The 72,089-nt window shown below is 45.1% G+C and overlaps 1 protein-coding gene across 3 annotated transcripts; it reads left to right on the top strand.

Annotated features, from left to right (window-relative positions):
• Positions 1-25,477: 25,477 nt before the first annotated feature.
• LOC125508483 (protein transport protein Sec24-like CEF) lies at positions 25,478-53,876 on the top strand. 3 transcript variants are annotated; one of them, XM_048673211.1, is made up of 24 exons: positions 25,479-26,387; positions 27,537-27,752; positions 27,868-27,942; positions 28,023-28,121; positions 29,455-29,566; positions 29,867-29,994; positions 30,727-30,846; positions 43,608-43,688; positions 44,307-44,384; positions 44,511-44,603; positions 44,827-44,881; positions 45,645-45,721; positions 45,838-45,909; positions 46,005-46,088; positions 46,642-46,761; positions 46,851-46,919; positions 49,264-49,341; positions 52,168-52,306; positions 52,448-52,612; positions 52,716-52,861; positions 52,946-53,125; positions 53,244-53,332; positions 53,414-53,445; positions 53,521-53,876. In XM_048673211.1, the coding sequence occupies exons 1-24, from the start codon at positions 25,593-25,595 to the stop codon at positions 53,625-53,627; spliced, it is 3,210 nt and encodes a 1,069-aa protein (XP_048529168.1). In that variant the 5' UTR covers positions 25,479-25,592; the 3' UTR covers positions 53,628-53,876. The 3 variants fall into 3 exon arrangements, with proteins under 3 accessions (XP_048529167.1, XP_048529168.1, XP_048529166.1); XM_048673210.1 differs by having other exon boundaries at positions 25,478-26,387; positions 46,005-46,111; positions 46,704-46,761; positions 53,414-53,876; XM_048673209.1 differs by having other exon boundaries at positions 53,414-53,876.
• Positions 53,877-72,089: the final 18,213 nt, after the last annotated feature.

Genomic DNA, 72,089 nt, shown 5'->3' with positions numbered 1-72,089 from the left:
GCTTGGCGAATCTGGTCTTCCAAGGTAGGAGAGACTTGAAGGTTGGCGAGGAAACCTTGAGGAACAACTTGCAGATTAAGTTTGCGGAAAGCTTCACAAAGCTCGGGTTGATAAGGCTTAAGAATCAGACTGTTGCAATAAGCCTTTCTACTCAATGCGTCAGCAATCACATTGGCCTTGCCTGGAGTATACTCGATACTCGGATTATACTCTTGAATCATTTTGACCCATCGAGTCTGCCTGAGGTTGAGATTAGGCTGAGTGAAGATGTACTTGAGACTCTTGTGATCAGTGAAAATGTCGACCTTTCTTCCCAATAAGAGATGTCTCCAAGTCAAAAGAGCATGCACAACTGCCGCCAACTCGAGATCATGAGTGGGGTAGTTCTTCTCATTGGGCTTTAACCGGCGAGATGTATAAGCAACAACTTTCTTCTCTTGCATCAATACTGCGCCAAGACCTTGGAGAGAGGCATCACAAAAGACCTCGTACGGCTTGGATTCATCAGGCGGAGTTAGAACTGGAGCAGTGATCAATTTCTCTTTCAAAGTGTTGAAAGCAATGTCACACTTCGGAGACCAAACGTACTTGACGTGCTTCTGGAGAAGATTAGAGAGAGGCTTCGCGATCTTAGAAAAGTTTTCAACGAATCTTCGATAGTAGCTTGCGAGACCGAGGAAGCTACGGAGTTGCTTCACATTCTGAGGAGGTTCCCAATTCACAATTGCAGACACCTTCTCAGGATTCACGGCAATGCCCTTGGCAGAGATGATATGACCAAGATAAAGAACCTCATCGAGCCAAAATTCACACTTGGAGAACTTGGCGTAGAACTGATGTTCCCTCAGCTTATCGAGTACCAAACACAAGTGCTTGGCATGATCTTCCTTGTTCTTCGAGAAAACCAGAATGTCGTTGAGATAGACCAAAACGAAGTCATTGGTGTAGGCGTTGAAGATGAAGTTCATCATGCGAGAGAATGTCGGAGGAGCGTTGACGAGACCAAAAGACATGACAGTGTATTCATATGAACCATAGCTTGTCCTGAAAGCCGTCTTGGGAATATCTTGCTCACGGATTCGAATCTGATGATAACCCATACGGAGATCAAGCTTGGAGAATACTTGGGCACCTTTGAGTTGTTCAAACAGCTCGTTGATGTTGGGAAGTGGGTATTTGTTCTTGATGGTCTTCTTGTTCAATGGGCGGTAATCGACACAAAATCGGTCCGTTCCATCCTTCTTCTTCACAAAAAGAACACCACAACCCCACAGAGAAGAACTAGGCCGGATGAGACCCATTTTCTCTTGAATATCGAGTTGCTTCTTCAGCTCCTTCAACTCTTCAGGTCCGAGCTTGTAAGGACGCTTGCACACAGGTTCCGTGTCGGGCTCAAGATCAATAACGAATTCAACTGGCCGGTGCGGAGGCATTCCTGGAAGCTCTTCTGGAAAGACGTCTTGATATTCGCAAACGACTGGAATTTGCGAGATAGCATCCAGTTCACCCTTCTCATTGAGAGAAAACAGACGGATAGTATTATCCCGAGCAGCAAAAACAATTACATCCTCAGACGAATGAGTCAATTGAATCTGCCTGGCTGCACAATCGAGCTGAGCCTTGTGCTTAGAAAGCCAATCCATCCCGAGAATAAGATCAATATCCGAGTTACTAAGGATCATTGGAGAAGCCAGAAACTTGTAGTCGCCCAAGGTGATAGTAACATCTGGCACCTCCAGACTTGCACTCAAACGTTTGCCAGGAGAAACGATATCCATTTGTTTACCCAAATGAGACGAAACGAACTCATGCTTGGTAAAAAATGGCTTTGACATGAAACAATGCGATGCACCAGTGTCAAAAAGAACTTTTGCGGGAATATCATTAATAGGGAGGTTACCCATGATGACATCTGATGAATCCTCTGCCTGAGCTGCATTCACCATATTGACCATGGCGTACTTGGGGTTATGCTTGACCACAGATGTACTTGCCGATCTGATAGGAGGAGGAGGAGGAAGACACCTCTGGTTGAAACACTTGTTGGCATAGTGACCCTTCTGTTGGCACTTGTTGCACGTGACCTCTGAAAGCGGACGGTGATACGGAGCACTCGATCTTGGAGGTTGAGACGAAGTCTTGTTCTGAAAGCCAGGGTTGGGTGGGTGGGAAGGTCCACTGCCACCTTTGCTCTTCTGCTGATACGGCTGACGGAACGGAGGAGGAGGAAGCCATTACTTCTGCTGCTTGGCCACTTGAGTAGAGGAAGAAGGAGTAACATCTCTGACTCGCTTCTTGGAAGCATCACACCTCAGTTGAGTGGCCTCTTGCTTCAATGCCATGTTGTAGAACTCATTGTATCTCAAGGGCTCAAAGAGAACAAGAGCTAGCTGAATTTCTTCTCTGAGGCCACCCCTGAACTGGTATATCATGCTCTTCTCATCAGGTACGTCCTGCTTGGCAAAGCGGGCGAGCTTCTGAAACAACTTGTTGTAGTCATAGACAGACAAAGAGCCTTGCTTCAGGTTGCGGAATTCCTCACGCTTGCTTTCAACCACACTCTAAGGAATATGATGAGCTCTGAAATCTTGACGGAAATCATCCCAAGTGATAACACGTCCACCTCTGGAGTCCTTGTACTGCTGGAACCACTCTGCGGCTTGGTCTTTGAGTTGGAAAGAAGCGAACTTAACAAAGTCCTCAGGCCTGACGTTACTGCACTCGAAATGCTTGCACAGATCCACAAGCCAATCGTCAGCATCGGTTGCCTCAACACAATTGCTGAAAGTCTTTGGCCCATTAGCAAGGAACTGGTTGAGTGTAGCAAAGTGATTCTAATTGTTGCCTTGGTTCCCTTGGTTGCCTTGATTGCGCTCTTGAAGAATTTGCATGATCAACTGTGTGTTTGCATTGGTTGCGGCCATCACAGCTTGCCATGCCTCCGGAGGAGGTGGAGGTGGTGGCGGATTAGGATTTGGAGTCGTGCGCGTTGGAGGAGACATCCTGAAGAGGTTGGCATCCATTAGCACATTGATAGATAAATATTGAAGCTGAATCCAATGGAATGAAAATTGCAACATATAGTCTTCACATCCGAACAAAATGAATGAATGCATTCCTCTTGAAATGGTCACATATCCATAAATTGAGAAGCCACGTAGAATTAAGGTAGAGAAATAAATCAACAAGGTACGGATCAAGAACGTATAATCGGTAAGAAATCCCAATCTCAAACCAACTATCCGTGGAAGAAGAACTAGAGCTACTAGAATTCCCACCTATGAAACTCCCGAACCTTTCCGGTTATGCAATCAGGTGTTGGGGATACAGGGGAAGCATAATATCTCACCCAAAACTAACAAAACCTACATCCAGCTGTATCCATCCTTCAACACATAACCGAGAAAAACTTCGGAAACCATCTACCTCAACCTTCGAAAAGCATCCGTTATACAAGTTATGGCGATACTCCCGAACTCCCGCCCCAGTACTGGGTGGCGTCGAGGTTATCTCACCAACGAACTGCATAAAAGAGATTTTCGATGTCGGCGTACTAAACTCAGGTATTCCAGAACTGCAACGATAAAATTATGACGACAACACCTCAGAGCTCAACTCCCTGGGACACTTCCACAAAACCCCTGACAGGAGGCACCAAGACAATATTCTCATCATAAAACCATCAGAACGATTCCAAGATACCCGCGTGATCCTAAAAAAAATTTAGTGAATTTTGAGAAGAGAAGAGTCAAAACTCTACGTCAGGATGCCTTACCAGAGCGATGAGGAGACTGGGAAGTAAAAAGAATTCCTAAACTCTCTGACATATATAATTCCTAAATGACTCAAAACATTTTTCTAGACACAACTCGGCCGCTAAAAACGATCAAGCAATGGGGCTCCTAAGGTCGGGGAAGGCTCTGATTACCAACTTGTAACACCCTCGATGCGACTGTAGCTCCCACTTGTCAAGGCACGACTTAGAGACATAATCGCATTGAAGGCATCTGTCGCAAGTTAGGCAATCTTCACAGCATCCCATGTAATATAAAATAATAAAGGGGAGATAACATAGTTGGCTTACACTCGCCACGTCAATCAAGTACATACATAACAGTACATCATCCAAGCACTCATGGCCCGACTATGGCGCCAAAATAAAAGATAACCCAACATGCGACACGGTCCCGATCACCCCCAACTGGGCACCACTACTGATCATCAGGAAAGGAAACATAGTAACGTTGAGAGTCCTCGTCGAACTCCCACTTGAGCTCGAGCGCGTCTCCTGGAGCGGAATCATCAGGCCCTGCATCTGGTGTAATAGTAATCTGTGAGCCACAGGGACTCAGCAATCTCGCACCCTCGTGATCAAGACTATTTAAGCTTATAGGTAAGGCAAGGTAAATATGTGGAGCTGCAGCAAGCGACTAGCAAATATGGTGACTATCATGTTCGCAAAAGAGAGCGAGAAGAGGAGGCAAAGCGCGAGCGAGAAACTAGAGAGCAACCTGCGCAAACATTACTCCAACACCGTGTCCACTTCCCGGACTCCGCCGAGAAGAGGCCATCACGGCAACACACTCAGTTGATTCATATTAAATAAATTAAGGTTCAAGTTATCTACAACCGGACATTAACAAATTCCCATCTGCCCATAACCGCGGGCACGGCTTTCGAAAGTTCAAATCCCTGCAGGGAAGTCCCAACTTAGCCCATGACAAGCTCTCACGGTCAACGAAGGAATAGACCTCCTCCCAAGACGTTCCGATCAGACTCGGTATCTCGGTTCTTCAAGACACTTCGACAGGTTAAAACAAGACCAGCAACACCGCCCGAATGTGCCGACAAATCCCGATAGGAGCTGCACATATCTCGTTCTCAGGGCACACTCAGATAGGTCAAGCTACGAGTAAAACCAACCCTCGAGTTTCCCTGAGGTGGCCCCGCAGGCTGCCTGGTACGGACCAACACTAAGAGGAGCACTGGCCCGGGGGGGTTTAAAATAAGATGACCCTCGGGCTCCAGAAACCCAAGGGGAAAAGAGGCTAGGTGGCAAATGGTAAAACCAAGGTTGGGCATTACTGAAAAAGCTTTAATCAAGGCGAACTATCAAGGGGTTCCCATTATAACCCAACCGCGTAAGGAACGCAAAATCCGGGAACATAACACCGATATGACGGAAACTAGGGCGGCAAGAGTGGAACAAAACACTAGGCGAGAGGCCAAGCCTTCCACCCTTTACCAAGTATATAGATGCATTAATATAACATGGCAAAATAATGATATCCCAACAAGTAAATAAATGTTCCAATAAGGAACGGTCTCCAATCTTCTCCTGCAACTAGCAACGCTATAAGAGGGGCTGAGCAAAGCGGTAACATAGCCAATCAACGGTTTGCTAGGACAAGGTGGGTTAGAGGTTTGACATGGCAATTTGGGAGGCTTGAAAGCAAGTGGTAGGCATCGTAGCATTGGCATAGCAAAAGAGCGAGCAATCTAGCATAGCAAAGATAGTAGTGATTTCGAGGGTATGATCATCTTGCCTGCACAGTTGTCAGAGTTGACTGGATCCTCGAAAGCAAACTCAACGGGCTCCTCGTTAGCGAACTCATCTCCCGGCTCTACCCAAACAAGACAAACAAGCAACAAGGACACAATCAACCACGTGCAAGGATCAAACAATATGATGCAAGGATGGTATGCTATGCGGGATGCGATGCGGGATGCATATGCAAGATCTGACAAAGGATGCATGACCCTGGCCTCAACTTGGGAATCCAAGTGTGCCACTGGAAAGATGAGATGAAATCGCTTGAAAACGATATAAAGAACGCCGGAATCGGAGTTGCGGTTTGGAAATGGCAAGCAATTCAAATATGACACCGGTCTGTGATTTACAGCAAGTAGCCATCTAAATGCAAAGAGATGAACAAGTTACAACACCCAAACATGACAACAAAAAACATGGCAGGGATGCATTCATGATTCTTAACAAAAGTCTAGCACTGAGCTACAGCCAATTCATCCATTAACAGGTTCAAACAAGCATGGCAAAAATGCATATGGCAAACAGATTTCAGACTTAGTGAAATCAACACTTGTCTGGAATTTCAGATCAGGTAGCACTCTTCGGAGCAACAAAACTACATGCTACAGGACCTGAACATGGAAAAGTAAAGCATGGCATGGAGCTACTCAAAGAGCTTAACAAAAGTCCCTTAGTGACCTTGAGCCAAAAGGGATCAGAAAATACAATTGCAAGCATGTGAACATGGCAAAAACATAATCAGATCACAGACTTAGTGAAAACTGGAGCATGCTGAAACGGATATCAAGTAGGCATGCTTACGAGCTCGATGCACTCACTACGAAGCAAGTCATGACAATCTAATCATACACCCATCAAGAATACACAAAATGCAAGCTAGACATGGCAAGAACAATAGCATAGCATGCACGGATCAACTACAACATCATCGGCAAAATCGCTAACAAGAAGACAATCTGCCCAGATTCACGAAGTAGCAAAAGTAGAGCTTGATTGACTCAAGCTAGGGTGCTCCACAAATGCAAACAAGGACATGGATGGATAGAGCACTACAAGATTAACAAAACATCCTTACTGATCATCCTTAAAAGAGGCACGGATCTCTAGGAAACAACATGAACATATGGCCATATGAGATAAACAGATCAAGGACTTAGTGGAAATGCTAAGTCCCTGAAATCAGAATTACCAAGTGCCTCTCTTGGCAAGCTTGTGCTAGTCACCACACACATCACAAAAATACATGGGTTGCACCTCTGGAAAGATGACAAAACCCTTAACAAAACATATGTAGAACTCATGGGCATATCATGCACACAATAATCATGGCAAAAATGACAAATAGCTAAATGGAGCAGCAGATCTGACAATTATCTCAAGTAGCACTCTTCTAACAGCATTTCGGGCATCAAGATGAACTCAAATGAAGAAGATGCAATGGAATGAAATGATGTACTCTCTGAGATGAACATTTTGATATGCTATATGCCAAAAACGGAGCTACGGATGCGGAGATACGACATGATGAACAGGAGCATATGGATCTGGGATTTTTGGGACTTAGAAGAAAAAAACACCTCCCAGATCTAGGGTTCGCACATGCCCCGAGGTTCGCCGGAAATGGGGGGTGGCCACCGGAGTTGAGGAGCTTGCCGGCGCGAGGAGGCGAGGCGGTGGTCGGAGGAGGTCGCCGGACGGCGGCGGGGCGGCGAGCACCGGGCGGCGGCACGGTGGCGCCGAGCGGAGGCGGGTGGAGGCGGCGGCGCGCTCTGGCCGGGCGGGGTCGGGCAGCACCTCGGGCGCGAGGAGGCGGGGTGAGGGAGCGGGCCGCGGGGGCCGGCTCCGGGCTCCCGGGCCGCGACGGGAGGCGGACAGAGGCGATGTGGGCGCGGGGCGCGGACCAACGGCGTGGCGACACGTGGCGGCGGGGTGGAGATTCGGACGTGTCCGTCGGCGGGGGGAGTTTGTCCGGCGGGCGACGATGATGATTTGGATCTAGGTTTTCGGGAGGAAGGGGAAGGAGAAATTCGGGGGTGTCTTTAAATAGGCATAGACGGAGCTAGGAGAGTCCAAATGAGGTGCGGTTTTCGGCCACGCGATCATGATCGAACGATCTAGAAGATGGAGAAGGCTTAGGTGGGTTTTGGGCCAAATTGGAGGGGTGTTGGGCTGCAACACACACGAGGCCTTCTCGGTCCCTCGGTTAACCGTTGGAGTATCAAACGAAGTCCAAATGGTACGAAACTTGACAGGCGGTCTACCGGTAGTAAACCAAGGCCGCTTGGCAAGTCTCGGTCCAATCCGGAAAAGTTTAATCCCCACATACGAAAGAAAGCTAGAAATGGCCACCGGAGGAGAACGAAGCGCCGGAATGCAAAACGGATAATGGGGAAAATGCTCGAATGCATGAGATGAACACGTATACAAATGCAATGCACAAGATGACATGATATGAGATGCATGACAATGACAACAACACACAGAGACAAAAACCCGAACCCGAGAAAATAAATTAACTTAAAGCCGGAAACGGCAAGAGTTGGAGTACAAATTGGGAAAGTTACATCCGGGGTGTTACACATAGTTATGAGAATATATAGGTATGATAATGTATATAGGCATCACGTCCGAGACAAGTAGACCGACTCCTGCCTGCATCTACTACTATTACTCCACACATCGATCGCTATCCAGCATGCATCTAGAGTATTAAGTTCATAAGAACAGAGTAACGCCTTAAGCAAGATGACATGATGTAGAGGGATAAATTCATGCAATATGATAAAAAAACCATCTTTGTTATCCTTGATGGCAACAATACAATACGTGTCTTGCTGCCCCTACTGTCACTGGGAAAGGACACCGCAAGATTGAACCCAAAGCTAAGCACTTCTCCCATTGCAAGAAAGATCAATCTAGTAGGCCAAACCAAACTGATAATTCGAAGAGACTTGCAAAGATAACCAATCGTACATAAAAGAATTCAGAGAAGATGGAAATATTGTTCATAGATAAACTTGATCATAAACCCACAATTCATCGGTCTCAACAAACACACCGCAAAAGAAGATTACATCGAATAGATCTCCGCAAGAGAGGGGGAGAACTTTGTATTGAGATCCAAAAAGAGATAAGAAGCCATCTAGCTAATAACTATGGACCCGAAGGTCTGAGGTAAACTACTCACACTTCATCGAGGCTATGGTGTTGATGTAGAAGCCCTCCGTGATCGATGCCCCCTCTGGCGGAGTTCCGGAACAGGCCCCAAGATGGGATCTCGTGGATACGGAAAGTTACGGCGGTGGAATTAGGGTTTTGGCTCCGTATCTGATCGTTTGGGGGTGCGTAGGTATATATAGGAGGAAGAAGTACGTCGGTGGAGCAACAGGGGGGCCATGAGGGTGGAGGGCGCGCCTGGGGGGTAGGTGCGCCCCCTACCTCGTGGCCTCCCTATTGGTTGGTTGACGTAGGGTCCAAGTCTCTTGGATCATGTTCGCTCCGCAAATCACGTCCCCGAAGGTTTCATTCCGTTTGGACTCCGTTTGATATTCCTTTTCTTCCAAACCCTAAAATAGGCAAAAAAAATGGCAATTCTGGGCTGGGCTTCCGGTTAATAGGTTAGTCCCAAAAATAATATAAAAGTGAATAATAAAGCCCAATAATGTCCAAAACAGAAGATAATATAGCATGGAGCAATCAAAAATTATAGATACATTGGAGACGTATCACGAACCAACACGCGACTGTTGTTAATGCGGCCACCATTTGATAGACCTGTGTATAGATGATGAAACAAACCAGAGTAATAATTCCTTGGGAAAAATAAACCCAAGCAAGAAAAAATAATAGCACCTGGTTTATCTGTTGTAGCAATCTGAAGAAAGGTTACTCCCAAAATTGGGACTCGATCCGCACACCCATTACCTGATGGGCTATAAAGCGACGGCATGACGATGCTGGCAAAGGTGGGCTCGCCGAGGCAAAGCCCCCAGTCCAGCTAACGTGACGAAGTTGGTCGGCTGGTGACGCCGAAGTCACCGGAGTATGTTGATGAAGAAATAACAAAGTCCCCGGTCTAGCCAAGATGACGGAGCGGGTCAGTAAGGAGATGTTGCAGCTGCCATGTCAGCCGAGGTGTTGAAGCAGTTCGACGTGATGGACATCGGCTTGAAAAAGCAACAGTACGGCCATGCCGACACTGGTCATAACTTGTGACGCGGTCAATGCCAGATTGATGAAGTGACCGAGTGGCGATGTCGGTGCGCCTGACCCGTGCAGTCCGTGGGGCGATGGTGTTGGTGATGATTTATCCTTTGCAATGCCGAACTCTTGTTCGGCTTGCCGAGCTGATGACCTGATAAGGTTAGGCTCGGCTCGATGAAGCGATGATCTGTCTAGCGCAGGTCGGTAGACGTGGAGCAATGTTATCGGACTAGTGTGACACCAGCGCGATGGTGAAGAGTGCCTCGAAAAAGGCTTAAACTTTTATGGGCACATGTTAAAAACAATGCACAATACCATAGAATAAAATTCCTTTAAAAAGGTTGTCCAATATCACGTTCATAAAGAAACATGAATTATGGTCGGATCCGTATTCACGCAGAAAACAGGTGCGAAAAGTGATGCACTAATCGGAAGGTTCCCGGAGTTTGGACGGTCGAATCGAGCTGAAATTTTGAGGGGTGGTAGATATAGGAAGTCCGCAGCCGATCAACGGTTGGATCTTCCAAAGGACGTCTGACATAGGTGCTGGAGACCACGCCCTAAACTCGTCCAGATTCCCTTCCAGATTTTGACAGGGTTTCGGTATATCATAGATTGCCCGAGATTCCTCCATCAGAACTCGACGAAATTTTGCATGGTTGTTGTAGACTCAATTCCGCACAATTCCGTCAAAGGAATCATCAAAGTGATGCTCGAGGACGTGGTTGCAGCGGATACAAGTTCACTGTTTGAAAAAATAGCACGGTCACCCGAGGGCAATGTTGACGTTGAGCCCCCGGGCTGCATGGATGATTCCTCCATGATCTTGATAGAGATCGCAGTTAATGTTGATGAAGGCCCCCGTCCGAACATGATGATCGGAGATGGAGCGCGATCCTCGATCGAGCCAAGGTGACCAGTCGAGCCGGCGACAAAGATGCCGGCATCGCAGTTGATCTGTGGGCGAGCCATTGATCCTTTGCCGATCACACAGCGGAACTCTCAATGAAAGCACCATTATCGGTGTCAAAACTGGTAGATCTCGGGTAGGGGGTCCCGAATTGTGCGTCTAAGGATCGATGGTAACAGGAGACAGGGGGCATGATGTTTACCCAGGTTCGGGCCCTCTTGATGGAGGTAATACCCTACTTCCTGCTTGATTGACTTTGATGAGTACAGGGGTTACAAGAGTTGATCTACCTCGAGATCGTATGTTGTGGTCTAAACCCTACAGGTATGATGAGTAATGTCATAATGATCTAGCAACTAGCCTGGCCTCGGCTTATATAATGTACCAGAAGCCTAGGATAACAAGAGTCCTAGTCGAATACGCCGGTGGAGAGGAGTCCTTGTCTTGATCACCAAGTCTTGTGGAATCTTCCTCATGTATACATCGGTTGTCTGAACTGGCCCTTGAGCATATGTCCATGGGGGTCCTCGGCCCAATCCAACTGATTGGGAGATGATGTGGTGAGTACCCCCTAGTCCAGGACACCGTCACCCATCAATTCTCCTGTCAATGATGAAGCTGCTATGAACGTGCTCTGACTGGAGTCCCGTCTTGCCAGCGTCACAGACTACCTCGCTCACCTGAAGGTTGCAGTGTCGCGGATTGACACAACGCTTTGGCCGAATGAGACGCTCCAAAATTACCTCGAGTCCTTGATGACTCGACTCAATGAGATCCCTGGTCGAGTGCAGGAATGGAAGAAGTCGTTTGCTCGATGTGGTGCTGACGTAGCTCTATCACTTGTTCGAGTCCATTGTAAGGAGGCTAAGGAAGAAAAGCTAGCAGCAATCAAGGTTGCCAACACCAGGAGACTCGACTTCCAGTCTTTCATGGAGAGCTCCCGCTACTCGAATTGCAGATGGAATCGACCTGGATGAGTTCGTCGAGCCTGCCAGTCCCCCTCCTGCGGAGTAAGCAAACTTTTTATGATCTGATTAAATTTGCCTCGGTATGCCGAGTGATTTTGTAACCATTAAACTCCTTCGGGCCTGATGCCCGAGTACTTTAATTTGTGGTCCGGAACTTCGTAGGATTTATCTGAACTTGGTTGCTTTTGAATCTCTTGACTCTTGAGTGGAACTTGTTTTTTCAGTCTGAATTGTTACTGACTCCATGATGCAGCTATGAGGATAAGGTTGCAGTCGACCTACACCTCGTCGTCCTTGCGGATCAGGATGGAGCAGACATATTTGTGCTGCAGCTCTGAGGATAAGGTCGCAGTCGACCTGCACCTCGTCGTCCTTGCGGATCAGGATGGAGCGGACGTTGTATTTGTGTCGCAGCTCTGAGCGTGTTTTAAACTTAGGCGAGTACAGGACTGCAGCTAAGCCCCCGAGTGGGAGGATTGCTCTCCACTCAGTAAGATTTTTTTAAACTTAGGCGAGTGCTAGAGTGCAGCTAAGCCTCTGAGTGGGAGGATTGCTCTCCACTCGGTAGGGTTTTTAAAACTTAGGCGAGTACTGGACTGCAGCTAAGCCCCCGAGTGGGAGGATTGCTCTCCACTCGGTAGGATTTTTGAAACTTAGACGAGTACTGGACTGCAGCTAAGCCCCCGAGTGGGAGGGTTGCTCTCCACTCGGTAGGATTTTTGAAACTTAGGCGAGTACTGGACTGCAGCTAAGCCCCCGAGTGGGAGGATTGCTCTCCACTCGGTGGGATTTTTTTTTTGAAACTTAGGCGAATCGGGTTCGCGACTAAGCCACCCACTGGGGGATTGTACTTGTGCCACAACTTCTGAGGATAAGATCGCGGTCGACCTGCACCTCGTCGTCCTTGCGGATCGGGATGGAGCGGACATTGTATTTGTGTCACAGCTCCGAGGATAAGGTCACGGTCGACCTGCACCTCATTGTCCTTGCAGATCAGGATGGAGCAGACATTGTATTTGTGTCGCAACTCCGAGGATAAGATCATGGTCGACCTGCGCCTTGTCATCCTTGCAGATAAGGATGGAGCGGACATTGTATTTGTGTCGCAGCTCTGAGCGTGTTTTAAACTTAGGCGAGTATGGGACTGCAGCTAAGCCCCCGAGTGGGAGGAATGCTCTCCACTCGGTAGGATTTTTGAAACTTAGGCGAGTACTGGACTGCAGCTAAGCCCCCGAGTGGGAGGATTGCTCTCCACTTGGTAGGATTTTTTGAAACTTAGGCGAGTACGGGACTGCAGCTAAGCCCCCGAGTGGGAGGATTGCTCTCCACTCGGTATGATTTTTTAAACTTAGGTGAATCGGATTCGCAGCTAAGCCCCCGAGTGAGAGGATTGCTCCCCACTCGGTAGGATTTTGTTTTTTGAAACTTAGGCGAATCGGGTTCGCGGCTAAGCCACCCACTAGGGGATTTTGGACACAAGCATAAGTAATAACAATCATTTAGGAGACTGCAAAACCATGTCTTTGATAAACAAACTGAAAGGTACTTCTTATTACATCTCGACAGTCTGAATGCTTAAGTGTTAAAATGGTGGAGGAGTTCCGCATTCTAGGCGCGCGGCTCGTCTTTCTTGTGTTCCACATTGTACAGGTGATATGCACCATTGTGGAGCACTTTGGTGATGATGAAGGGCCCTCCCAGGCGGGAGCAAGCTTGTGTGGACGTTGCTGATCCACTCGGAGAACCAGGTCTCCCTCCTGAAATGCTTGACCTCTTACGTTCCTAGCGTGGAATCGACAAAGGTCTTGCTGATAGATGGTCGACTTGATTAGGGCCATCTCTCTCTCTTCTTCTAAAAGATCAACAACGTCTTGACGAGCTTGTTCTACTTCTGCCTCTAAGAAGAGCTCCACTCACGGGGCATTATGGAGTAAATCAGTCAACAGCATAGCCTCGGCTCCATAAACCAGGAAGAAGGGAGTCCGGCCAGTCGACCGATTTGGCGTTGTTCTCAGACCCCACAGTACTGATGGCAACTCATCCACCCAGGCACCAGTCGCATGCTTGAGGTCTCGCATCAATCTGGGCTTCAACCCTTATAAGATCAAACCATTTGCTCTTTCTACTTGTCCATTTGACTGAGGGTGAGCGACTAAAGCGTAGTCGACCCGGGTGCCCTGGGAAGCGCGGAAAGCTCTGAACTCATCTGAATCAAAGTTCGAACCATTATCCATGATGATGATGTGCGGGACTCCATATCTGAATGTTAACTCTCTGATGAAACTGATGGCAGTTCTCGAATCGAGATTCTTGATGGGTTTGGCTTCAATCCATTTAGTGAACTAGTCGACTGCAACAAGCAGGTGGGTGAAACCACTTCAGCCAGTCCTCAAGGGTCCAACCATATCCAACCCCCAAACAGCAAATGGCCAGACGAGCGGAATGGTCTTCAAGGCTGAAGAGGTCTTGTGAGACATGTTGGAGTAGAACTGGCAACTCTCACACTTGTTGACTATTTCCTTTGCCATTTAATTTGCTCGCGGACAGTAAAAACCTGCTCGGTATGCTTTGGCCACGATCGTTCGAGAGGACGCGTGGTCACCACAGGTCCCCGAGTGGATATCATTAAGAATCATTCAACCCACCTCTGGGGTAATGCATCGCTGGGCAACTCCAGTCACACTTTCCATGTACAGTCGACCACTTATCACAGTGAAGGCTTTAGATCGACGGTAGATCTCGTGCTTCATATTTGTCTTCTCGTAGTTCTTTCCTGAGAATATATGCGATATACGACACTGTCCATTCAGGAATGACGACCAAAACTTCCATGATTAGGTCGACCACGGCTGGGATTTCAACTTCAGTCGGATCAGTAGAACTCTTAGGTTGCGGGGGCTCTTCTGTGAAGGGATCCTCTTGAACTGATGGTGTGTGAAGATGCTCCAAAAACACATTGCTGGGAATGGGCTCCCGCTTGGAACCTATTTTTGCCAGATCATCCGCTGCCTGGTTCTTCAGTCGGGGAATGTGGTGGAGCTCTAGCCCTTCAAACTTCTTTTCCAGCTTTCTTACTGCATTGCAATAACCAATCATAGCTGGGCTTCTGACGTCCCACTCCTTCATCAGTTGATTGACCACCAAATCTGAGTCACCATAGACCATTAGGCGATGGACGCCGAGTGAAATGGCCATTAGCACCCCATACAGAAGTGCTTCGTATTCAGCTTCATTGTTGGAGGAATCAAAGTGAATTTGAAGGACATAACTGAGTTTGTCACCTCGCGGAGATACCAGAACTACTCCAGTGCCAAAACCATTCAACATCTTGGATCCATCAAAGAACATAGCCTAATGTTCCGAGTGAACTTGAGTCGGTTGCTGCTGTTCGATCCACTTGACGAGGAAATATGCTATTGCTTGGGACTTGATTGCTTTCTTTGCCTCAAACATGATATCCAACAGAAGGAGTTCAATCGCCCATTTTGCCACTCAACCAGTTGCGTCTCTGTTGTTCAAAATTTCTGACAATGGAACATCACTGATGACTATGATAGAGTGATATGAGAAATAGTGTGCAACCTTCTTCGAAGTCAAGTAAATTCCATAGACAAGCTTGTGATAATGCGGATATCTCTGCTTGGACGGAGTTAAGACTTCAGAGATATAGTACACTTGGCATTGAACCTCATAGGTTTTGAAGGAAATATGCCCTAGAGGCAATAATAAAGTTATTATTTATTTCCTTATATCATGATAAATGTTTATTTTTCATGCTAGAATTGTATTAACCGGAAACATAATACATGTGTGAATACATAGACAAACAGAGTGTCACTAGTATGCCTCTACTTGACTAGCTCGTTGATCAAAGATGGTTATGTTTCCTAACCATAGACATGAGTTGTCATTTGATTAACGGGATCACATCATTAGGAGAATGATGTGATTGACTTGACCCATTCCGTTAGCTTAGCACACGATCGTTTAGTTTGTTGTTATTGCTTTATTCATGACTTATACATGTTCCTATGACTATGAGATTATGCAACTCCCGTTTACCGGAGGAACACTTTGTGTGCCACCAAACGTCACAACATAACTGGGTGATTATAAAGGTGCTCTACAGGTGTCTCCGAAGGTGCTTGTTGGGTTGTAGTATTTCGAGATTAGGATTTGTCACTCCGATTGTCGGAGAGGTATCTCTGGGCCCACTCAGTAATGCACATCACTATAAGCCTTGCAAGCATTGCAACTAATGATTTAGTTGCGGGATGATGTATTACGGAACGAGTAAAGAGACTTGCCGGTAACGAGATTGAACTAGGTATTGAGATACCGACGATCGAATCTCGGGCAAGTAACATACCGATGACAAAGGGAACAACGTATGTTGTTATGCGGTTAGACCGATAAAGATCTTCGTAGAATATGTAGGAGACAATATGAGCATCCAGGTTCCGCTATTGGTTATTGACCGGAGATATGTCTCGTTCATGTCTACATAGTTCTCGAACCCGTAGGGTCCGCACGCTTAAAGTTCGATGACGGTTATATTATGAGTTTATGTGTTTTGATGTACCGAAGGAGTTCGGAGTCCCGGATGAGATCAGGGACATGACGAGGAGTCTCGAAATGGTCGAGACATAAAGATCGATATATTGGATGACTATATTCGGACATCGGAAAGGTTCCGAGTGATTCGGGTATTTTCGGGAGTACCGGGGAGTTACGGGAATTCGTATTGGGCCTTAATGGGCCATACGGGAAAGAAGAGAAAGGCCTCAAAGGGTGGTCGCACCCCTCCCCATGGGCTGGTCTGAATTGGACTAGGGAGGGGGGCGCCCCCTTCCTTCCCTCTCCTTTTCCCTTCCCTTTCCTTCCCTCCTACTCCTAATACTTGGAAGGGCTCCTAGTTCTACTAGGAAAGGGGGAATCCTACTCCCGGTAGAAGTAGGACTCCCCTAGGGCGCGCCATAGAGAGGTCCGGCCCTCCCCCTCCTCCACTCCTTTATATACGGGGGCAGGGGCACCCCAAAGAGACAACAATTGATCTCTTGATCTCTTAGCCGTGTGCGGTGCCCCCCTCCACCATAATCTACCTCGGTCATATCGTAGCGGTGCTTAGGCGAAGCCCTGCGTCGGTATAACATCATCATCGTCACCACGCCGTTGTGCTGATGAAACTCTCCCTCAACACTCGGCTGGATCGGAGTTCGAGGGACGTCATCGAGTTGAACGTGTGTAGAACTCGGAGGTGCCGTGCGTTCGGTACTTGATCGGTCGGATCATGAAGACGTACGACTACATCAACCACGTTGTACTGACGCTTCCGCTTTCGGTCTACGAGGGTACGTGGACAACACTCTCCCCTCTCGTTGTTATGCATCACCATGATCTTGCATGTGCGTAGGATATTTTTGAAATTACTACGTTGCCCAACAGGTTTTACCTTCTTCTTCTCGCTCGACCGTGAGTACTGTACTAACAACTTGTCCAGTGGCTGCAATATAAAGCAGTAAAGGCTCTTTACTGATTGGAGCAGCGAGCACCGGCTGGGTGGAAAGCAGGGTTTTGAGCTCTGCGAACGCTGCGTCAGCTTCAGGAGTCCACTCGAACTTGTTAGATTTCTTCATCAATCGGTAAAGAGGCAATGCCTTTTCACTGAGATGAGAGATGAATCGACACAAGGCGGCCAAACAACCAGTAAGCTTCTGAACGTCGTGTATGCGCACAGGGCTTTTCATTCGAAGTATTGCGCCAACTTTCTCTGGGTTAGCATCGATCCCACGTTCGAAAACGAGGAAATCGAGTAACCTTCCACCTGGAACTCCGAATGTACACTTTTGACGGGTTAAGCTTGATATCATATCTTCTCAGGTTGGCAAAGGTTTCATCGAGGTCAGCTAGCAGGTCGGAACCTTTACGCGACTTAACCACGATGTCATCCATGTACGCTTCCACGATGTCATCCATGTATCATGCGCATGAATGTGGCGCCAACATTCTTGAGACCAAAGGGCATGGTAACATAGCAAAAGCACCCGAATGGGGTGATAAATGTTTTTTTTATTTCATCCAGTCCATACAGTCAGATCTGATGATACCCGGAGTACGCGTCCAGAAAGGACAATCCTCACATCCCGCAGTCGAGTCGACTATTTGATCAATGCAAGGGAGAGGGAAGTGATCTTTTGGGAAGGCCCAATTAATATGCTTGAAGTCAATACACACACGAAGTGAATCATCCTTCTTGGGAACCATGACGACATTGGCAAGCCACTCGGAGTGGTAAATATCTCGGATGAACTCAGCTGCCAGAAGCCAAGCCACTTCATCGCCAATTGCCTTTCTTTTCTCCACGGTGGACCGTCGGAGGTGCTCTTTAACGGGTCTTGCTTTTGGATCGACTCACAAACGGTGCTCAGCCAGTTCTCTGGGTACACCTGGCATGTCAGAAGTTTTCCATGCGAAGATGTCCCAGTTCTCACGGAGGAACTGGATAAGCGCTTCTTCCTAATTGTTGTCAAGTATTGTTGATATATGAGTCGGAGCAGCATTGGGATCAGTCGGGTGAATGTGAACTGACTTTGTTTCACCAGACGACTTAAATGCAGACTCTGAAGCGGGCTTCTTAGCTCTCAACAAATCACTCAGATCTGCTGTCTTCTTGTATTCTTCCATTTCTATTGCTGCCATCTATTCATCGGCAATCTTCGAGCCCTTTTGGAAGCACTCTTCTGCTCACTGCCGATTACCAATGATTGTAATCACGCCCCTAGGTCCAGGTATTTTGAGTTTGAGATACACATAACATGGTCGAGCCATGAAACGAGCATACGCATTTCTGCCCAGGATAGCATGATAGGCACTGTGAAAATCCACGACTTCAAATGTCAACTTTTCCTTACGATAATTCTTTGAATCACCGAAAGCCACATCAAGAGTGATCTGGCCGAGTGAATTGGCTTTCTTTCCCGGTATAACTCTATGGAACCGCATGTTGCTCTCGCTGAGTTTGGACATAGGAATGCCCATCCCTCGGAGGGTCTCAACATACAAAATGTTCAATCCACTGCCACCATCCATCAAGACTTTGGTCAATAGGGTGCCCCCAACGACCGGGTCGACCACCAACGCTTGCCTCCCAGGGGTGGCAACGTGCAGCGGGTGATCTGACTGGTTGAATGTGATAGGAGCCTTTGACCATTTCAGATACGTCGGCGTTGCCGGAGCAACCATGTTTACTTCTCTGTTGATGACCTTCAGTCGACTTTTGCTTTCGATGTCAGCAAAAATCACCAAAGTGGAATTGACATTGGGAAATCCTTCATCATCCTCGTCTTTGTCCTCATCCTTATCAGATTCTTTCTCTTTCTCACTGGGTTGCTTTTCTCGGATCTGATGTATAAGGACTTGGCACTGTCGAGTGGTATGCTTGGGATAAATAAGATTACCCTCTTCGTCCTTCTTGATGTGAATGTGACATGGCAAATCCAACACGTCGTTCCCGGCCAAATCTTTCACCTTCTTGGGGGTCCAGGGCCCTTTAGGTTTTCCTTTAGATTTTCCTTGGGTCACGACTGCAACCTCTCCAGGACCCGCAGGTTTTGCGTTTCTGCTTCCGATTGGAATTACCTCCTCCAGTGTACTGGCCGACTGGTTTGCTCTTGTCGCTGTAGAGTCGGTCTTCTTCTTTGTCGTTTGCGTACCGAGTGGCTATCTCCATCATTCGGGTCAGAGACATGTCTCCTGTCCGACCGAATTTCAGGTTGAGCTCCGATACCGAACGCCCTCCTTGAAGGCGCAAACTGCTTGATGCTGAGACACATTCTCCACAGTGTTATGCAAAGTGGACCACCTCTAGATGTAATCCCTCAAAGTTTCATTCGGTTTTTGCATGCAATGTTGCAATTCTGCCAATCCTGCTGGTCATTTGCATGTGCCCTCGAACGTTTTGACGAACACTCGGGCCAACTCTTCCTAGCTGAATATACTGCCCGGAGCCAACTGATTCAACCAAGCTCTAGCCGACCCTTCAAGCATCAGGGGAAGGTACTTCATGGCCCTCCACCGATCTGCACACTCGGTAGTCCTCAAGCCAGGTGTCAGGCTTTGATTCACCAGTGAACTTACTGACCCCAGTCGCCAACCTAAAGTTGGGAGGGATCTTTGCAGCCCTGATGGCTCTGCTAAAACACTCAGGACCAGAAACATGCACTCTACTTCCAGTCGGGCGATCTTTGTCTTGCCCTTCTCTATGTGCTCGACTCCTGTCCACCAAACCTTGCACCCAAATTGACCTTGCATCAAACCCTGGTTCTCTTGGGTCGACTGGCCTCCTTCGCTCTTCTTTGTACGGGCGCCTATCATCATAATGCACAGGCACATATGATTCGCCCCTCGGAGGGGGCGTAGACACTCGACGACAGTCATCACGGTCGAGCCGATGATCGTGCTGCTCGTGGTTCCGACCCAAGTACTGCCCTTGGCGATGCCCTCGTCCTTCACACCAGAGAGGCGATCTTGGGCTATGAGCCGACTGAACGGTGTCAGCTACTACTGATCTGCTATGAATTCTGTTACGTGACTGAGACACTGTAGTGTTCTACTCTCCTGCTGCTCGGAGCAGCGCTCTGATCTGCATCAAACCTCTTCCAGCTTCCGACTGGGACGCCTGAATAGATTCTGCTATACGGGCTACAGCGGTAAGATTCTGAATCGGAGTGCGGTATACCTGTGGTTCAGGTGGAAATAGCTGCCGCTGTCGTCGACTAGACCCGGGGATCTGCCGCCGAGCATGGTCGTCGAGTGCACGTTGAAGGTTCTCCAGTCGAGTGCGCTTAGCTAAATTGGCTAATCGCGCCGCCTCCAAGGCCCGAGCCTCAGAGGCCTCACCGACAATGGGCGTGTGGAGGGCCTCCGTATTACGGTGGTGAAGTTTCTCCCTCTGCTGGGAAGAGAGAGTTTCGGGGTGATACTCTTCATGAATGCGCGACGGATCGCCGCCGCCGTCGCCACCGCCGTTTGCAACGCATGCCAGGCGGGCTACGGGGCGTGTCAACCATTAGGACCTCCACCGCGGGGTCGCTGCTGCCGCAATCGGACAGGGTCTCGACGGAGCCAGTCGAACAGGCCGTAGAGAGATTCGTCGGGCTCGATTGCCGCAACTTGAGGGGTGGCCGACTGACGTGCCACCGCATGCTTCACCCACCGCTGGACCCGCGACCGACCGGATCGCTTGTTACGGCGAACAGCGGGGAGCGTAGATACTGTGGAGGCTGACCGATACTGAGTCGACGGCTGCCGCAGAAGGACGCCGCGAATGCACGCGCGAAAGTGCGTCGCTCCGCGGACGGGGAGCGCCTCGACGTTGAGAGGAGCTTCCTGAAGCCAAGCGGATTCGTCGGCGATGAAGACGAGCGCGTCGAGACGGATCTCGCGGCCCTTAGCCAAACCTCCGCCGAAAACCATGATGAAAGGACTCTGAGAAATCACAACCTCACCGGAAAGTCGCTAAGACACCTGCCCCCATGGTGGGCGCCAACTGCCGTGGTTCTAAGTCTGACAGTAGAATAGGGGGGTAGGAATGTACAGGCAAGATCCTAGCTACGGTGAGATTGTGCACGCAAGATGTACGAGTTCAGGCCCTTCGCGGAGAAAGTAACAGCCCTACGTCTCCGTGCCCGGAGGCTCGGTCGATTGGATTATGCGTGAAGTTACAGGGGGTGCGAACCCTTGTCCCAGTGGAGGGGGGTGGCTTATATAGAGTACGTTAGCACCCCAGCCAACCCATGTTACAAAGAGTTCAATGTACATAAAGATGAGGCGTTACTGATAACGCCAGCAATAAAGTCTCATAACTGATCATTAATACTATGGAGTGAACGTCTGACCGTTGCCATCCTGAATGACGTTAGATCTTCTATACTCCGAGTGGTTTCTTGTATGGTCGAGTGATGACGTACTGGTCGAATGGAATTGGGATAGCCGAGTGGAGTTGTTAGTCGAGTGGGCATACACTCAGGTTATCTCAGTTGGTAGAACTTGCTGTCCTTTGATTGTCTTTGACTGTAGGGCAGTGTCCTTGGAAGGGGCGTTTAGATCAGGTCTATTGCCCTACCCTAGGTACATATCATCATCAGCGGCCACCCTTGAGGCCTTTCTCTCCTTTCCCGTATGGCCCATTAAGGCCCAATACGAATTCCCGTAACTCTCCAGTACTCCAAAAAATACCCGAATCACTCGGAACCTTTTCGATGTCCGAATATAGCCTTCCAATATATCGATCTTTATGTCTCGACCATCTCGAGACTCCTCGTCATGTCCCCGATCTTATCCGGGACTCCAAACAAACTCCGGTCATCAAATCACATAACTCATAATACAAATCGTCACAGAACGTTAAGCGTGCGGACCCTACAGGTTCAAGAACTATGTAGACATGACCGAGACACATCTCCGGTCAATAACCAATAGCGGAACCTGGATGCTCATACTGGCTCCTACATATTCTACGAAGATTTTTATCGGTCAAACCGCATAACAATATACGTTGTTCCCTTTGTCATCGGTATGTTACTTGCCCTAACTAACTCATTAGTCACATTGCTTGCAAGGCTTATAGTGATGTGCATTACCGAGAGGGCCCAGAGATATCTCTCCGATACTCGGAGTGACAAATCCTAATCTCGATCTATGCCAACTCAACAAACACCATCAGAGACACCTGTAGAGCACCTTTATAATCATCCAGTTACGTTGTGACATTTAGTAGCACACAAAGTGTTCATGCGGTATTCGGGAGTTGCATGATCTCATAGTCATAGAAACATGTATAAGTTATGGAGAAAGCAATAGCAACAAACTAAACGATCGTGTGCTAAGCTAACGGATGGGTCAAGTCAATCACATCATTCACTAATGATGTGATCCCGTTAATCAAATGACAACTCATGTCTATGGTTAGGAAACATAACCATCATTGATTCAACAAGCTAGTCAAGTAGAGACATACTAATGACATTCTGTTTGTCTATGTATTCACACATGTATTAAGTTTCCGGTTAATACAATTCTAGCATGAATAATAAACATTCATCATGATATATCAAATATAAATAACAACTTTATTATTGCCTCTAGGGCATATTTCCTTCATGGACACACTCTCCCCGCTCGTTTCTATGCTTCTCCTAAATAGATCTTGCGTGATCGTATGATTTTTTTTGAAATACTACGTTCCCCAACAGGTAGGCCGAGAAGAGAAAGATGACGGAAAATGGTTGGCGGAAAGAAGTTGGCTGGAAAGGAAGGGGTTGACGGGAAAGAAGATGTCGGGAAAGGGTTGCCGAAACATATTATGAAAACGTGTTGCGGAAAATTAGGCCAGGCTCAAGCGAGGGTGATGGGACAAAATTATGGTCCGAAATATAGTTCCATTAACTCATAAATTTGATACCATGCATCTATCTGCACCGATTGAAACTAATTGTCCACAGATAAAATGACTTATGGGAGGCCAACTAGAGGGTAATAAGCTTACAAGAGGTCGACTAGAGGCAGTGCTTCAACCGACTGGTCAGTCGGCCTGGTGTAAGCCGACTGGACCCTAATCGGCTATGTGTAAGACGATTAGTTATAGTCGGCTTACCCCTAGCCGACGCCGTATTATTTGTGTAATAATATATCAAAAGCGTGTATTATTTCTATAGATTAATAAAAAATATTATTTAAAAAAATTAGCTATGACATGTATACCTGACCAATTAGAAAAGTCATGAAATTAGTTTTGTTCGTCCGTGTTTTTTTATCGTTGTCATGATTCCTTTTTGGACAAATGTCACGATTTGTATTGTGCTGATTTTTGCATGCAATTGCGGTGATTTATGCATTTCACACTATCCACGATGCAAATCCCACCATTCGCTTTACTCATCCATGTGTCGACGCGGCATCCATGTGTCGACGCGGCGCTTCCACAATTCCTTCACTTTTTTTGTTGTTGCATGGACCACAATTCCTTCGCTGCATGTAGCGCTGCGATAGTAGCACGGTAAGGCTAGTCATAGTGAAGAGTAACATACATTAGTGTTATGCATATGACACTAGTCTATATTATTATTTTCATAATGTGAAGTAATATATAAGTAGTGTCATAGGTGGTTGTATTTATTAGCTTGTAGATTTATCTTGTCTTGGAAAGTGTTAGGTCAACTCTACCGCGCGACCCTATCTTGTCCGCCTCCGCCCGTTTGGGGTAAAAGGGACAAATGAGACGGCCCAGCGCGCGGCCGCAAACGGACTTTTGTCCGCTTTCGACCCATCCGTGGCCCAAGTTTGCGCCGCTTTTGGGGTGAAACGGACACCACGCGGACGCGCGGGTTGTCTGCGCGTGTCCTCCCCTGGCCCGCCCGTCGGTGGCACAACACAAGCCTTTTTCTATCCGTCCCCTTCCCTCCCTCCGGCCGCACCCCCTCCATTCTTCCCCTCGCCGCCGCCGCCATTGCAGCCGTGCAGTTCGGACGCGAGCTCGCCCAACCCCTTCCTCTCGGCGCCGCCGAGCTACCCAACCACGACCACCTGGTTTGCGCACCCGCCGGCCGGTTTTGGGGCGGATCCGGTCGGTCTTGAGCTCGGCCGGCTGTGGGAGGCCGGGCCGCGCCATGGACTGGCGGGACACCTCGCCGGAAGGCCCTGGCAGGGCCGCAAGGCCACATGCAGGCAGTGGCTCCTCCTCTAGCCGCTCGGATCTGCACCGTCGGTGGTCCGCCGGCAGATACACGAATGGCGGCTGGCCGGGCTTGGTGCTTGCCCAAAAGCTCGCCGGCGCACCGTTGCCACTCATTAAGTGCGACCACTGCCCAAGGATAGTCGTGCACCGCGTGTCTACAACGCCGGAACATCCCGGATGGGTGTTCATCAAGTGCTTAAACGATGGGGTATGCGCTTTTTTTAGCTTCGGTTTGTGCTCTAGATTTGACTAGTTGTGCTAACTTCAAATTTTATTGTGTAGAATGGATGCAAGTTTTGGTATTGGGAAGAAGACTATATCGATATATTGATAGAGCGAAATTTAGTACATGTTCGTGCACTTTTAGCTAGTATAGAGGCTGTAAATGAGACAAGTGCATTTGTTGCTAGATTAGAGGCTAGCCACGAGACTAGGTGTGAGGAGGAAGCAACATCTACATCTGGCTTGAAGAAGAAAGGAGGATGCCAGATCGAGCCTCCTCCTCCACAGATCAACAACGAGTGCACCGAGAAGGCCCTAACCCAACTCAAGGGAGCAGTTATGAAAGTTGGGTATCTTCTAAAATGTATTCTTGTGTTCTTGTTTTCTTTGGTCTTATTTTACTAGTCAAAATATGATGATGTATTTTTCATATACCAAAAATGAATGATAAAATAAAGTTAAGGATTTGCAAAGAAATAATACGCAGACAGGATGCGGCCAGGATGCGTCCGCGCGCTGGGCGCACGGCCACCGCATCCCAGAACACGAACCCAAATCCCTACCCAAACAGACAGAATCCGGACAAAACGGACGTCCGTTTAGGGTCGCGCGGTGGAGTTTGCCTTATGTGATGGTAACATATTATGTTACTCTAAACATTTTTCTCCTCATTAACTACATGCCTAAAGAAGATTTTTGAGGTGTGTTATGTTACTAGCGCTAAGTTACTCTCACTATGACCAGCCTATAGAAGATTTTTTTTATAACCGGTAAAGAAGATCTCACCGTACGTGAAAGGGCGCGTAAGATTCTGTCGGTAATTTTTCGATAATCATTTCTATCGGGGAATTACGTGGATATAGGCAGGTGATGCGATACGTACGCTCGGGAAACGCTTCCTGGATCATCACTTCGACATAAAACGCTCCTTTCTGCTCTTTCTCCTACCCCGCCTGTTCACCTCAGATCCCGATCTTCCTATCGATTCCTGTCGTCGCCGCCCCCATGTCGAGGCCGCCGCCCCCTTGCACGCCGCAAAACCCTACCCCGGCTCCCAGACCGGGCGGTCCCTCTCCCTCCTCCATTCTTCCGGCTTCCTTCTCTAACCTCCAGATCTCCCGCGCCCCCCCGCCATTTGCTTCCGTCGGGCTTCCGCAAGGGGATGGCCCCGTGGCGTCGTCGATCCGGGGTCCGCAGGCACCCCCTCCTGGCACCCGCCCGTTCCCTGGTACTCCGTCGCCGCCGGGCTCGCTCTTCGCCCGCACAGCGCCGTCGGTCCAGCAGTCTCCTCCCTTTGGCGCTCCACTCGCGGCGCAGTCGTTACAGCCGCAGAGGCCTCCCTTCAATGGCCCGCCGCCCGTGCTGCCGGCGCAGGTGCAACGAGCGCCATTTGGAGGTCCGCCCGCGGCATCCCAGCCTCTTCCGTTCGGTGGGCCACCTGCTGCGGTGTCGCAGCCTGCCCCTTTCGGTGTCTCTCCTGTAGCAACAGCCCAATCTGCTCCATTGGGTGCCCCTCCGTATTCAGCAGCTCAGCCACCACCGTTTAGCGGGCTGTCTGGGGCAGTGTCTCGACCTGCCTACTCTGGTGGGTCGATCCCCCCGTTTGGGGCTGCACGGGGACCCTCGCAGCAGGGTGCTTATGGTGGGCCTCCGCAGTTTGGCGGGGAGAGACCAGGATTGCAGACTCCGCTATTTGGGGCTCAGACCGCACCTGCATCTCAGCCACCACCGTTCATGGGGGTTCCTGGGGCTAATGCACCAGCATTTCGGCCTCCAGGGTGGCAAGGGCAGACACGACCAGTGAGTGTTCTTATTAAGTTTCAAAAAGTGTTTGAAATGGAAGAGATTTTAGCGAGTAAATAAATTTGGAACTAAGACTGGGCAGTTGTAGCACCCGAACTGTTTGTTGCACATGATTCAAAATAACTAATGTCCAAAATTATCACTAGATTCGTTTTGAAATGTACTTTCGTAATATACCAATTTTCTAGACCTTGGTAGCAAGGATGCTTCCTTTTCCCCCTTATCTATGATATGTCTGCAGAACTATGGTCTAGAGGCTGATAAGAAACTCACTATTCCTGTCGTGTGTGTGATTTGGCATGCCTTGGTGAAGGATTATTATTTTTAGTGTTTCACATATACCTTCATAGATTGTTGGGTTCAATATTGAATCGTAATGATTTGTTCTATCAAGGTGACATGTTCTAAGGATGTTATAGTTTGTTTTCTCAAAAAGTGTCTTCTGGAAAGTAATGGTTTACTCCCTCCGTCCGTGAATAAGTGTACATCTAGATTTGGTCCCAAGTCAAAGTTTTAAAACTTTGACCAACTTTATCGGGAAAAGTAGCAGCATCTATGGCACTAAAGTAGTATCACTAGATTCGTTTTGAAATGTACTTTCGTAATATACCAATTTTATGTCATATATGTTACTATTATTTTTTATAAGGTTGGTCAAAATTTTAAAACTTTGACTTGGAACAAAACGTAGAAGTACACATATTCGTGGACGAAGGGAGTATGGTTCAACTTTGTTTGAAAACAATTGAAACATACATGCGCATGAATGTTCTAGACTATTCCCCGTGAAGTATTGACTAAGATGGCATGTGTAAGTCAGGGTTTTCTCATGTTTGGATATTTTAGGAGGTAGCTGATTATTCACCTAGATGATTGATTATCACAATTTTCATGAAAAAAATGTATTTCTCTTCTATTGGAGTTTTTTGATGGAATACCTCAGACCTTACATAATTGAGTTATTATGATGCATGGAGCCTAATTTGTGCCCTTTAGGTGTTCTGTTTACATGATCGATCCTTACTGGTGTGATGGTAAGAGATATATTGTCTTCCTTTTATCTTTGTTTTGTGGATGCTATGCTTGAATTTTATATTGTCAGAGCCTGATATTTATGGCCTTAAGCTGATCTTCTTCAACTTCTAGGGAACCGTGAGAATGCCTGGCATGCCTGGTGCCATGCCGCCTAATGCACTAGGCCAGGGGATGCCATCCACACCCACCATGCCATACTCTCCCCATGCTGGAGCCCAGGTTTCTACCCCATCCAAAATTGACCCTAATCAGATTCCACGTCCTATTACCGAGACGTCAGTTGTCATTTTTGAGACTCGGCAAGCTGGCCAAGCAGCTGTTCCGCCGGTATGTGTATCTGTAATTAGAAATATATGCGTCTACTCTGACAACGCTGCTTCCAGACGTTTCTCACTAGACTATACTTGTTAATTTCATCTAACAGCATTGCTGCTGATCGTAGGCTGCATCAAGTGAATTTATTGTGAAGGACACCGGCAATTGCAGTCCCCGTTTGATGCGGTGCACCATGAATCAGGTTCGATTTGATCAATATTCTGTTTTCTTCTTTGGTCGTAAGTTTCCTTTCTAAACTGCTCCGTTTCCCTATCCTGTTAGATACCATGTACGGGTGATCTCTTGACAACATCAGGAATGCCATTGGCTATAATGGTGCAACCTTTTGCTCTTCCCCATCCTTCTGAGGAGGCTATCCAGGTGTTTCTCAGTTTTGGCGCTTAAAGTAACCCAAAGAGCAATTAATCTCCACTGGTGACAGTTATACTGATCTATGCTTGTTACACATTAGGAATATTTGCTAGGTTTGGAATTATGAGTGTCATTGTGTGAAATTATTTACTGTCATCAACTTTTAGATACTCACAACCATCTAATTGTGTAGTACCTAAAAGTTGACTTCAATGGAATCTTTTGGTTCTAAATACCACACCTTGCTGATGTGCCGATTCTTCAGTCATCATTTATTCTATATGTTGGCACATTCACCAAAAGGTGAGCAGGTAATTGCAATTAACAGGATTTCGTGCGCTCTCCATGTGATTGTTTGTATACCCTGCCCAAGTGATTGACGCTAGGATTCTGCTACTGCACTTGTCTTCTGGGAACAGCATATCACTTTGATACGACGAACACTGTGTGGAATGCTTTAAACTAGCTTAATGTTCTCTATTATAAATGTTTGCGCCTGCCCCCATTCCTCTCCCACCTGCAATCACCGCGCTGTAGGGTGGGCCCTTATGTCAACTGCTGCCCATTCATGCCCTCGCTATATTGACTTCCTGAGTTCCTCTCCCTTGATTCTTTTCATTCTCCACAAAATCTTGGTCTTGAATCTTATCGCAGTCGATGTCTTTGAGGGAAGATGGCTTCCTTCCAGTGGCCAATTTTAAGGGAGCTCACAGCACATTATTTCCTAGCCACCTAAACCGTTCCTGGGGTGGCATAAGGCAGGCATAAAGGTTCTTGCTTGATCAACCATCCAAGGGCTAATTGTCCACTTGATTCCTCAGTCTCAACTTGTTTTGTTCCCTCCATCATCTCTAAACAACACCTTTCTCTGCCTAGGCCTGCTCTCCCACTTCCCTGGCGAAGCTTTGGTGAGAATAGACGGTGTCACACCCCTACCTGCAAAAAATGGGCCTGACCTGCAGTTTGATAGGAAGCAACCCGCCCCCAGATGTCTTTTTTTGTGAGCAAAGCTGCATCATACATGTAAACCAGTCCGAGCCCATAGAAGCTGTTTCTCCAACATAAAGTGGGCACACCCAGTCTCTCACCGTCCAAATAAGACCCCCCCCCCCCCCCCCCAATGAACAACTTGGATGACTTAAATTCTGGGCACACACCTAGTAAGAACACTGTAGCGATAGCAGAAAGTACTGTATACAGATCTTTTCTGTAGCAATAGTTTTGCTCCCTTCCATTTCCTGATTGCCTGGACAGACAGCTTCAAAGCACCTAATGATAAATCTGTTTTGATTAGGAAATCTTGTTCATTTTGCTTTGAACTTGACCCAGCTTCTTATTGTAGCTCGTGGATTTTGGGGAGATGGGCCCTATCAGGTGTTCTCGCTGCAAAGCGTACATAAATCCATTCATGAGATTCGTTGATCAAGGGAAAATTTTCATCTGTAACTTATGTGGTAAGGGACTAAGGCTTGCTAGTTGAACGCGCAGTTCAGCTTCCCTATCATTTCAAGCTGCCACTAGAAATATTTTCGTCCTTTGGCAGTAGACCATGTTCATATGAAATTAAATTATCATTAAAAGTCTGATGCTATCTCATTCTCTTCCTTGAGAAGACGGCACTATTAAAGTTCACTTCTTCCGTGTCAGGGTTTTCCCTCTTTTTTGTCTCGTAGCTCTATACTATTTTCATAAAATGTTGTTAAATTATGCAACTAAAGCTACTTCCCATTAAACAATGCACACTGATTTTGCAGGATTTAGCAATGATACTCCAAGGGAGTACTTGTGCAACTTAGGGCCTGATGGTAGGCGACGTGATGCTGATGACAGGCCTGAGTTATGTAGAGGAACAGTTGAATTCATTGCCACCAAGGAATTTCTGGTATGCCCATGCCTTGTTGAGCCTTTTTGTAACTTCATCTTAGCAAGATTTGTCAACTGTAGCGTAGTACTAGCTAAATTGCACTCTCAGTATAGGGGGGATACGGATACATAAATACGTCACTTTTGAAAAGCGCTGACGGGGATACATTTGACTATTTTGATGATGATGATGATGATAATAATAATAATAATATGTTATCAATTAGTCATCGAGCCATTTAGCATGTATTTAGTCAGTGCAGTCCATTCTCTTCTATCTTCTTGTCCATTATTCCAACAAAAGCCAAGAACAAACAGCCAAACAGCAACAGCAAGTTAGCAAACATAAAAGTTCAATATTGTCCGAGAGATCTACAGGACCATAGGGAGCTACTCTACTGGAGAGGAAGAGGAGAGGGAGCACCACATCGTATTAGGGTTGAGTCTTACTGGGCTGGTCCGTATCAGGGGAGGTACAATCATGTATCGGCCACACATCGGAGACGAATCCTTGTCAGATGCGGTATCCAATACGGATGCGCTGTATCCAGCACGTATCCGTGTTTTTAGAGGACTGGTAGTTATATCTTGTGGCCTTACCGTTTGTATTAACGATTTGGTTTTATTTGATTGATCAGCATGTAACCAGGATAACTTGTATTGTATTTTGCACCATATCTGCTCTTTTTTCTTCATATTTTAGTTTTGCCATTTGGTACCATGGTAACGATAATTACTTCATTCATTTCAGGTCCGGGAACCAATGCCAGCTGTCTATTTCTTCCTTGTTGATGTCTCCATGAATGCCATACAGACTGGTGCAACTGCTGCGGCTTGCAGTGCAATATCCCAGTCTCTTTCTGATCTTCCTGTAAGTTTACATGTTATTTTCTATACATTTAGCATATACACATAATATGAGCTCAATGCATTAACTTCTGCTTAGATTCCATAATATCAAGTTGCTGCTGGTTTATCATTTAGCACAAGTCTTCTTCTGGCACCTATCATCCTCGCCAAACTGAATTTGTCATGGTTACAGTTTTGCCACACAATTTCCTTATTTTTTAGCTATAACCTATAAATCACGTTAGATGACTAGCTGTGTTAATTAGTTACTGCTTTGGATGATTATATGGTAACTTATGTCAGTTGCAAACTCAAGAAATTCAGATAGTCATATAGATCTGACCAGAAACTGGCAGTAAACTTTCTGGTTATGGGGAATTGATGTTTTGCAACTTCAAGCGCCGGCTTCTGAGGATGTGCTGCCGATTATCTCACTGATTTGTTGGTCCTGGAACAATGCAGTAGCAAATCCTCAATGTCCCATCTGTTAGCCTGAACTCTCCTCTCACGGTGGGGACGAACGCGCACAGGAGATTTCTTGTTCTGGGCAACAGATGCTTATTTTACATCCATGGGGTACACATCCTTTTATAGGACTTGCTCAAACTGACCTAGCCCTCTTAAGAGTACTACTCTGAATATAGCCAACGTAAATTCTAACTTTGCTGTGGCTACTACTTGCTGGATCCCTTTCTTACTAAGGCAACTGGTGGTCAGATTTCTTTTGACTACTCTCACCGTCATACTAGACGTGTCCTGTACCTTCTTCCTTTCCCAAGTCTTAACATAATCACTGTTAGGATCCGACCCGTGGTTCAGTCTATTACAAGGTAATCAAGCTCACATACAAGGAATTGGTGAAGGAAGATGAAGATAGGAGGAAGCACAGGAGGTAGGAGAAGGGAAGGGGGAACCCGCCATTGCCTTTGCCTGATCCAAGCCCGGATGGCTAGCTCGTTGCTGTCCCCTGTAGATATATAGCTGGTAGCTCTTGCTGGTTCTCGACGGCCCAGGCCCATGTGCTGGTTGCTCTTGGTGGGCTGGCTGCCTTGCCGTGGGTCAACGTGGCCGTGATAGTAATTGGGTCGCTGACATCCCTTCCTCCTTAACGGCCGGCTTGCCCCCAAGCCGGTGCTCGTTCTTTGCTGGTTCTGCAAAATCCAATCCTCCTGGATCCCATTGAGCATAAGACGAAGTTGTCGGTTGAAGTGACTGTACCGCATGTTGTTCATTGTTGTGTGCAGTGCTCTGAAACTCCTTCGGGGTTGAGCGTCCCAGACATGCAGCAAGGACATCTGCATCTGGGTAAGTGCCCCAAGAGAAGCACCACCAATGGCTTGACAAGATATTAACATGATCAGCACAGATCCACAATGGAGTGATTTCCCAAAGAACTCCAGTGAGGTGTAGAAACTCTGAATTAGTTCTTCGCATATTGCTGCTGAATCGTGTAGAAATTTGTGGTGGAACAAGAGGTGACCATGGAGGCTTGGGTTGCAACAAGACCAAATGCTCTCCTGGTTTTGGAATAAGTAGTTCCAACTCAATCAGAAGGAGCCCACTCCCTTCCACTGAGATGCCAAAGCATATACCATTTGTAAGTGATTTTGTTGCTTGCCCCTATATGATACTGGCTTCTCCACTTATGAAACATGTCACTTAGCTGCCCAACAAGATGCACCAACAGTTCAACGACCACCGTGCATTGGTTCCCATAGAAATATGCATCAGAACAGGGGACGGAACTAGCTTGCAGGAAATTAGGCTTCAACAGTCTCCATTCATATTGTCCGCTCCACTTATACTTGAGCAGATTGCCACCCGCTTGTATACTGGCACATATAGGAACTACCCAGTGATGTACTAAATCATGGGAATCTCTAGTGCGCCAAAATTTTGCAAAGTAATAACTACCCGCCAACTCAGTGACGTGCTCGTGAACCCAATGGTAGAGCAACTGTACTGCCTGACAAGTGCATAAAAATATGATCCTGGTAGCTTCAGCTGGGCATTTTTTTACTGAACCAAAACATCGGTTGGGCGTCATGAGCGTGAAATTCATAAGAGGACTGGACCCAACAGATGACTAGCCGCTGTTCTGCAATACCCAAGGTCAGATCATCAATAAATTGTTTTATTGGATGACTCGGGACAGGAATATAGCTTGGCATCATGGGGATCCAGCAAGCACCCGTCTCAGAAAGATTCCAATGCACCTGAGTTGTACAAACAAGAAGTGGTCGCTGATTGGAACAAAGTATCAACGCCCACTCCTGAGAAATTCCCTGGTCAAACTTGCAAATAGCAGCAACACAGACTTCATCTGATTTCAGATATGCTGGAACACAATTGGTTGATATAAGATGCTGGCAATCACCTTTTTCCAAAGCTTCAGTACTGGTCATCTTGTGCAAAAAGTACAAATGAACTAGAATCATGTGTTGAATTCCCACCAAAAGAAGAAGACGCTTGTATTTTCACCAGAGTACAAATGGTATGCAATTTGGTCCACACTTGAAGGAGCAACACTCCAGGCTGATTAGCTCGGCAAACTGAATTCTTGTTTTTGAAACATCAACTACTTGTTCAGGTCTGAATTCACTATCAAAACGACCACTCCCCTTTAATTTCTCTTGGTTCAGAAAGTGCCATTGTACTGACATGCTCATAATCTGTTGTTTATTGTGCCCAAACTGCAGCTTTGCACCCGGCAAACAACAGAAAGACTCGTCCATGGAATTCGACTGACGATAAGGAACTTGAGGAGAACTCACATCGCTGAATGGTAATGGTACTAGCTCACCACTGAACCCTGAAACTTCATGAGGTTGGTGATGTGTACGTGAAGATGGCTCCTCGAGATAGCATGCAACTGAATCATATTTGAGCGACCGCCACTGTCTTGGTCTGAATAGGTGATCCATTTGACCGATCTTATAAGTAATTTTCAGCAAGCATCACCAGGTTTCTCTCGTGATTTTTGGATCAGTAGGACCATGAGCACAAAACTGAAATTCCACTGTCGGTAGCTCTGACCATAACTGTACTGCTTGGCAATTGCTTGAGAATGATGAACACAGTAGTTTCAGGTGCACCCCTTGGCGACATCTCAGGGATTCTGTCGGAGAAGTCAGAGCACTTATAGCAGCATGTTCCCTTATGTGATTCTCAGAATACTTCCAACGCCCCTGCTCAAGAACAACTGAAAACTGATGCTCAATAGGTTCCAATGAACAAACAACATGGATAGTGGTAGTCACCAGTGAAGCAAAATTGTCAATAGCAGTACAATATTCATCTGGAAGCTTGCACTTGGGCAATTCTAACTACACTGATACTGCCGGGCAATTGCTTGAAAATGATGGCCATGGTAGTTTCAGCTGCATACTTTGCAAATATTTCCCAGGTCTTCTCAGAGAATCTAGAATACTAGAAAAATGATTCATCGCAGATGTAACTTGTGACAGCAGCCCAACGTGCTTCCGATTCAGTTCAGGAGAGCAAGCTAAGGACGGCCATGGCATGGGCCGTTTTAAGTTTCCATCTGCATAATGTCTCCAAAACGATGGCCATCTCGTAGCAACAGCCACGAAGGTGTCGCTGCTGGGTGGAGCACATACTTCTGTAGGTTTGTGTGGCAACGGGTGCATTGCGCCGAACACCTTGTCAGCGTCGATGCAGTAAGGTCGCTGGAGACGTTGTGGACGACGGTGTGGTCCACCTCGCTCGTCACTGGGGTGGTGTTGACAGTGAGGGCATCGAGCTCTTGCACACCGGCCTTGGGGTCAACATCGGTGGTGGTTGCCACAGGGGGAAGGACCTTGGTGGTGCTGGTGCAGATGGAAGGCGTTGCATGAACAGTCGTGATCGGCACGACCTCTTGGTGGATGAGATCGACCGCGGGCTTGAGGTGGACAGTTGTGGTGGCGGTGTGGACCTCGTCGACGCTGGCGATGGTGACTACCTGGGTCGGACATTCTGTCGAATAGGTGACTGGCATCATCTTGATGGAAGCAAGGGACGCGCCGGGGTTGAGCTCGAAGGTCTCGTGGGCCTTGGTGGTAGAGGAAGAGTTATCGGGGATGACCATCGGGACACTGGAGTCGTCGGTGAGGCCGCTATCTGCTGCCGTGGCCATGGGACACGCCGGCTGCGGGGTCGACATGCCCGTGAGGATCTTCAACATCAGCGTGTATTGCTTGTCCATGGCGTCATAACGTGCCATGGTCCGCGCATGGTAATCGTCCAGGTAGGCCTTCAGGTCCGGATGCATGGTGGTGGAAGGAATTGATGAACTGAGAAAAAAAATTAGGCAAAAATTAGACGAACTCAGAAGAATTTGTGGCGAATCAGAAGGGTGGAAGGAGGCTCTGATGCCATGATGTTAGGATCCGACCCGTGGTTCAGTCCAGTACAAGGTAATCAAGCTCACATACAAGGAATTGGTTAAGGAAGATGAAGATAGGAGGAAGCACAGGAGGTAGGAGAAGGGAAGGGGGAAGCCGCCGTTGCCTTTGCCTGATCCAAGCCCGGATGGCTAGCTCGTTGCTGTCCCCTGTAGATATATAGCTGTTAGCTCTTGCTGGTTCTCGACGGCCCAGGCCCATGTGCTGGTCGCTCTTGGTGGGCTGGCTGCCTTGCCGTGGTTCAACGTGGCCGTGATAGTAATTGGGTCGCTGACAATCACCCTCTTAATCTTGTTCCCTTAGAATCAGCGATGCAGATCACCCACATCTTTAGGTCCTCTCATGGCGACATTGCACCATGTACCTGACGACGACCAACTCAAGCATGGGGCATGCACTACTTAATAGCCTCAACATGGACACACCGTGTTTCTAGCCACATGCAACTACCGACAAATTAGTACCCTCCAGCTAACACACATGCTGCAATCCATGAACGTTGCTTGCATGCAATTGCTAGACTAGAATTAATTCCAAGATTTAAGATGTTCAAAAAATTCTGAAACTTTTTTAGCACATTCATACAACATCAATGTGGGTTTGTCACAAAATTTCAAGCCAAAGTACAAACAATAACTCGAAAAACAAAAATGACCAATTCAACACTAAATAGTATGTAACATAACTTGGGCTCTAGATTTGGCCCAAAAAATCTAGAGCCCAAAAAATAACTCACATTGATGTCAAATTTGTTAATTTTTATATCTCAAAAAATATTTCAACTTTTTGTATGAAATTTTGTGACATCATACATTGATGTTACATTAACGTGCTAGATTTTTTTTCAGATTTTTTAAAACATTCTATGGCATCTGGTGCACCGGTAGCACCACAAGTGCGGGTGCACCGGATACATTCCCTGCTGTACGAAGTGTACAACACAAGTGTTGAAGGAACTACTTAAACGTGCGGGGCTAGATATCACTCGAGGCAGAAATAGGCCAATGTGGCAGCAGGAGTTCAATCCAAAACTCCTAGGGCACAAGTGTCGGTTCCTGGATGGATCAGCCTTGGATTTGAGGTGGATCAAGAACAAGAAAATGAGGAAAAGTATGAAATCACCAAGAACAGTGAGGAACTTGTGTATATGGTGTATGTATGTAAAGGTATTACTGTATTGATAATAACCAATATTTGGCTGAATAGTTGATTGATACCCCTCTCTTAGGTTACAAGGCCTTATATAGGCTAGGGAATTACAGTGGCTTAACTTGAAAGTAAAATAAAGGAAAAAGCAGCAAAAAGGGGAAACAGAGATATCCATAGATCAGGTCTTCTTCTCATCCTAGCCCTCCAATCTTCTCTCTTATCTTTTCCCATTAGTACCTGACAACAAGATCTACTCCAAGATCTTAGATAAGAACACCAAGTTCTATTATAGGTAGTGGGGGTACATAGTTTGGTTACAAATAGAGGTGGGGCCCTCTATTGATAGGGCTTTTGGAAGCCTTCACATCTCACTTCTACTAATGGCTAGAACATTATAGAAAACATTACCTAAGGCTAAGATTCACCATTCCACTCATAGCTACTCATAGCTAGAAGACTAGAAAATAGTAGATAGGGTTGAGAAAAGAAAAGAAATACTAGACTAGAGTAGGAAGTATCTAGAAGTAGCCAAACAGTATTGACATATGATTTTATTTTTATTATTTTCATCTATTGTTCCTCATCAGTCTCCCCTGGTAGTTTGGAACTCGACCTCGAGTTATCTTCATAGAGTGCCTCTTCTGGGCGGTAGAGAGTCTAGTCTGCACCATTGAAAGTGTTGGATATACCCATGTCGTTTGGAAGATCTATCACATAAGCATTATCATTTATCTTCCTCATAATAGAGAAGGGCACATACCTTCATTGCCTAAGCTTACCTTCAACAACTGAAGGCAGCCTCCCTTTTCGGAGGTAGACCATCACCTTATCACCAACTTGGAATGATTTCAGCCTCCTTTTGCGGTCAACAAGTTGTTCATATAACTGATTTTGTGCTTCCAGAACACAACAGATTTCTTCAAATAACTCGGTGTGATTATGAGCAAAGGACAATGCTGATTTTGAGTTTCTCTTTGATGGTATTCATCAGGTCCACCACATGTGTTGGAACTTTAGTGTAGACAATGGAAAAAGGATTCCTTCCTATGGATCTATGTTTGGAGTTATTGCAAGAGAACTCTGCAAAAGATAAAGCCAAATTCAATTGTCACTTTCTTTCTCCACAAATTCAATGGATCAATCAGCTCAAAAAAAAAATTCAATGGATCAGATTACCCAAAAATTGTTCACCACTTTGGTTTGTCCATCTGTTTGTGGATGGGCAGTGCTATTTTTTTTAATTCAATGTTGAATTGCTTCCACAAAGTGAGCCAAATTGCAGCAAAAAACTTGCTACCACGGCCTGAGACGATGGACCTTGGAATGCCATGAAGTCTGACCACTTCTCTAAAGAATAGGTTTGCCACATGATGAGAGTCTGTTGTCTTGCGACATGGAATAAAATGAGCCATTTAGAGAATTTGTCCACAACCACAAACACATCATCACTCCCTCGCCTTGTTCTTGGCAAACCCAAGACGACGTCCATAGAGATATCCCCCCATGGAGCAACAGGAACAGGCAAAGCCATGTGTAACCTTGTGTTTTGAACTTGGCCTTTGCAGGTTTGACATATGGGGCATCGCAACAAACTTTCCAGTATCCCTCTTTCGTTTTGGCCAAAAGTAACGAGCTTGTAGGTTAGCGATAGTCGTGTCCCGTCCAACATGGCCACTAGGATCGCTGGAATGGACCGCTCTGATCAGTTTGTCACGTAGAGAGCTTCTTGGGATGCACAAACGATCATTTTTGAAGAGATAGCCATTCTGCACCAAATAGTCATCACCTAATGGTTGGCCCCAATTGTGCTTTACCCAAACGAAACTGCTCCACAGACAACAAGTGCAACCCGATTCCCGCACGACCATAGAATCTCAATCGAGCGGCTGTTTCCTTTTAAGTCGCATGCATGGGCGGCTGGATTTCCACCGTCGTGCAGGAATCGTTCAACTGTTGTCATCCATATAGCACGATTCTTACCCAAACATGGCCAAAGTCTTCGTCATCCTCACTCCTTTATTTGATTCATGCCAGGAAGTTCAGCCTCAAAATAAGTCAAGAGACATGCATGATGACTCAAAGCATCGATCACTCGTTTGGTTGCTCTAGATTTATGCACAGTGAGATAGTTAAATCTCTCCAAATATGCCACCCATCTTGCTAGCATGCGATCAACATGTTTTTGATTTCTAAAATGCTTCAAGGATTGATTGTCAGTGTAAACGATACTCTTTAGGCGGCAAATAGACTTCCCAAGTTTTTAAAGCTCAAAAAACTGCATATAATTCTTACCGGTAAGTACTCCATTTCTATCTAGCTTTGCTTAACTTCTCAGTTCTCACTAAAGAAAGCAATGTGCATCCTTTCTTGAGATAGAACAGCTCCAATGCCTACTCCACTTGCATCACACTCCAACTAGTCTTGTGATAGTTTTTGCTTGATCTCATTGAAACTAGCTTTAGCCGTTTCTGTCCACTGGAACTTCCCTTTATTCAAGCACCTGGTAATTGGTGCCATGATATTCTTCACAAATCGCCTATAGAAAGTTGCAAGGCCATGAAAACTTCTTACATCAGAAATGGTATTCGGAGTTGGCCATTCTCGGATTGCTTCAACCTTAGAATCATCAACACGAATACCGTCGCATGTTATGACAAATCCTTGGAAAAGAAGTTGTGTTTGCAGGAAAACTTATTTCCTCAAGTTGACGTAGAGCTCATTTTCCTTTGGTACTCCTAGCACTTTCCGAATGTGATCAAAGTGTTCATCCTCATCCTTACTATAGATCAAGATGTCATCAAAATAAACCACAACAAAGTGAGATAAGAAGGGCAGAAAGACTTGGTTCATCAAGTGCATAGGGGTACTTGGTCCATTTGAGAGTCCAATTGGCATGACTAGCCATTGAAACAACCATTCCTTTGTCTTGAAGGCTGTTCTCCATTCATCCCTGGGTCTGATGCAAATTTGATGATACCCGCTTCTTAAATCTAGCTTTGTGAACACTATTGCTCCACTAAGCTGATCCAACGTATTGTCCAGACGGGGAATAGGGAATCTTTACCTTACAATGATCTTGTTGATGGCTCTATTGTCCACACATATAAGCCAAGATCATAGAAAATGGGGGAGGTATGAATTATATAGGTGCTTGAGGTGGAAGAGGAAGTGAGGGTACAAGGGTAATTCCCAGTCACTACTCGCAGGCAGGCCCGTGTGTACTGGGTAAATTGGCTCAGTGCACGGGGTGCCCAGAAGGTTTTGAAGGGGTCCCGTGCCCATGGGGTCCTGGAGCCCGTGTGTGCGGGGTGTCCAGAGAGTTTTTGGGGTACCCGTGCGCACGGGATACATGGCCCCATGTGCACGGGGTGTCCAGAGAGCCTTTTTCTTGTCTTAAGCTGCTGGGCACCTTCTTCTCCAGTGACCACAAAGCTTTCTACTATCTTCGGCTGCTGGGACCTTCTTCTGTGTTGTCCAGGGGCCCCATGTGCATGGGGTGTCCAGAGAGCTTTCTCTTATCTTGAGTTGTTGGCCACCTTCTTCTGTGCTTCCTTCCTGTTGTTCTTCATGGAGCCGGTGTTCCTTCCTCACTTCTCCCTGTTGATTGTCGTTGTACTTAATCACACATAGGGTCCCCCTGTGAGGTAGTAGCCTAAGTATTATCTAAGTGCATACGGAGGTCAAGCAGGAAAGAGTTTAGCTCGATTTCTATGGCACGTGCGCGAGCCCTTGTTATGGGTCCATTTGGAGCTTGTTGTGTAGCTGGTGTTTGCATGGTGATGTCCATGGGCTGCTTCCCTCTACTTCGGCTTGCACATCGTCTTTTTGCCCTTCTCGCCACTAGATGATGCGCCTTGCATGCGTTGGTGTTGATGAGATGTCCATTCCTCTGCCAGGAGGAGCTTCTCGACGCTGTTGCCCACATCATCGAGGTCGTAGTTCTCTTCCACGGGCAGCAGGCGGCCTTTGAGCTCTTCAATTGTCAACGTCTTGAGGTCGATCAAGGATTTGATGGCCATTGCCATCCGCCGTTACTTGCGTGGCACCACACGCAGAAACTTGCATGGCCTGGTGCTTGGTGATGGGGTCGTTCAATAGGTGCAAGTCATTGACGATGGCAGTCAGGTGAAGCATGAAATCCTCGATGGATGTATCGTCGTGGGAATGGAGCTCCTCGAACTAGTGGCAGTGGGTCTGCGCCCTCACCTCCCGCACGCACTCACACCCCATGCGAAGGGTATTGAGTGTGTCCTGGCCAGCCTTGGTGTTGTCCTTGTCTTTCAGTGTGCGCACCAGCTGAGGCGGAACCGCTTGCGTCAGCGCCGCCAGTGCAGTGCGATCGTCGCGCTCATCATCGCCAAACTCGACAACCTTCCATAGCCGTTGTGCCTGCAGCTGAACACACATGATCATGGCCCAGTTGGCATAGTTAGTGCGGGTATGCATCGGGTATTGGGCAGAGCTGCCGCCCTCCCTCACGACACTCACTCGCTACAATCTTGTTAGACCTAATCTTCTCATATACCAAAGAGATGCATGCATGAGAAGGAAGAAGTCAAATTGAATTGGATGTCGAGGAACATCATGTCACCTTGTCCAATAGAATATGTCATGACATATGTCATCACTCGCAGTTATCCCTAATTATAAATGAGTGGTCATCTACTTGGGTGTGAGTTGTGCTACTGAGCTGGGCCCAAGAGATTAATCCTGTTTTTCAAACTTTCAAACAACTTTTAAATTGTTTGAAGGCTCAAATTCGATCCAAATCCTATGGACTTTTTATGTGGCTTCACTAGATTATTTCGAGTCCACACAACTTCATTTCTGGGACTTTTAAGCTTATAGTTTTATTTCTAAAAATATAAATCCAATTTAAATTCAAATGGAGGTTTGATCTACAAGTGTGTCATTTATCTTTCCAATATTCTTGAAAATTTATAGGGAGACTTCACATATATAGAGGCAACTTTGAGAAATTTTCTAGGATTTCTGAAGGACATATATAACAAACAAACAACAATAAAGCCTTTGTCCAAACAAGTTGGGGTAGGCTAGAGTTGAAACCCAAAAATCTCGAAACCAACTCATGGTTCTATCACGTGGATAGCTAACTTCGACACACCCTTGCCCATGGCTAGTTCTTTGGTGATATTCCAGTCCTTCAGATCTCTCTTAACGGACTCCTCTCATGTCAAGTTTGCTCTACCCCGACCTCTCTAAGTGTATTTATTTTCTTGATGCATTTTATAGCATTTCTATGGTGTTTTGAATTATCCTCATTTTCACAATTAAACAAATGATGCAAAATGATTATGATGCACATTATAACTCCTAATTACACTAGGGCTGTGACAAGTGGCCTTGGATGACACTAGCCTTGCGCTCACTGTGCACACTGGTGTCTGAGTCTCTTTGTCATTAGGCCACCGGCATGACCATGGACAGCACCACGATCACCCTTCCTAGTGCCTTCATGAGTGAATCCAATCAGGAACGAGTAATCGTTACCATTCGCTCACCATCACCATGAGTCCATGATCATGGTGCCTCCTCTTGGTGCTCTCCTAGGAACTCCCTCAAGCGCCCTATCACCTTGACCTCGAACGAAGACATCGCTGAGACATCTCCCCACTGCTCTATCATGCCGTTCATCTGGAATCTGTCTGGTACGGCGGCTAAACAGCTTCTCCACCACTGTATTGCCCTTCAACTCGGTCCCTAGGGAGCGTATCTCCCCCACCATGGAGGTGAATTTGTGGGAGAACCCCATGATGCTCTCCGAGTCCTCCATGATCATGTGGTCAAACTGCCGCTTCACCGTTTGTTTGTCACCTTCTTTACGGGGTCCTCACAAATGCGCATTTGCTTGATTGCCTCCCAGGCTAACTTTGCAGCCTCCTTCTCTGCAATTGCCATCATCATGGCATCCGGCAAGCATTGAGAGGCTGCGGTGAGGGTGCCCTGATTTGTGTCCTCGTCGACCGATGCATTGCCCTCAATCACTGTCCACACACAATGTGAGTGCATGATGAACTTTATCTTCATGGACCAAAAGTGTAGATGGTGTCAGTCAGCATTGGATACTGGACAGGAACGACTCTCGCCCTCACCAGGACGGTTCAGTTTTACCCATGGCCTGCAATAACCAAAGCTCTGATGCTAAATATTGGCCTGAACCTCTCTTCTCTCTTAGTGGACACACACACAAGAGACTTCTTGTTCTGGGCAACCGATGCTTATTACATACATGGGGTACACGTCCTTTTATAGGACTAACTCAAACTGACTGAGCCCTCTTTAGACCGACCTAGCCCTCTTAAGAGTACTACTCTGAATGCAGTTAAAGGTCGATCCCAACTTTGCTGTTACTACTACTTGCTGCGGCTTACTAACTAAGACAACTGGCAGTCAAATTTCTTTTGACTACTCCCACCGTCATACTAGAGATGTCTTGCATCTTCTTCCTTTTCCAAGTCATAACAAGATTAGCTCCAACCCTATCTGGTTCTTTCAACCCTGTTCTAGACATCACTTCTCGCAGTCATGAGGTCTTGGAAAGGGTTAATGCTTATAGGCAATTTATGCAAGCCACATATATCATATTTATCAATTGCACTCTGGTTTGCTATTTGGATTGGGATGTTCGTTACTGGCTCAGTACATGTGTCGGCCTGGTTTCTTTAAAATAATAATATTTTGTGAATAGTTGCGAGGAAAGGATCATAGTTTCACGTACTTACAATGTATAAACTACCAACCTAGGGAAAGTAGCAAGGGAGATAGTTCAGCTGGCCCCACAATGGTAACCCTCAAACTCCAGGTAGTACCCCATGCCCTAAGGATCAGCAGCCTAAGCATCAGCTGCAACCCTACACACATGCATATGAGAAAGCCTAGCAAACGGCTAATTTGGTGGCCACAAAACCAAGGACACACCATAGAACAGAGGAAGGGCAAAGGTGCCGCTAGTATAGAGAGAGTGATATTTTGGCCGGGTACCAGAACGGATCTAAGCATGATATATATAGTTATTCCATAAAAGATTTGAAACCAGAGTGCACGCGGCAAAACTTTTTTTTAGCTGAATCACTATGTTTGACAAACTTGGTGTTTTGTTCTTGGTTAGTTCTCTTTATTTTGCTGATGCAAAAGAATAGAACATAATGATATCGGACTACTTGGAGTCCCCACACTTAGTCCCCTGACATTTTATTCTCTTTTCTAGGAAGGTCCCCGAACGATGGTTGGGATTGCGACATTTGATTCTACTATTCACTTCTATAGTCTGAAACGTGCTCAACAACAGGTATGTTCTGAAAAAGTTTGCTAGCAATACTAAGCATTTTATGCATTGCCCCTTTGGTATTTCAACTAGTAAAAGCTCAAAATATCATAGCAGCTGATCTTTATGACCTGGCAAAGGAAGAAGCAGAATTGTCTATAATCTGCATTTGATATAAACATCCCCATCTTACGTTTTTTTTTGCAATATCACGCCTTCTATAATATTTCTTAAGTTTCCTGCTAATATTTTGACTTTTGAGTATTGAATCTCTTCAAATTTGGCCCAGTCATAGGGTTGCCTACCAACAGCCAATGTCAATCATGCGAATCACTTAAGTTCAGATGTCAAAACAATGAGAAAAAGATTCAAAAGAATTTTGTCAATGCAGTCCACACCCCCCCTCCAATTTTTTTAATCAATCAGTGATAGAAGAAACAAAAACTTGAAAAATTTAGAATATTATTGCTTTAAATTGAGTAGAGTCCGGTGGATAAGGCGTTACTACTTTAGTATTCACTTCTGCTCAACAGTCGTTGCTGCTTCTGAGGAACGTATTTTGACAATATTGTTAGAGTGCTGGCTGGTGGGTAGATGTCAAATGTTCTAAAATTGTACCTTTGACATTTTTGTCCTTTGCAGCCTTTGATGCTCATTGTTCCTGACATACAAGATGTGTATACACCACTTCAGATGGACTTAATTCTTCCAGTTTCTGAGGTTTGTATTGGCACGAATGGCAGTTGCTTTTTCTTAGTAGATTACTAGTTGTAGAAGCTTCAATAGAAATAAGAAATCTCTCTGTACACGAAAAACCTCTAAATACCTTCTTTTTTGAGGCTTCAGTGCCGTGATAGTTTGGAGCAACTACTTGAGAGCATCCCGAGCATGTTTGAAAACAATAGGGTTGCTGATTCAGCGTTTGGGGCAGCTATGAAGGTACTTGTTTTCATAATATTTTGGCCCTTCTGCATTATCCTTCTGTTGCAACATATGAATGAATTAGATGCTTCTCTACTGTCTGCAGTACTTCAATTTATACAGTTACATTGCAAATCCTTAATCTACAGCCCCTTATTAATTCGGATCGAGCCATATCACAGATGTTTACATATTTCCATATTTTTGTTTGTGTTGATACTCTTTTTTATGTTGTTTGCAGGCAGGTTTCCTAGCAATGAAGCCCACTGGTGGAAAGTTGCTTGTGTTTCAGTCGGGTATTTTGTCCTTCTCTATTACCGCGTCCACTAATTCGGAAGTCTTGAAGCCAAGAGTCTAGAGGGAAATGACCATGCCATCCATGGTATTAATGTGTTGGGAATAAATGAGAGATACATTAATGGCAGTGTTTGTTTAGTCATAAATGCTGAAGAGAAAATGTAATAAACTTTGCATGCAAGTCTTAAAATATCATCATACATGATCTCCCAAATTATAATACTTAGATTTTTAAAGGAAGGAGTACATTGCTGCATGCAAGTCTTATCATTAGACATGATCTCCCAAATTATACTCCCTCCGTTCGGAATTACTTGTCTCGGAAACGGATGTATCTAGAACTAAAATACGTCTAGATACATCCATTTCTGCGACAAGTAATTCCGAACGGAGGGAGTAGTTCATATTTTTTTGAGGGAGTACATTATTGCATATATAATTGTACTGGCTGGTAAATTTCTGTTGTATAAAATCTGGAAGTAGCATTCCTATTCTGGAGAACTGCTTGTCTGCTTGTAGCTGAGTGAGTGATGAACCCGTCTTTAACAATGACATACTCCCTCCGTTCGGAATTACTTGTCGCAGAAATGGATGTATCTAGACGTATTTTAGTTCTAGATACATCCATATCCGAGACAAGTAATTCCGAACGGAGGGAGTAATATATTATTATTTTTAGTGCTTTAGATTAGAAGTCATCAGCATCACTGTCTCATCAGAAGAAAAAAAAGGGTCATAACAGTTAATTGCTTGCACTTGCAGTGCTACCATCAGTTGGGACTGGTTCATTATCTGCAAGGGAAACTGACGGTAGATCAAATATTTTGAGTGGAGATAAGGTATGATTTATTTCCTCGTTATTTTGCATACCTACATGAAACACAAAGTTACATTTGCCAATCCATTTCACATGAGTATTGTGTCTTGTTGTTCTTCTTTTATGTGCGATTTCCAGGAAGCACATAAGCTCCTGCAGCCTGTTGATAAGACACTCAAAACAATGGCACTAGAATTTGCTGAGTATCAAGTGAGCAACATTTGTTTCTGCTTCTTTCAGTATTTTTTATTTTCATTATTCAAATAAGACTAACCATGATGATATTTTGTTCTTAATTTTTTCAGGTTTGTGTAGATGTGTTCCTTACCACACAGTCATACACAGATGTTGCTTCGATATCAGTTGTTCCCAGTACCACTGGTGGCCGGGTATGCCTCTCTTCAATAGTTAGGTTAGATGGCTGAAAGAATATTTATCATTTGATATTTGTAATTCGTAGGATTTTAATGCTAGGAGCTAAAACTAGTTTTGGATAAGATTATTGCCAGATAGAAAAAAATGTTTTATTAAATTCATTGCAGTGCAGGCATAACTAATCTATTATAGAATTGTGATCAGCTTTTTATTGTCTTCATGCACGCTACCGTTTTGACAAACACTTGTCAGCATTTCAAGTTCCAGTATCAGTTTAGCATTTGCGCTTGTGATGTTTGTTTCTTTCTAAATATCAATGTAATATGCTTACAGATTGGAAATACACACCATTGGCCTGCAGCAGTTTCCGCCATATTATTACATAAATAATAAACACTAAGCATCTAGTTCCCTTTATCGTTTTACTCACTGAATGCATAAGGTTCTAAACTTTGAGGTAGCCGATTGTCTTCAGTTTTCTTAGAGTTTCCAGTTCCATCTTATCTGTTATGTCTGCTTTTTTTTTCCTTTTGCTGTTTGATTTGAAAATTTTCTTCTATTATGCAGGTTTACTACTATTTTCCATTTTCTGCTCTTTCTGACCCAGCCAAACTCTTCAACGATCTCAGATGGAGTATCACCAGACCCCAGGGATTTGAGGCTGTCATGCGTGTCAGGTGCAGTCAGGTGAGGTTCTGTCCCCCCCCTCCCCTCCCGTTTTCATTCCATAGTCCTATAGTACCTTATTATGTTGTTTCCTTTTCCATGTGTACAAGGGGCTTCAAGTTCAAGACTATTCTGGCAATTTCTGCAAGCGCGTCCCTACTGATATTGATTTGCCTGCGGTCAGTAATTAAGATTGCTTCCTGTATAATTGTTGGTTGCATCAAGCTCTCTTGCATATTTCTGTTGTCAACACAAGCTTTGTTATGTTGAACTCAGTTTTGTTCCCTGTTAATGGTAGAACATGCACCTTGGCCTCTAAAACTGTCAGCTGGTGATGTAACATAGTATGCAGTACCATATTGTTACTTGCAGTGTAACATGGTGTATACAAAAATTATATCAAACATTGGTTAATCTTACGCAAAGCAAGGTTTTTTGTCGGGAAAATTTATGTTCATTGGATTCTGCATATCCATGGCTTCTCCATTTCTATGTGGTAACCAACCAGTTACAAGAAATAGCTGACCCAAAACAGTGAATAACTAGAAGACACCCCGCGCGTTGAGGCGGGAATTTATAGAAAGCAACTATAATGCACACGGAAAATCTTAAGTGGAAGCAATCTCTTAAGAGATACTAATACAATTATAGAAAAATATGTAGGTTTAGGATCACAAACATCAAGACCTAAAAGGCATTTTTATTATTTTCTACTCACAACGGCGGAGTATTAGCGATTAGTAACTACCAACTACCTAAGCATAACAATATCATGCATGGAATGCACAAATCAGATGCTACAGCTCTTTCATAGCTGCTGCGCTTACCAACTATGAGGATGCAAGGTACTAACAGAGTGATGCTTCACGGGTGTAGTAATGCAACATTGTTCCGCAATGTGATAGTCTGCATGTCAAGAGAAATCAAGTAGTGGGGTGCTCCAATTTAGATATAGTAGATATGTTACTGGTCATCATTAGAACTAAAGTGATGATTTAAGAGAGCTATCAAGATTCAAGAGGGGCAAAAGTATTTGCACTAATCCTGTCACAATTTCTAAAGGCCCATAAAAGTGCTGAGACAGATTTTGGCGTTGAACTAATGCTGTCACTCATAATGAAGATTACTGTTTTGAAGAAAAAAGTAAACATATATAATCCAGATTACACACTTGTAGGTGCACAAATGACTGAAGGTGCTCCACTTAGATACGTCTGGCTAACAACAATGTATGGTAGAAAAAATAAATCAATCCACTGAGTGTATAACAAACGATCATATACAAAGGGTTAGTGCCAGCTGCAAGTCAATTAGAAAGATACAAATATAATCCCCTCGAAAATTATGTTAGTATTTGATGAACCAAAATTGAATTACGGTATGCACCCGGTATACTGGAATAAGAAATCTATAGGCTTTCCATTGCATACAAATACATGAGCAGATGAGCAAAAGGTAAGAAAACCTGACCCTCTTTCAGTCAAGCATGAAATCAGTACATATACTATTGGACCGTACCCAGCAATGGCCGGGCACTCACACCTCGGCGTCGCCCACCCACGCGTAGGCGTTCCCGGCGCCGGTGTCCGCACAGTGGAGGCCGAAGCGTGCTACAGAAGCGCTCGACAACCACGTTCTGGTCCGTGAGCATCACCCCTCGAGCCTTTCTTGGGGAGGGCACCGGCCGCGAGCTGGAATATCTCGGCCAGGGTCAGCGACTTGTCGAGGGAGTAGTGCTCATCGGAGAACTGACCTGCCAGAAGGATGTTGGTCGTCGTGTTTGAGGTGGCGGTGCCGCTCGCCATGGCCCGGTTCTCCGATGGCTATGGACCCATGGCCGGCGACGGCGCAAGATGGAGAGAGAGAGAGAGGGAGGCGATATAGAGAAAATGAGAAGACCTGGTTGGGATGTTTTTAGGGAAATCGATGGAGATTTATTCATGAGATGAAGGAACCTAATCGTCTGAGTATTAATGAAAGCAGTTTCCTTTTTCACATCCTGTGTTAATTGCTATGCGTGGAACGGCTGCATGCACGTAGTATTGATCGTTATTTAGGCATGCCTAGCAACGGACGTTGCATGCAGAGTCTAGCGATAGACGTTTCTTTTACTAATTACTCCTATCTTGCATGCCAGAGTCGACGGAAGATCATGCTCGCGGTAGTTAAGATGGATAGGCTGCATGTCTCACGTACGGCTTGATCGGTGGATAACTGATGACATGGCACGCTGATGTGGATACCCTGCATGTTAAGAGAAATCAAGTAGTGGGGGGCTCCTATTTAGATATAGTAGATATTGACCAGAATCATGGCATTTATTGCTACACTTGCTGCAATTCGAAATGTATAGATATAAAAGCTTAACAGGTCAAGGTAACCATAATAATCTGCTGTTTCAAAATTTTATGCCTGATAACAGTTTTAAAATTTTATGCTACTGCATTCATCTGCTGTTTCACGTTCTTATTTCTGTCAATTGTGGCAGAATAACCTACTAAATTTATGGCTTTTCTGCCGCAGATTGACTCTGACAAAACCATAATGGTTTCCTTTAAGCATGATGATAAGTTTCAGGAGAATTCAGAATGTGGTTTTCAGGTAATGTACATTACATATTTGAGATCAATTTTAACTTTAGCGTAGACTAGAGCCTACTTGTTTTATTTTGAAGTACCAACAATATGCACATGCCCAAACTTTGACATTTATCATCCATAACAAACTCCAATTTTGGTGGGGTTCTGAAAGTCAGTTTCATGCATCATGAAATCTGCTGAGCGAACCAGCTATGGCTGATCACTCATCGGTGGCCTAACTTGCCCACTATGCGGCATAGAACCCTAACAGTAACTGTAGAAATTTTGCTGGCAAATGGTTTGTATCTAAACTTGATAAAGTCATCTATTTTTTAAATATGTGGTGAAATCCGTTCTGTAAGTGTGATATTAGGGCAACTCCAATGCCGTGCATCAAAATGCCCCTAAACGTTCGGACAACACAGTCAGGACACTTTTTACCGTCCAACCCCGTGCATCAAACATCCGCGAACCGGTCTAGACAGTCTATTTCCCCCAAACTGGAAACAAACTTGTGGGAGGTTTGGGGTGTACGGACACCCACCGTGTCCCCGACACACCTAGCCCACCCAAAACCCTCTCCCGTATCCCTTTTTACCCACCCCGTCCCTCCCCCTTGCTTTGTATCTGCACCCACCAAGACCGCCACCGCCTCTACCACTCCGGCTGCTGCCCAGTTCTAGCCAGACCTCCGCTGCTCCACCCAGGCGCCTTGTACTTCACCGCCGTTGCACCTGGATCTGGCCGCAACCCAGGTAACATCCGCCCCCTGCCGACACCTTCCATGGTGGACACCATGCCCGACAAGTGTTCGGCCAAATGCCATTGAGATTTTTTTTTGACTTTCTCCTTGTTTAACATGAAGCAAGCACGATGGCGGGGTACTCGGTGAGGGAGGATGCATTGTTGTGTGACGCATGGTTGCCACAAGTGCGCGGTTTGTAGGCATGAAGCAAAAGGACATGCAACATGTGAATTCTTGGTTCCATGAGCACAAGCACTGCTGGCCCTACAATTTGATGTGATCCATGATCGCAATCTGAAGTCACTACTCCATCGGTGGTACACCATTTCAAATGCCGTCATGAAGTATTGCGGTGCGATTGCACAAGTGGAAAGAAGTTGGCCACGGGGCACGTCAATGTGTTGCTGCTTGTTATCTATCTACGTGTTGGTCAATTCATTGATTCACTCAATGTTGCAACTTGATTATCACGTTATTGTATAGCCCGTACGTGCTGCCGTAGAGCCGCATTGTACCAAAGGACGGAGTGCAAGCCCTTCATATTGATGCACTGTTGGATGAAGCTCAAGGGGCACAACATCTTGGTGAACATGTGCCGGTGAAGAGGTTCAAGATGGAGGAGAGAAAGCTTGAGATCAAGGCCGCTTTCGAAAGTATGGTTAAATTTGGGATTGATGAATTTTATAAACTTGCTGAACATCCGGCGCTTTTACTAGGATTGAAATGTATGGTTGAATTGCTGTCGATCAATGATTCAAAGTGAGGCTGCATGGCGGACATGTATTCCATTATTTTTTGGAGAAAGGGCGGACATTTGATATATAGGGTTGGATGGACCCTATGCGCTGTCCGTGGACACATCCGGACGTGTCCGTTTTGGTGAACCTTGTTGGAATTGCCCTTAGTCCTGACAGTTTATTGGTTCTGGCCCTCATGCACGGCTTGCAGTATATATCTGATGCAGCTAGCAACAAAATCGTATTTTCTTAGGGCATCTACAACATCGTCCCCTGAAACGGAAATACTATTTGTTTGCGGACTGGTCCTAATTATAGAAAATAGCACAATTCATCCATAAATAACATGCAAATATCTCTAGTACAATAATAGTTCGAATGTAAATATTACATTTGAGATAACTGGATGTTCAACAAGTTTTTTGAATTCATCGATACCGAATTCAACGTTTTTTGAGTCAGAATTGTCATATGTTGTCCCACACATACAGCCCCTTGAGCTTCATCCAACAATGTATGTGCGTGAATGGCCTTCTGCCCTCGGTCCTATAGTACATCACGCCAGCGCGTGCAGGCTATACAATGTGTAGAGCAACATTGAGTGAGTGAATGAATTAACCAACATGTAGAGCAACAAGGAGCAAAACTAACGATCTCCATGGTTGACAAGCCCCATGGCCACACTGTCTCTACTTGGTGAATCGCACCGCAATACTTCATGGAGTTGCAGATGGTGTACCATCGATGGGATACTGACTTCACATTACGTTCATGGATGGCGTGCATGCCGTAAGCGCGAAATCCTTTTGCTCATGAAACGAAGCATGCACGCGCTGCCAAAAGATCGAGCCCCTTGAGTTCCTGCCTACAAAGGCCGCAGATATGACCAACTGCGCATGACACAACAACTCATCCTTGATCACCAAGTACCCCGCCATTGAATTACTCTAGGAAACAACAAAAAGTTCAATAAAAAAGCTCTGGCATTTGACCGAACACCTGTCGGGCGTGGTGTCCACTATGGACATTGTTGACAGGGGGGCGAAGGGATCTTGGGTGGACGGCGGCGTAGTCCAAGGCGGGCAGGCGTGTTGGTGGGGGCTGCAGATGTCCAAGGATGCCTGGGCGGCAGCGCAGATGCAAAGCAAGGGGTGGCAGAAAAGTGGACCGGCATGGGAACTTCAGTGGGCTGTGAGGAGTAACGTGGATGGCAAAATGTGTCCGGACTGATGGCAAAATGTGTCCGGACTGAGAATCACTTGCCAAGTTATCACTCATGTTCTGTGAAGTACTATATAAACACTGTACTTTTTTGTGTCGAAACTATATAAACATTGCTGACATGTGACTTGTGTTGCATATTCAGTGTGCACTTCTTTACACCACGGTATATGGGCAAAGAAGGATACGAGTTATAAATATTTCACTTCCATGTACAAGCATGCTCAGCAACCTTTTCCGATGTGCTGATCTGGAAGCACAGTTTACGTATGTTGTTAAGCAAGGTAAGCCAGCTGCTCATTGCAATAAATTTCATCTCAATAAACCTAGCTAGAGAGCAATTTTTTTAGTGAATCAGTTATTTTACATTATTAGTATCATGCAAGATGCTTTAGTATGCTGACTTACTTTGTCATACCGACTAGCTGCAAATGGCATTCCATCAAGTTCCCTATCCCAAGTTAGGGACCAAGTAACAAGTACATGCATCAATATTCTCCAGTCCTACCGACAATATTGTGCATCTGTAAGTTCTTCTGGACAGTTAATTCTTCCGGAGGCTTTAAAACTTCTGCCTTTGTATACTCTGGGTATGATTTCTTCCATCTAGTATTGCTATTATATTGTTGTAATGCACTGATAAGTTGTGAGCATATCTTTAACCTCACTAATTGATTTTATTTGATTTCTCAGCCTTAACTAAAAGCATAGGACTGAGGAATGATGGGAGATTAGATGATCGGTCCTATTGGGTCTCTATTGTCTCTTCAGTTTCTGTGTCATTAGCTGTTCCATTGGTGTTCCCTAGGATGATTGCTCTCCATGATCTTACATCAAGGGTATTTGCAGCTAATTGGTCTTACTTTATTTAACTCCTAGGAATTGCTACCGATTATTTTAGCTATGTTTTAACTTCTGTACAGGATGATGAAGATCCCCTTATTCCAAATCCCCTTGCTCTTAATAGTGAGAATATACAGGATAATGGGATTTATTTATTGGAAAATGGCGAGGATGGTTTTATTCATGTCGGAAATGCGGTGAACCCTGCCACCCTCGAGCAAATATTTGGTTTCTCATCTTTGGCTGGTGCACCAAATCTGGTTAGTCTTATACCCATTATCTGTCTTCTGTTATGTGATGGGTTTTTGTATGCAAATCATAGCCTGGATGTTTATTAAAAAAATGCGGATGTGGTTGATAATTGTTAACTCCTTTCAGTTGGTATTGGAGCAATTTGATAATGTATTGTCCAGAAAAGTAAATGAAGTTGTGAATGAAATAAGGCGACAGAGATGCTCCTACCTAAGGTACTATCTGTGATTTCTCAACTATGCTGTAATTACTCGCTACTTTACTCAACTGCTTAACATGTTCAAACTGTTTTGCAGACTGAGACTATGCCAAAAGGGCGACCCATCTGGTTCTTCTCACTGTTTTCTCCCTCTGTTACCTCATATCTTCTTATTACTCCTGACACTTGTTTCTGTATCTGCAGGAGATTTCTTCCGTTCCCTGTTGGTTGAGGACAAAGCACCCGGTGGCCTTTCTTATGTAGAGTTCCTCGTACATGTTCACAGGCAAATCCAGAGCAAGATGACCTGACATGACCTGCTTTATTGTTGTAATGTTTTGGTTGGTAGAAATCAAGGAATTGATTTCTGCATGTGGATATACAAAAAGGAAGCAACGTTTTTCTTTGTAAAACACAGCTATAGCACATTTGTAAGGATTCTAGTCTTTGATTTTACAAAGTCAGTTTTGGTGTAGGTGGTATATGTTTTGTGTTTTGCGACAAGGATGAGTTTGGCAAGGTAAATATTTATCTATTTAAACTCTGAAACTATATTTATCTGTTCTTTTGTGTCTGGCATGTGGCGACAGAAATTGAGCGATGACAATATTGTATTTGCATGGCTATAATTATCACATGTTGGATAATGTGCTCCGTTGGTAATTTGCGTTCAGTCAACTTAGGGCATCTCCAATGCTATACATCAAAATGGCCGCATCAAATGTCTGTGGACATGTCTGTTTGGGGACAGCTTTTGGGGAGGTAGCCATCTCAAAATGGACACACCAAATGTGCGAACGAGTCTGGAGTGTCTGGGGACAAATTTAGGATGTGTTTGGTTTGAAGGACATGCCGGGTTGGCTATGGGCATCCCTATCCAGCAGGATAAGGATAGCCATATTTTTTGTTTGGTTGATGGATGAGATTAGCCTATGTTTTGTTTGGTTTGAAGGTTAAATCTTGGCTGGGGATAGCCATTTTTCTATTTGGTTGGTGGGTGAGGTTAGCAATTTTTCAATATGAGGCAATCAAATATGATATGTACAACAGCAAGTATAAGAACATTTTAGAATCTTGAGCACCATACCAAAACAAACTCCAGCAAGTTATAATGCATGAAAAAATAAATTTCAGCAAGTTAGAATGCATAAAAGAACAAATTTCAGCAAGTTAGAATGCATAAAGGAACAAATTTCAGCAAGTATAATCCATGAAAGAACAAATTGCAGCAAGTGATAATGCATGAAAAAAGCATTTCAACAAGTAATAGAATATATAGCTCGACATTCCATAGAATACTAGATCAAATATATAGTTATACAACCCATGCATAGTTCAATGTTTTGGTTGTAATCAAAAGAACAAGTCCATACAATCCATAGCTCCATTGTTTTGGTTGTCATCAAAAGTATAAGTCAAACTACCCATATAAACTCATCATGCTTCGGCTTCAGGGAAGGTACTCTTCACATACCTAGAGACCCAAACCTTTCTCTGAACATCTCCCAAGACCTTGAATGCCGTTGCAACACGAGGATTGTCAACTAAATAGGCATAGTAATGTGCAAGGAAATCCAAATCAGAACCAGGGAGTTCTTTCATCTCATCCCAAAGACCATCAATGGCAGGGTTGGCGTTGCTAACAAGTTTCTCTATGGCAACAACAAGTCTTTCACTTGAAGCCATTATGGTTGCATGCATCCTGTCTTCTGCAGAAGGATTGATTTTGGCTTTCTTCAACTTGGGAGCAGCTGACTCACCACAAGTCGTTGATTGGGCAACCTCTTCATGAGGGGCAGCAGCTTTGTTCACTTTCGGTTCGTCAAGATCAATCACATTTGTACCTAAAGGGTCACTTGAGCCTTTTGCATATTGCCCCGTAGCCATGCTAGCTCCAACCATAACCATCATCTCTTCATAATGTTTAATAGGCTTGTTAAGGAAGGGTTCATCTTCTTTGTGGTCCTTTATAAACAAAGCTAATCATTTCAGCAAGGAATGAGAATACAAATAAATTACAACAAGTTATAATGCATGAAAGAATAAATTCCAGCAAGCTATCATGCATGAAAGAATAAATTGCAGCAAGTTATAATGCATGAAAAAGCTCATTTCAGCAAGGATTTGGATATAACATTACTTATTCCAGCAAGAAAATAGAGTATAAAGAAGTCCAAGCAAGTGATGATGCATGAAATAGCTCATTTCAGCAATGATTTTGATATATAAGTACTTATTCCAGCAGTGAATGGCGTCATTCCAGCAAAGAAATAGCTCATTTCAGCAAGGATTTGCATATATGGAACCAAATTCATCAAGTACTAAAAGGGCAGTGAAATAGATACCTTAATGTGGTTTGTGTAATGCTCATGATCAAGAACAATCATAAAGTTCTCTTCATCCCAAAGTGCACCACTCAATGATTTGAGGTGCATTATCTGTTTGTACTTCCTCTTCCATGTCCTTGTATGATTTGTGATGTGGGTTCCAAAGTCGGTGCGATTAAAATGTTCATTCATAGCCATGGCACAAGCATTCCAGTGTACATTCTTGAAGGCGGTACCGGTTCTATGGCCACCGGTCACCACAACACATAGGTTCGCTAGCATGTATGATGACATGGTAGGTGTCCATGAAATTTGCCTAGCAGCCATATCCTGCAATTGCAACAAAGTATTTAGACACAATGAATAAATTTCAGCAAGTATTTAGAGATAATGAACCAATTCAGCAAGCCTTTGGAGATAGAGAACCAATTCAGCAAGTATTTGAAGATAACGAACCAATTCAGCAAGTATTTAGAGATAACAAACCAATTCAGCAAGTATTTGGAGACGAATAACCAATTCAGCAAATATTACAACGGATAAAATGTCATTACAAAGTAATTCCAGCAAAAACAATAGTTCCAACAAGAAAGTACAATATATCGTCGCAGCAAGCTAAATGACATGGTAGCTACTACATGTTTTGATGTTGCATATAGTTTTGTCGGTCTTCCCACATTTGATCAGCAAGGACTTGCCTAAAGTTAACCATGTATGCATGTTCTTCTGCTTGTCCAGTTGATGTTGAACAAATTAACATCTTTGTCTTTTTGTCCATCTACAATATAATAATACAAACGATATAACTTCAACAGGAACAAGTCAACATGTACATTCTCTGTCAAGCAGTAAATAGGAGAAGCAGTTAACAAGTTACCTCAGATTTTGGGGAGAAAATCAACAATAGGAAGATGTAGTAGTCCCTGACTTCCCTGTCGCCTTTCACCTAAGTTGTTGCAGCACAAAACAACAACAAAAAAAGATTAGCATATTGGATAGAAAATCAATGGAGAAATCACGCATCAGTACATATGGTCCGCGCAGCACGCGCAGCAAGCAGGGCCAAGCAGCTAGCAGGCCGGCGTACCACGCGCAACACTTGCTCTCACGGGGCGCACAACATGCGCACTTGGCGGACAGATGCAGGGCCGGCGCAGCACGCGCAGCACCAGCGCACGGGGCGCACCGGCCGGAGAGAAGCAGGCGCACTCATCGTCGTCACCGGGCTTCGATCTGCCGGCGCCGCTGCGCACTCACCGCCGTCGTCGGGCTTCGATCTGCCGGCGCCACTGTGCACTCACCGCCATCGTCGGGCTTCGATCTGTCGCCGTCGCTGGAACGGAGAGAAGAGAGATGGAAAGGGGAAAAGAGATAGGGTTGCCCTTTTGTGGTAGGTGAATGAAACGAGACGATGCCGAAAAACGTTTCACGGGCTCTCTTCGCGCCCCCCCGGTGACCCACAGGTATAGGGGATCTATCGTAGTCCTTTCGATAAGTAAGAGTGTCGAACCCAACGAGGAGCAGAAGGAAATGATAAGCGGTTTCCAGCAAGGTATTCTCTGCAAGTACTGAAATAAGTAGTAACAGATAGTTTTGTGATAAGACAATTTGTAATGAGCAACAAGTAACAAAAGCAAATAAGGTACATCAATGTGGCCCAATCCTTTTTGTAGCAAAGGACAAGCCTGGACAAACTCTTATATGATGTAAAGCGCTCCCGAGGACACATGAGAATATCGTCAAGTTAGTTTTCATCACGTTCATATGATTCGCGTTCGGTACTTTGATAATTTGGTATGTGGGTGGACCGGTGCTTGGGTGCTGCCCTTACTTGGACAAGCATCCCACCTATGATTAACCTCTGTTGCAAGCATCCGCAACTACAACAAAAGTATTAAGGTAAACCTAACCATAGCATGAAACATATGGATCCAAATCAGCCCCTTACGAAGCAACGCATAAACTAGGGTTTAAGCTTCTGTCACTCTAGCAACCCATCATCTACTTATTACTTCCCAATGCCTTCCTCTAGGCCCAAATAATGGTGAAGTGCCATGTAGTCGACGTTCACATAACACCACTAGAGGAGAGACAACATACATCTCATCAAAATATCGAACGAATACCAAATTCACATGACTACTAATAGCAAGACTTCTCCCATGTCCTCAGGAACAAAAGTAACTACTCACAAAGCATAAATATGTTCATAATCAGAGGGGTATTAATATGCATATAGGATCTGAACATATGATCTTCCACCAATTAAACCAACTAGCATCAACTACAAGGAGTAATTAACACTACTAGCAACCTACTAGCACCAATCCCGGACTTAGAGACAAGAATTGGATACAAGAGATGAACTAGGGTTTTGAGATGAGATGGTGCTGATGAAGATGTTCATGGAGATTGCCCTCTCCCGATGAGATGAGCGTTGGTGATGACAATGGCGTTGATTTCCCCCTCCGGGAGGGAAGTTTCTCCGGCAGAACAGCTCCGCCAGAGCCCTAGATTGGTTCCGCCTTGTGGCGGCGGAGTTTCATTCGAGAAGATGGCTTATTATTTTTTCCCATCTAAAGACTCCATATAGCAGAAGATGGCCACTGGAGGGCCACCAGGGGGCCCACGAGGTAGGGGGGCGCACCCATGGGGGTAGGGCGTGCCCCCCTGGTGAAGTTCTTGCTCTCAGTATTTTTTATATATTTGGAAAACATCTTCCGTGAAGTTTCAGGACTTTTGGAGCTGTGCAGAATAGGTCTATAATATTTGCTCCTTTTCCAGCCCAGAATCCCAGCTGCAGGCATTCTCCCTCTTTATGTAAACCTTGTAAAATAGGGGAGAATAGGCATAAGTATTGTGACATAATGTTTAATAACATCCCATGCAATAAATATTGATATAAAAGCATGATGCAAAATGGACGTATCAACTCCCCAAGCTTAGACCTCGCTTGTACTCAAGCGAAAAGCCGAAATCGAAAAATATGTCCACATGTTTAGAGATAGAGGTGTCGATAAAAATAAAATACGGACATGAGGGCATCATGATCATTCTTAGAACAGCAACTCATATAATTCTTTGTCATGTAATCTCTAATGCTAGAGTAATAATTCAATCACAATATCAAGTATGAATCATAAACTTCATTGAAAACTAACAAACTAGAATCTCAGTCATTGAAGCAATTGCAATTTATCATAACATAGGAAAGAGTCAATGTATAAGAGCTTTTCAGCAAGTCCACATACTCAACTATCATATAATCTTTCACAATTGCTGACACTCACGCAATACTTATGGGTATGGAGTTTTAATCGGACACAGAGAAAGATAGGGGCTTATAGTTTTGCCTCCCAACGTTTTACCTCAAGGGTAATGTCAATAGTAATAGTTCATGAAAACTCACATCCAATTAGCCATATATACCAAGATCTTCCCAACATATTGTGCTTTCCAAAGGATAAAATGTAAAAAGGAAGGGTGAAGATCACCATGACTCTTATGCAATGTAGGAGATAAAAGTAAAAGATAGGCCCTTCGCAGAGGGAAGCAGAGGTTGTCATGCGCTTTTATGGTTGGATGAAAAAAAAATATTAATGCGAAAGAACGTCACTTTATATTGCCACTTGTGATATGGACCTTTATTATGCAGTCTGTCGCTTTTATTACTTCCGTATCACACGATCGTATAAAGCTTATTTCCCCCACACCAATCAATCATACATATTTAGAGAGCAATTTTTATTGCTTTGCACCGATGAAAACTTACTTGAAGGATCTTATTCAATCCATAGGTAGATATGGTGGACTCTTATGGCAAGACTGGTTTAAGGGTATTTGGAAGCACAAGTAGTATCTCTACTTGGTGCAATGAATTTGGCTAGCATGAGGGGGAAAGGCAAGCTTATCATGTTGTAAGATCCAAGACAATATAATTCATCTCAGATGTAAGAAAACATAACCCATTATGTTGTCTTCCTTGTCCAATGTCAACTCTTTACCATGTCATATTTAATGAGTGCTCACAATCATAAAAGATGTCCAAGATAGTATATCTATATGTGAAGACCTCTCTTTATTTATTACTTCCTATTAATTGCAACGATGACCAAAACCGTGTTTGTCAACCCTCAACAACTTTTATTCATCATACTCTTTCTATGTGAGCTCATTACTCTCCATAAGACTCATATGATCTCTTTGTTTCTTTTTATTTATTTCTCTTTTCTTTTATTCACTTAGGATCATGGCAAAATAATCAAGCCCTTGCCTCAACACTAATCTTTATTATATAGCTCACGGGCTCGCTTACATAGAAGGATAATAAAGCAAAACTCATAACTAGATCATACTAAGAACTTTTATTCTACTAGATCAAGATATTACCAAAAGGATCGAACTAAGAAAAACGATAAAGATAAAAGTGATGGTGATACGATACCGGGGCACTCCCCCAAGCTTGGCAGTTGCCAAGTGGAGTGCCCATGCCCATGTGATTATGTTTCCTTTGTTGGTGAAGAATGTGGGGATGTTGATGATGGATAGTCGCACATTGAGCGTAGGAGGTCTTCTAACTTGCGGATAATGCCCTTGAGTGCGATGATGTGCTCCTTCAACAAAATATTTTCACGTGTGAGATACTTATTTTGTATATGAGCTAACTCAATCATCTTGAAAGCTTCGATTTCTGTTGGGGTAAGAAGGTTGTGATCAAGTTGAAGGGTGTCTTCTGTTGCCGGAACTTGGTCCTCCATGGCCTTCTTGATCCCTTCATCCTTGTTGATCTCCATGGGTTCTTCTCTCTTCAGCTCTATCTTCATTAGCCAAGCATCGTTGCCCTCATGGTTGGAGGAGGAGGGAGATGACATAGTGCCCGGCCTTGACAACCCTGACAGAAAACAGCTCGAAACAAAGACAGGAGATTTTTGCGTGATACAGGAGTCAAAACCCCCGAGAGGTTATATAATGAATTTTTACCGACCAAAATACGTGTTGTGTACGAAAACGGAGTCCGGAGGGCACACGAGGTGCCCACAAGGTAGGGGGGCGTGCCCAGTAGGGTAGGGCGCGCCCTCCACCCTCGTGGAGGTCTCGTGTCCTTTCCATACTGCTTCTTATTTTTCTATTTTTCTAAATATTCCAAAATAGAGAAATATTGCCTTAAAAACTGTTTTGGAGTCGGTTTACTTACCGTACCACATACCTATTCCTTTTCGGAGTCTGAAACGTTCCGGAAAATGTCCCTTATGTATTCCTCCGGGGTTACGGTTTCAATAACATTGGTTTCAATATTTATGGGATTACCTGAGATATAATGTTTGATTCTTTGACCGTTCACCACCTTCGGATTTGTGCCTTCGGAGTTGTTGATTTTTATGGCACCGGAACGGTAGACCTCCTCGATAACGTAAGGACCTTCCCATTTAGAGAGAAGTTTTCCTACAAAAAATCTTAAACGAGAGTTGTATAGCAATACATAATCACCTACATTAAACTCATGCTTTTGTATCCTTTTGTCATGCCATCTTTTAACTTTTTCTTTAAACAACTTGGCATTTTCGTAGGCTTGGGTTCTCCATTCATCAAGTGAGCTAATATCAAATAACCTCTTCTCACCGGCAAGTTTAAAATCATAATTAAGTTATTTAATAGCCTAATAAGCCTTGTGTTCTAGTTCGAGACGTAAGTGACATGCTTTTCCATAGACCATTTTATACGGAGACATACCCATAGGGTTTTTATATGCAGTTCTATAGGCCCATAATGCATCATCAAGTTTCTTGGAGAAATTCTTTCTAGACCTATTAACAGTCTTTTGCAAAATAAATTTGAGTTCTCTATTACTCAATTCTACTTGCCCACTAGATTGAGGGTGATAAGGAGATGCAATTCTATGATTAACATCATATTTAGCAAGCATTTTACGGAAAGCACCATGAATAAAATGTGAACCACCATCAGTCATTAAATATCTAGGGACTCCAAATCTTGGAAAAATAACTTCTTTAAGCATTTTAATAGAAGTGTTATGATCATCACTACTAGTTGGAATAGCTTCTACCCACTTAGTAACGTAATCAACAACAACTAAAATATGTGTATAACCATTAGAGGAAGGGAAAGGTCCCATATAGTCAAAGCCCCAAACATCGAATGGTTCAATAACAAGTGAATAATTCATAGGCATTTCTTGACGTCTACTAATATTACCAATTCTTTGACATTCATCACAAGATAAGACAAACTTATGGGCATCCTTGAAGAGAGTAGGCCAATAAAAACCAGATTGCAGTACCTTATGTGCAGTTCTATCTCCAGCATGGTGTCCTCCATAAGCTTCGGAGTGACACTTGCGTAGGATCTGTTCCTGTTCATGCTCAGGTACACAACATCTAATAACACCATCCACTCCTTCTTTATAGAGATGTGGGTCATCCCAAAAGTAATGCCTCAAATTGTAGAAGAACTTTTTCTTTTGTTGGTATGTGAAACTAGGTGGTATAAACTTAGCAACAATGTAATTAGCATAATCAGCATACCATGGAGCAGTATGAGAAGTATTTATGACATTTAATTGCTCATCAGGAAAGCTATCATCAATAGGTAGTGGGTCATCAAGCACATTTTCTAACCTAGACAAGTTGTCTGCAACGGGGTTCTCAGCTCCTTTTCTATCAACAGTATGCAAATCAAATTCTTATAGCAAGAGAACCCATCTAATAAGCCTAGGTTTAGCATCTTTCTTTTCCATAAGATATTTAATAGCAGCGTGATCAGTGTGAATAGTTACTTTAGAATCAACAATATAAGGTCTAAACTTATCAGAAGCAAATACAACTGCTAAGAATTCTTTTTCAGTAGTAGCATAATTTCTTTGAGCATTGTCTAGAGTTTTACTAGCATATTGAATAACATTTAGTTTCTTATCAACTCTTTGTCCTAGAACAGTACCTACATCATAATCACTAGCATCACACATAATTTCAAAGGGTAAATTCCAATCAGGTGGCTGAACAATAGGTGCAGAGATCAATGCTTTCTTAAGTATTTCAAATGCTTCTACACAATCATCATCAAAGACAAATGGTATATCTTTTTGTAATAAATTAGTCAGAGGCCGAGAAATTTTTGAGAAGTCCTTAGTGAACCTCCTATAAAAACCAACATGACCCAGGAAACTTCTTATATGTTTGATGTCCTTGGGACATGGCATCTTTTCAATAGCATCAACCTTGGCTTTATCAACTTCAATACCTCTTTCAGAAACTTTATGCCCCAAGACAATACCTTCATTAACCATAAAGTGACACTTTTCCCAATTCAAGACAAGATTAGTTTCTTCACATCTCTGCAAAACTCGATCAAGGTTGCTCAAGCAATCATCAAAAGAAGATCCATAGACGGAAAAGTCGTCCATGAAAACCTCACAAATCTTTTCACAAAAGTCAGAGAATATAGCCATCATGCATCTTTGAAAGGTAGCAGGTGCATTACATAAACCAAAAGGCATAAGTCTATAAGCAAAAGTACCAAAAGGGCATGTAAAAGTAGTCTTTGATTGATCTTTGGCTGACATAGGTATTTGAGAGAAACCGGAATAACCATCTAGAAAGCAAAAATGTGTATGTTTGGACAATCTTTCTAGCATTTGATCGATAAAAGGTAAGGGGTAATGATCTTTTTTAGTAGCCTTATTTAATTTGCGGAAATCAATTACCATCCTATAACCTGTAATAATTCTTTGAGGAATCAATTCATCTTTATCATTAGGAACAACAGTAATACCCCCATTCTTAGGGACACAATGGACAAGGCTTACCCATTGACTATCAGCAACGAGATAAATTATACCTGCCTCAAGGAGCTTTAGTATCTCCTTTCTTACCACTTCTTCCATTTTAGGATTCAGCCGGCGTTAATGATCACGAACTGGTTTAGCATCTTCTTCCAAATTAAGTTTATGTTGACATAGAGTGGGACTAATGCCCTTAAGATCATCAAGAGTATACCCAATAGCAGCACGGTGCTTCTTCAGAGTTTTCAATAATCTCTCTTCTTCATGTTCTGAAAGGTTAGCACTAATAATACTAGGATATATCTTTTTATCATCAAGACAAGCATATTTAAGAGTATCAGGTAACAGTTTAAGCTCAAACACGGGATCACCCTTGGGTGGAGGAGGATCCCCTAGGATTTCAACAGGTAAATTGTTTTTCAGAATAGGTTCCTGTTTAAATAATACTTCATCTAATTCCCTTCTTTCATTCATAAACATGTCATTTTCATGGTCTAGCAAATATTATTCTAAAGGATCACTAGGAGGTACGGCAATAGAAGCAAGACCAATAATTTCATCCTTACTATGTAATTATTCTTCGCGGTGTTGTCTACTAAATTTAGAAAAATTAAATTCATGAGTCATATCATCTAAACCGATAGTAACAACATCTCTTTTGCAATCTATGGTAGCATTAATAGTGTTCAAGAAGGGTCTACCAAATATAATGGGACAAAAGCTATCTTGTGGGGAACCAAGAACAAGAAAATCAACAGGATATTTAGTTTTCCCACACAAGACTTCAACATCTCTAACAATTCCCATTGGTGAAATAGTATCTCTATTGGCAAGTTTAATTGTAACATCAATATCTTCCATCCCAGCAAGTGCAATATCATGCATAACTTCTTGGTATAAGGAATAAGGTATTGCACTAGCACTAGCACCCATATCACATAAGCCATGATAACAATGATCTCCTATTTTAACAGAAATAACAGGCATGCCTACCACAGGTCTAGGTTTATCTTTATCACGGGGTTTAGCAATTCTAACAGTTTCATCACAGAAATAAATAACATGCCCATCAATATTATCAGACAAGAGATCTTTAACAATAGCAATATTAGGTTCAACTTTAACTTGCTCAGGAGGTGCATATGTTTTAATATTACTTTTACGAACTACAGTTGAAGCTTTAGCATGATCCTTTATCCTAACAGGGAAAGGTGGTTTCTAAACATAAGAAGTAGGAACAACAGGATCATTATAAGTGATAGTCTTTTCTTCAACTTTAATAGGTGCAACTACTTTTTCTTCTATGGGAGGATGATATTTAAACCACTTCTCCTTGGGGAGATCAACATAGGTAGCAAAAGATTCACAGAAAGAAGCTACTATCTCAGAGTCAAGTCCATATTTAGTGCTAAATTTATGAAAAATATTGGTATCCATAAAAGATTTAACACAATCAAAACTAGGTGTCATACCTAACTCCTTACCATTGTCGAGGTCCCAATCTTCAGAGTTGCGTTTAATTCTTTCCAATAAATCCCATTTGAATTCAATAGTCTTCATCATAAAAGAGCCAGCACAAGAAGTATCAAGCATGGTGCGATTGTTACCAGAAAGCCGAGCATAAATTTTTTGAATAATCATTTCTCTTGAGAGCTCATGATTGGGGCATGAATATAACATTGATTTAAGCCTCCCCCAAGCTTGAGCGATGCTTTCTCCTTCGCGAGGCCAAAAATTATATATGTAATTGCGATCATGATGAACAAGATGCATAGGATAAAACTTCTGATGAAATTCCAATTTCAATCGTTTGTAATTCCAAGACCTCATATCATCACATAGCCTATACCATGTCGATGCATCTCCCCTCAAAGATAAAGGGAAGACATTCTTCTTAACAACATCTCCGGGTACACCTACAAGCTTAAATAATCCACAAACTTCATCCACATATATCAGATGTTCATCAGGATGTTTTGTTCCATCTCCTAAAAAAGGATTAGCTAACAGTTTTTCTATCATACCCGCAGGAACTTCAAAGCAAGCATTTTCATTTTCATTTTCAGTAGGTTCAGTAGGTTGAGGAGCAACTCTTTGCTCTACTGGTCGGGGTGAAGATACCCCGAACAAGCCCCTCAGAGGATTACTTTCCATAGTACAAGTGACAGTAAATTTCAGCACACTATATAAATTTTTCCTTACCAAATTCCACCTACCAAAGGCGCTTCACTCCCCGGCAACGGCGCCAGAAAAGAGTCTTGATGACCCACAAGTATAGGGGATCTATCGTAGTCCTTTCGATAAGTAAGAGTGTCAAACCCAACGAGGAGCAGAAGGAAATGATAAGCGGTTTCCAGCAAGGTATGTTCTGCAAGTACTGAAATAAGTAGTAACACATAGTTTTGTGATAAGATAATTTGTAACGAGCAACAAGTAACAAAAGTAAATAAGGTGCATCAATGTGGCCCAATCCCTTTTGTAGCAAAGGATAAGCCTGGACAAACTCTTATATGATGTAAAGAACTCCCGAGGACACATGGGAATATCGTCAAGCTAGTTTTCATCACGTTCATATGATCCGCGTTCGGTACTTTGATAATTTGGTATGTGGGTGGACCGGTGCTTGGGTGCTGCCCTTACTTGGACAAGCATCCCACTTATGATTAACCTCTATTGCAAGCATCCGCAACTACAACAAAAGTATTAAGGTAAACCTAACCATAGCATGAAACATATGGATCCAAATCAGCCCCTTACGAAGCAACGCATAAACTAGGGTTTAAGCTTCTGTCACTCTAGCAACCCATCATCTACTTATTACTTCCCAATGCCTTCCTCTAGCCCAAATAATGGTGAAGTGCCATGTAGTCGACGTTCACATAACACCACTAGAGGAGAGACAACATACATCTCATCAAAATATCGAACGGAATACCAAATTCACATGACCACTAATAGCAAGACTTCTCCATGTCCTCAGGAACAAAAGTAACTACTCATAAAGCATAAACATGTTCATAATCAGAGGGGTATTAATATGCATATAGGATCTGAGCATATGATCTTCCACCAATTAAACCAACTAGCATTAACTACAAGGAGTAATTAACACTACTAGCAACCTACTATCACCAATCCCGGACTTAGAGACAAGAATTGGATACAAGAGATGAACTAGGGTTTTTGAGATGAGATGGTGCTGATGAAGATGTTGATGGAGACTGCCCTCTCTCGATGAGAGGAGCGTTGGTGATGACGATGGCGATGATTTCCCCCTCCGCGAGGGAAGCTTCCTTGGCAGAACAGCTCCGCCAGAGCCCTAGATTTGTTCCGCCAAGGTTCCGCCTCGTGGCGGCGGAGTTTCGTCCGAGAAGATGGCTTATTATTTTTTCCCATCGAAAGACTCCATATAGCAGAAGATGGCCACCGGAGGGACACCAGGGGCCCACGAGGTAGGGGGGCGCGCCCAGGGGGGTAGGGCGCGCCCCCACCCTCGTGGGCAGGGTGTGGCCCCCCTGGTGAAGTTCTTGCTCTCAGTATTTTTTACATATTTGGAAAACATCTTCCGTGAAGTTTCAGGACTTTTGGAGCTGTGCAGAATAGGTCTCTAATATTTGCTCCTTTTCCAGCCCAGAATCGCAGCTGTCGGCATTCTCCCTCTTTATGTAAACCTTGTAAAATAGGAGAGAATAGGCATAAGTATTGTCACATAATGTGTAATAACAGCCCATAATGCAATAAATATTGATATAAAAGCATGATGCAAAATGGATGTATCACCCCCCCCCCCGCGCGGGATGCCCACATCCGCAAGATTTTCACGGACCCACGGAGCCGAGTTTTGGACGAATTTTCGAAGCATCTAGCCATCCCTATCCCAACTTGTCCGTGAAATAAACGACCGCTATCCACCTAAAAACGGCTATCCCTGTCCCATAGAGGGATAGCCCAGCATCCAAACGCATCCTTAGGTGAGGTGGCCATCTAACCTAGTGCATCAAATAAAAGCAGGACATGGCAGTTAGGTGGCCATCTAACCGCTGCATCAAATAGAATAGGACATCACTTCTTTTTATTAATATCAAGATTTATTTTAGATAGCAGAAGTTAAGGGTTTAATCGACCCAGTCTAAATCTTGGCTGGTAGTGGGCACGTCTGTGTCTCATGTCTTGCTCTTTGTTGGATGTGGGCATGGGTCTGTGTCTCGCGTCCTACTCCACATCGGAGTACGCTTTCTCTTTGTTGGATGTGGGCATGTGTCTCATGTCTTGCTCTTTGTTGGATGTGGGCATGTGTCTCATGTCTTGCTCTTTGTTGGATGTGGGCATGGGTCTGTGTCTCATGTCCTACTCCACATCGGAGTATGCTGTCGATGATCGAGGTGGAAGGTCAGGTCATGTGGTCTTTGTGACCCGACATGGAGTTGTTGACGTTGCCTTGATTCTTTGTGACCATGGCAAGAGGTTCTCCTTGTTTGCCTCCTCGTCGGTGATTTGGCCCTTCCCAACCCAGTGCTGCTTGAGTAGGTTGTACTGTTGCTTCTCCTGCATCATCTGGAACATAGAGGCCTACATCGCCGCATGCTCCTCCACCTGTGCCTTCATCATGACGGCATTGTAGTGCGCCTCCGCCTGCTGCAGGGTGAACTCGGCAGCCGGCGCATGTGCTTGCTGCTCCTCCATGTTCTCCATGTCCACCTTTGTGACTTCATGGCGACGCCGCGGCGAAAGGATCTTCCACCACCCACGGCTGGTCCCGACCATTGGTCGGGGATCGAAGGGAAGAGGTGTTGCGCCGATGGAGGTCAGATGGAGGGTGATGTGGCTCAAAGGTGTTGCAGGTTTGTGCCATGGCCGGCGAAAATAGCGGGCACTTGGGCAGGCAAAGTGTCGACCTGAATGCGCATGGCAGGCCAGGGATGACTTCTCATTTGCCGCGCTGACATGCCTGCCAAATAGTTTGGATGGGCAGTGAATGCGGTAGGAAGCCGTCCTGTTGCCCCGTCCGATCACGTCTACTATGTGCTTGATTATTAACGCGACACGGAGAACGAGCGCACGTGGCGCGAGCGGCGGGCCGGAGCAGGCACCTCGATAGCCGCACTAGTGTGAATGTCACGTTGTTCAGCTCGCATGCGCCAGTGGCCGGTTAGCCCGCTCTGGAACAACATGAATGTGAGGTGAATTAGCAGCTGGAGCAGACCAAGGGGCGCGGAGGTAGGGGCTCGGACATCCCCAAATCTCCCCTAGCTTTGCTTTCGGTTTGCGGGAATTTGGGCATGCAGACCGATCCGTGAACATTTAAGGCATGACGTTGAGGGCAAAGCGCCCAGACCATATGGGCAAAGCGCACGAGGTTGCATTGCCGATCTCCAGATTCACATTGTGTTGTCCACTTTTCTTGTAGGGCAACGCTAGGCGCCGGTGCGCCGGCCCAAATTTGGGCCGGTCACACCCCGCACGTCGGATCCCTCCCCGTCCAGCTTTGGATCTGATCCTCTTTTCGTCCTCTACCATCGGATCGCGTGTCTGTTTCTTTCTTCTGGTTCCAAAAATCACAACGACGTGCAACACACCTCCTCCATCCGCCCCAGGCCGCAGCAGCACCCCGCTAGGTTGCTCAGGCAGTTCGCTCACATCCTCGTCGGTGACATCGAAGCCCCCCGTCTCATGGGCAGTTGCAGCTTTTCCCCTAATTTCCCAAGAACGAATAAGAAAAGGATGGTGGTAGCAAAAAAACGTGTCTGTCATAGCAAAAATTGATGACGATTGCAGCAATAAGACCTCGTCAATTTCTCACGATCGATGAAGAAAAAATATGGTGGTAGCAAAAAAACTCGCCGCTCGTAGCAAAAATTAATGGCGATTGCAGCAAAAAGGACCTCGCCAATTTCTCAGTTCTCGCGAGCGATGAAGGAAAAGATGGTGGTAGCAAAAAAACTCGCCAATTGTAGAAAAAATTGATGAAGATAGCAGCAAAATAGACCCGTCAATTTCTCATGTCTGATGAAGAACAAGATGGTGGTAACAAAAAACTCGCCGGTCGTAGCAAAATTGATGCCGGTTCCAGCACTCGTCGTGGCCGGTTCCAACATCGGTGGGTGCTGGTTGTAGCTTTTTCTGTCGAGCGTCGCCGGTGCCAGTAGCCGCGGCAGCCGGTTCTAGCACTGGTGGTGGTCAGTTCCAGCATTGGTGTGTGCTGGTTGCAGCATCCTGCAGCGCCGGTTCTAGCACCGGAACCACTTCATAACCCCGCCGTGGTTGGAGCATCTTGGCCGCTGAACGCCGCAGCTCCCAGCCACCATGACTGCAACGTCCGGTAGCCATCGTTGGAGCATGCAAGACTACTGTCCTTCCTCTGTCTCGTGTGCCCAGCCGGCCTTGTAGCAGTTTGTGGCAGATCCCATGGCGGAGGCGTTGGGAGGCAATAGAAAGTGCACTGGAGCGCCGGGACATCAGAGAACAGAGGCGGCTGGAGGCACGCATGAGCTTGAGGTGGGTATGGCGGAGCGCATGCGGGGATGTAGAGAGGGATGAGGCTGGGTCAACGCTTGGGGAAAATAATGAGTGGATGTGCTTGCTCGAAGGAAGAGATAAGGTGGGGATAGAGCGGTGCGTTCTTGAGGTAGATGGCTCCTCATGCGTGCGATCGATCGAACGCCTCATGCGTGACCAGCTTAAAGTTCGGCTGGCCTACCGGCCACAAGCATTTTCCTTTCTTGTATGTCAATCCTTGGGCTTTAGGCCCTACCGGTTTTTGATTTTCTCATCATCAATTGTGATCAGTTTTCTCGATTCACTTTTCTCGTGATCGGGATCAACCACTAAAAAAACTATTCTCAGGATCAAAGGATTGATCGATACATCGTCGAACTCAGGTCTGCTCGTTTAGCAGCTAGACCATTGCAACTAACTCAACTTGTCACTAGCACAAAAACAAGACCCTGTGTAGATATTGTTGGATTACACTGAGATGTGTGTGCATGTAACCAATACTAGGATTATAGAGTGAACTGCTGGAACTTTTCATTCGGCAAGAATTATTGTTGATTGATATAGTGTGACACCCCGAGACTGATGTGCCAGGTGTCCTCCAGTTATTCGCTGTTGTTGCCTTGTCATTTGCTTGCGTGTTGCATCTTGCCATGTCATCATCTGCATTGCATCATCATGTTTTCAAAACTTGCATCCGTCTCGGTCTCCTTGTTACGTCCGTTGTCCGTTCTGAGCCCAGACACACTTGCACGCGCCCGCGGCATGTCCGAAATATTATTTTGTAAGTGGCCAGAAAATGTTCTTGGAATGGGATGAAAGTTGACGTGCGGTCTTATTATAGTGTAGATAGACCGCCTGTCAAGTTTCATCGCATTCGGAGTTCGTTTGATAGCCCAACCGTTAAACTATAGCGGCATTGTAGCCAGTCTAACGTCGGACGTTTTCGGTCTCCGGAAATAGTCGCCGGGCCTCCCTCCCTTCTCCTCTCTCAGCTCGAGACCGTCTACACAGCCCACTACCTACCGCCAGGTCCAACCTAACCTCTCTCGTCAGCCCGCGGCCCTCCTCGCACGCGCGTCCGGAAATTGTCCTGGACCCAACCCGGGCAGTCGTCACCGTTGGATCCGGATCATCCCCAAACATCCTTAAATCATCATCGATTTCTCGTTAGACTCTCCTAAGCTATTTATTCTCGACCGTTCGATTTTAATCGGAGGTTCCAAACTATCCCTAACCAAAAATCCAATGCTATAAGTAGCAGTCTAACCCTAGCCTAGCCTCCTGTCCCATCCAACATTTCCCATCGCGCCGCCGCCAGTCCACTTGGTCTCCTCCTCGCCTTCCCCATCGAGCCAACCACCGTCCGTCTCAGATCCACCTCCCTCCGACCACCTCCCGTGATTTCCGCGCCACCAAAGAATCCCCAGCAAATCACAGCCTCCTCCATCCTGCTTGGAGCCCCTCCCATGCTCTCCTTCCTGCAGCTCGCCTCGCCGGAGTTCGGCACCACCGGAGCACCACCACCAGGGACCTCAACCACCAGGCCGCCTCCCCTGCCCCGTTCCTTTCTTCTCCTTCCCTTTCAAGCTCTCTAGTTCTCTCATGTTCGTCTCTCTCTGTGTCTCTTTCTTCGCAGCGCCCGAGGTCATGGCCGCTGCCTTTGTGCAGTCGCTGCCGTCGCCATGAACACCTCCCCGTCGTCTGCATCTCTTCCGGCAATGCCGGCGCACGTGCCCTCCCTCTCGTGTGGAACGGCCTCGCCTCTGCGCCACGCGAACATTCTGCATCGACCACCTTCGTCGCGCCACCCGTGCTCCTCCGCGCTGGCCAACAGCAGCAGCGCACCCTGGCGCCCTGCTCCAGACCCAACCTCACCGGAGCCCCGCAGCTAGCCGCCTTGACCGCCGATGGGAGATTCCTCCCCTGACCTGCTCGCGCCTGGATCCAGCCGATGTTGCCCTGCCGACCTCCGCCTGACCTGCGTTCCCAGCGTCCTCCTGCCGGAGTCGCCCGAGCGCCGTCGTGCCATCGTCCAAGTCCCGCCTCGCCAAGCCCCTGCATCGCGTCGCTATTCCCTGCTGCTGTTTCTGTTCTTCAGAAACGAGCAGCAGCAACTCGAGCCGCTCGCCCCTCTGCTTCGCACGCTGGACTGC

The sequence above is a fragment of the Triticum urartu genome, chromosome 5 (assembly GCF_003073215.2).
Source record: "Triticum urartu cultivar G1812 chromosome 5, Tu2.1, whole genome shotgun sequence".
Lineage (NCBI taxonomy): Eukaryota > Viridiplantae > Streptophyta > Magnoliopsida > Poales > Poaceae > Triticum > Triticum urartu.
The sequence above is the reverse complement of the archived record's forward strand: the minus strand, read 5'-3'. Positions and strand labels throughout refer to the sequence as shown.

Coding starts and splice junctions, on each gene's coding strand:
- LOC125508483 (XM_048673209.1), top strand. CDS start 25,593: ATGTCGAGGCCGCCGCCCCCTTGCACGCCGCAAAACCCTACCCCGGCT. Junction 43,689..44,306: donor TGAAACGTGCTCAACAACAG/GTATGTTCTGAA, acceptor TGTCCTTTGCAG/CCTTTGATGCTCATTGTTCC. Junction 53,126..53,243: donor TGGCTGGTGCACCAAATCTG/GTTAGTCTTATA, acceptor AACTCCTTTCAG/TTGGTATTGGAGCAATTTGA.